The 72,089-nt window shown below is 37.5% G+C and overlaps 5 protein-coding genes across 6 annotated transcripts in view; 3 read left to right on the plus strand and 2 right to left on the minus strand.

Moving 5' to 3' along the window:
• The first annotated feature begins 2,641 nt into the window (after positions 1 to 2,641).
• On the plus strand, positions 2,642 to 38,554 carry LOC306873523 (potassium voltage-gated channel subfamily KQT member 1-like). Its single transcript, XM_079422869.1, has 18 exons — positions 2,642 to 3,192; positions 9,322 to 9,412; positions 17,450 to 17,576; positions 17,665 to 17,743; positions 17,859 to 17,955; positions 19,239 to 19,379; positions 19,515 to 19,625; positions 19,712 to 19,807; positions 19,915 to 20,016; positions 21,062 to 21,200; positions 21,309 to 21,335; positions 21,569 to 21,622; positions 21,713 to 21,842; positions 32,171 to 32,246; positions 33,924 to 34,018; positions 34,260 to 34,306; positions 34,490 to 34,551; positions 37,417 to 38,554. Exons 1-18 carry the CDS (start codon positions 2,897 to 2,899, stop codon positions 37,630 to 37,632), a joined length of 1,986 nt encoding a protein of 661 aa, XP_079278995.1. The 5' UTR covers positions 2,642 to 2,896; the 3' UTR covers positions 37,633 to 38,554.
• Positions 38,555 to 41,946: 3,392 nt separating this feature from the next.
• Positions 41,947 to 45,890, minus strand: LOC306883919 (cyclin-dependent kinase inhibitor 1B-like). Its single transcript, XM_079439445.1, has 3 exons — positions 42,835 to 45,890; positions 42,637 to 42,730; positions 41,947 to 42,418 (listed from the first exon to the last, which is right to left on the minus strand). The coding sequence occupies exons 1-2, from the start codon at positions 43,358 to 43,360 to the stop codon at positions 42,639 to 42,641; spliced, it is 618 nt and encodes a 205-aa protein (XP_079295571.1). The 5' UTR covers positions 43,361 to 45,890; the 3' UTR covers positions 41,947 to 42,418; positions 42,637 to 42,638.
• Positions 45,891 to 46,795: 905 nt separating this feature from the next.
• LOC306869688 (transient receptor potential cation channel subfamily M member 5) lies at positions 46,796 to 63,959 on the plus strand (the record flags this gene model as incomplete). Its single annotated transcript, XM_079416551.1, has 26 exons — positions 46,796 to 46,822; positions 48,361 to 48,428; positions 48,510 to 48,660; positions 48,767 to 48,947; positions 49,030 to 49,196; positions 51,406 to 51,583; positions 51,683 to 51,747; positions 51,839 to 52,024; positions 52,138 to 52,234; positions 52,373 to 52,491; positions 52,588 to 52,917; positions 52,994 to 53,137; positions 54,057 to 54,180; positions 55,122 to 55,267; positions 55,350 to 55,462; positions 55,554 to 55,652; positions 55,748 to 56,009; positions 59,528 to 59,646; positions 59,727 to 59,859; positions 59,954 to 60,128; positions 61,532 to 61,700; positions 62,451 to 62,629; positions 63,161 to 63,293; positions 63,441 to 63,513; positions 63,598 to 63,688; positions 63,850 to 63,959. The coding sequence occupies 26 exons, from the start codon at positions 46,796 to 46,798 to the stop codon at positions 63,957 to 63,959; spliced, it is 3,639 nt and encodes a 1,212-aa protein (XP_079272677.1).
• A 1,428-nt stretch (positions 63,960 to 65,387) lies between these two features.
• On the plus strand, positions 65,388 to 68,777 carry LOC306870208 (proline-rich protein 5-like; the record flags this gene model as incomplete). The annotated part of the gene is made up of 9 exons (XM_079417336.1): positions 65,388 to 65,400; positions 66,267 to 66,333; positions 66,444 to 66,524; positions 66,603 to 66,651; positions 66,758 to 66,815; positions 66,906 to 66,997; positions 67,861 to 68,001; positions 68,079 to 68,178; positions 68,518 to 68,777. The coding sequence occupies 9 exons, from the start codon at positions 65,388 to 65,390 to the stop codon at positions 68,775 to 68,777; spliced, it is 861 nt and encodes a 286-aa protein (XP_079273462.1).
• A 59-nt stretch (positions 68,778 to 68,836) lies between these two features.
• LOC306871870 (TNF receptor-associated factor 6-like) overlaps positions 68,837 to 72,089 on the minus strand; it is a 6,901-nt gene continuing 3,648 nt past the window's right edge. For both annotated transcript variants that reach the window (XM_079420082.1, XM_079420081.1), the window contains exons 4-7: positions 71,799 to 71,957; positions 71,422 to 71,493; positions 71,218 to 71,295; positions 68,837 to 70,757 (exon numbers count right to left, since the gene is read on the minus strand). In XM_079420082.1, coding sequence (XP_079276208.1) covers positions 69,888 to 70,757; positions 71,218 to 71,295; positions 71,422 to 71,493; positions 71,799 to 71,957 — 1,179 coding nt within the window. In that variant the 3' untranslated portion in view covers positions 68,837 to 69,887. The remainder of the gene's footprint in view (positions 70,758 to 71,217; positions 71,296 to 71,421; positions 71,494 to 71,798; positions 71,958 to 72,089) is intronic.

A 72,089-nucleotide genomic window follows, 5' to 3' on the forward strand; every position in this document is an offset into this window, starting at 1 on the left:
CTCACTTCACTGAGCAGGAGCTCAACGCAGCCTCGCTTTACCTTAGACTCCTGCAGAACATCCACACACACCCACGCTTACAAAGTCGTGCAAAGCGAGGGGTTTAATCCCTCAGGGTGTGATGGAGTGAAGCGAGGTAACTGCGCTTGAGGGTTGGCAATGGTTAATTTCGTGTTTCTGAGAATCACCAGAGTCTACTCAGTTTGAGAGAAGCACTTTTCAAGGCAATACATAAAAAACGTTATCAAAAGCCACTCCGGCTATAATGAATTTGAGCTCTGCAGGGCTCAATCAATAGGCACCCCAATAGGTTCTTTATGATACAGTTCATTGTATGGTTGGTGCTCAAAAGCATTGCATTAAATCCACCATATAAAGAAAGCGTTCATGACATTTCACCAGCCAGCTCTTTTCTTCAGCAGGGAGACTGCTCCAAACATCAAAACAAACCACATAAAAGACAAAAATAGTCATTCTTCCCTGTCTCTCAAGCAAAATGGATCATTAGAGATCCATATTCTGCCATTTTGATCCAATACCTCCGTTTACCTCCATTAGAGGGCTTTGTGGAGGATCCAAGTAGCAGATGGGTCTAATTAAAGCTTCCAGCCTGCATTGAAGTCAAAGGGACTTGCATCACCATTCTAGCTATGATCACTGATGTTCTGTCCTTGGGGTCAATAAGAAGGTCAGGAAAAGTACCTACAAAAAGTTCAGAATGTAACGAATTGGGAAAAAAGAGAGACATTAAGACCATTTGTGCTAAGAACGTCTAAGAAGAAAGGGTCGCAGCAAGGAGCATACCACATTTGACAAATAACAAATATATGTGGCTTGATTTTTCATAGTGCAAGTCATATAAGCACTTCTAAAAACGAACAGTAACAGGTTACTCTTGCAGCATTTTTGGAATAAAACACAAGGTGAATTTATTTTTTCTTAACAGAAATAAAACCATCTGGAGCCTGTAGGTATAAAGAGCATACAGTATGTGAGTAACCTATTTATTAATGTTCATTTCTTGCAGTCCCTTACGGAAAAATGTTCATGAAGGCTTTGTTTTTGCATAAAGAATATAGCATTTAGGATCTACTTTGTTTTTTGCTAGATTTTTAAGCCTATGAAGGCATATGCTGTTTTCAGTTATGTTAATTTAGTCACTTTAAGCAGCTAGGTGTCAACTCAAGCAGAGCTTATTAAGCCAGTAGGAGATCAGATGAATTGTAAGATCTGATCATATTTTGCTGTTTTGACAAGGGAGGGAGGAGAGGTCCGTAAAAATGCTGCTCTCTGCTGTATATTGTAAGACACTGCAGCTGATTGTTTTATAAACAAGTTCATGCCACATTCAGAATGATCTTTATTTATTAACTCTAGGGGGAGTGCAAATGTGAATGTGCTTAAATAAACCAAAAGTCAATCCTTGCACCACTTTTAATCCATCAATGTAAACCTTAAAAACAATGCATCTAAAGATAATCCTATAACAGGGTTTTTCAGAGATAAGAGTCTGTATATTGCAAGACTCAAGCTTTGGTGACTACAAAAAAAGTGAGTCTATCAAGTATAAAACTGGATTCAGATATCTCCTACAAAAGGTATGTTTTCACTCTTTTTTTCATGTCACAACAAGAAACACCAATACAGATTATTATCCCCAGTCATTCTTTGGTAACTCTGAAAAAGCACCACAGAGATTCCTCTAGCATCAACTGAAACTAAATCATGAATTTATCTGACCTTGTAGCAAGTCTGGTTATTGTCTGCTGTGCTGAAAGTATTTGAGGATATGTTCAGATGATCTCTACCTTCATATCACTCTGGGCTATCTTAATATCTACTTGACAACAGTATCTGTCATCACTTCACTGCCACACGACAGTATTTGAAACCTGCATCTCAGTGAATCAATACCTTCCTGAGTTCTCAAGGTGAGGCACAGATTCAAGGTCATGCTGAATGAAACTGCACCTTCACCTATTTGCAAACACAAATACTCCCTAACAGTTTTATTTCTTTAGACGAATGGCCTTACACTTAGAGTTTAAGGTTTATTTTTGGTTTATGTTCAGCTGGCTCTCATTTATTCCAATAATACGAGAAATATTGACTTTATACTGACAACAGCATTGATGCATGAAGTCTGCTACTACCTGCTGTGATTTCACACCAATGTTATCAATCTTTTGTTTTATAGCTACTTTGAATGTACTACACAGCTGTGACCGAACATGGGGGGGCGACCATGTAAATTAAAACCCATTTATTTTTTAATACTGATATGAATAGATGTAATATTAATTCATATAATAAAACCCTATATAAGTTGATATATTTCTATGAAATCTGCTATGGCTTAATCGTTTTAATTACATTTCTCAAAAGCTGTTCATTTATTTTTCTAATTTTAATAAATAAAAAATATATACTTTGAAATATTATGTTTGAAAATTAGTATTTATTATAAATGTATTAATATTAAACACTGATTTAATAGAATTCAATTTATATAAATATATTGATATTGACTTATTTGAAACAAAAATCCACGATTGACCTTTGCTGACGATGGCATGTGGCTGTGCTTCCTGGGACGTCACTCACTGTTGAGTTATGAATATTTATGCTTGTAGTTTCATGCAGACACAGTCAAGTGCCGCTGCTGATGCCGTTTATGCTGCCTCCTGTCCTGCAAGCTGCACTTCACTCTCAGATGCTGCTGTTCATCCTGAAACACCAATGAAGCTATGCAAAAAGTGCTTTTTACTTTTTTGAGCGCAGGCGAAGCAAAGGATAAACCCAACATAGCCTAAGTCAAGTTGCCATCACACCAAAAGTTGGTGTACTTTTGAACTGGGTGAGAGATCATCCGTGAAAGTGTCTTCTCAGTAGCAGCATGACCTCTCCACCTCACAGTACAGCGACAGAGCCTTCGTGGACTATTGGACCTACAGAACTGGAGATGAGCGAAGCTCTGCATATACGAAATGACAGCGCGTGGTTCGGCAGGAGTCCCTCGGCGTCCGCGGAGCCGGCAGTGATCACTCAACGCCAGGCATCTCACCTCCATCCCCGCATGTCCGTGTACAGCGTCACCCGTCCCACTCTCTCTAGATCCTACTTTCAAGGACGTGTATATAATTTTTTGGAGAGACCAACGGGTTGGAAATGCTTTGTGTATCATTTTACAGTGTGAGTATTTAACTCTGATTGCTTTAGAGAATGAGAAATAGTCTACAGCATCAACATGTTTTCTATTCATAAATATATATTTAAAAAAAAAAAGATTTATTGTTGCAAGAGGCACTGCTTTTATTAATGTTTGATAAGAGTACGGTGTTATGCAAGATGATTGTTTAAGGTCACTTTTCATTCTGCATAAAAGTAATTTTCCCTTTAGTGCAACCTTTCAGCATACAGAAATCTTCCAAAACAATGAATAATTAATTGATTGCAATTTATGTCATTTATTATTGAGTTCTACATAGTTTTGTTTTGTTTTTTTCTGTGAAGGTTTTAAATATTAAACAACTGTTGTATTAAGTGATACACTGGAAAAATTGAAATGAACCATTTTATTTAAACTCAAAACATGCAGCAATCCAACTAAACTACAATGCTTGTTGGTTTAATTTGAAAAAGTCAGAAAATGCAGTAAGTATTGTGGTGCAGTGGCCTGTGTACAGAAAAGGATAAAAAACGTTCTGTCTTCACTACGCTTACTAAAAAAGTAAAAGCATAAATTAAAAAATATATATATACATATCAGATTATATTGTAATAGAGAAGCAGCTTTGAGATGCATTTTTTGATATTCTGTAAATTGCAAGAATTTTGGAATAGCAAGTAAACAAAAAATATTGCAATCGCTGACTGTCTAGTGATTGATCTAAGATCATCTTTACAGTGTAATGAATAACCTAAAAGGATGCTTTGCTGCAGAATGTAGTTGTTTTGTAATTCTCAAAATGACTGGACTCATTGGACCGTTCACGGTATCTCTAGCAGGAGAGGAGGTGATAGCGGGTGGCTAAACTTGGCTGCAGAGGTGACTCTGTTCAGCAGGGGCCCTGTGGGTTTGGTAACCCTGTGACTCAGAGGTGTTGGGTAGAGTTGCCAGGAAAACATGGGAATCTGACTGTGAGAGTGTCAGATGCGGCATCGTCCTGTAGAAACTGTTAACGGCTTTACTAATCCTGGATCGTTTGACTGATACTTGGTTTAATGCGTTTGTAAGAATGATGAGCATGTGGCCGAGGGTTGGAGGTTAGTCTGTAATTAACTGGTGGCTTGTCATGTAGCACATGCATTTTATTCAAAGTGATTTATGGTGTACTAATATTGTGATGGTCCCTATAGAGCAAATTGAGGTTAATTGCATCGCTTAAGGGCACAACTGGGCTCTCTGGGCTCCTCAGTGCATAATTCATCCCCACCTGTTGCATTACTAGCCCAGGGCCTTGAGCAGTAGTCGACCACTTGACCACACTGTTAGCTGCAGCAGGAAATTGAAGAGTCTCGCCTGAATACGGAAGCGTTCTTCTGTTGTGTGAGTGTAGGAGGCAGGCTATGTTAGCCAAGAATGTGCACAAGCTTATCACTGCTTCAAAACCTGCAAAACCATGGGGGAACGAAAGGCACTTATCAAAGCGTGACCCTTGTTTGTGTATATGTGCACATGCTGTTGGAAAAACTAGTAATTGAGTGCCGTACATTGTTATTGTTATCTGCCCAGCAGTACAGTATATGTGAGTGAAATGTCCCTCGATGTCATGTAGTCAAGTAGATGTCAAGCATGTAGTTTGGGGCAGTCGTGGCCTAATGTATAGAGAGTTGGACTTGTAACCCGAAGGTCGTGGGTTCGAGTCTCAGGTCCGGCAGGGATTGTAGGTGGGGGAGTGAATAACCAACACTCTCTCCACCCTCAATACCACGACTGAGGGGAGACCCTTGAGCAAGGCACCGAACCCCCAACTGCTCCCTGGGCGCCGCAGCGTTGGCTGCCCACTGCTCCGGGTGTGTTCACTACTGTGTGTACACTTGGATGGGTTAAATGCAGAGCACACATTTCACTGCTGGTTGTACTCTGTATAATTGTGTATGTGACAAATAAAAACTATTTTTTTTTTGTCTTTAAGCACAGCAGAGAAATGTAGAAGAAAGGCAGAAATAACTGCTTTAATCACACTATATTGAATTCAGTTAGAAAACAGTTCAGATTCCATGTCATGTTCAAGTGAGTGATATTTCAAGTCATTTTCTATCTATCTATCTATCTATCTATCTATCTATCTATCTATCTATCTATCTATCTATCTATCTATCTATCTATCTGTCTGTCTGTCTGTCTGTCTGTCTGTCTGTCTGTCTGTCTCTGTCTGTCTGTCTGTCTGTCTGTCTGTCTGTCTGTCTGTCTGTCTCTGTCTGTCTGTCTGTCTGTCCGTCCGTCCGTCCGTCCGTCCGTCCGTCCGTCCGTCCGCCTGTCTGTCTGTCTGTCTGTCTGTGTAGCTATTTCTGTATTTATCTGTCTGTCTGTATGCATAACTATTTCTGTATTTATCTGTCTGTCTGTCTGTCTGTCTGTCTGTGTAGCTATTTCTGTATTTATCTGTCTGTCTGTCTGTATGCATAACTATTTCTGTATTTATCTGTCTGTCTGTCTGTATGCGTAACTATTTCTGTATTTATCTGTCTGTCTGTATGCGTAACTATTTCTGTATTTATCTGTCTGTCTGTCTGTGTAGCTATTTCTGTATTTATCTGTCTGTCTGTCTGTATGCATAACTATTTCTGTATTTATCTGTCTGTCTGTCTGTATGCGTAACTATTTCTGTATTTATCTGTCTGTCTGTATGCGTAACTATTTCTGTATTTATCTGTCTGTCTGTATGCATAACTATTTGTCTGTCTGTCCGTCCGTCCGTCTGCCCGCCCGCCTGTCTGTCTGTGTAACTATTTCTGTATTTATCTGTCTCTCTGTATGCGTATCTATCTATCTATCTATCTATCTATCTATCTATCTATCTATCTATCTATCTATCTATCTATCTATCTATCTATCTATCTATCTATCTATCTAATTCAATTCAAAAAGTAAAGTAAAGTCGTGACGTATTGTCAAGTATGGTGACCCATACTCGAAATTGGTGCTCTGCGTTTAACCCATCCAAGTGCACACACACAGCAGTGAGTAGTGAACAAATGCACACACACACACACACACACACACACACACACACACACACACACCGTGAACACACACCCGGAGCAGTGGGCAGCCATGCTGCGGCGCCCGGGGAGCAATTGGGGGTTCGGTGCCTTGCTCAAGGGCACCTCAGTCGTGGTATTGAGGGTGGAGAGAGCGCTGTACATTCACTCCCCCCACCTACAATCCCTGCCGGCCCGAGACTCGAACCCGCAACCTTTCGATTACGAGTCCGACTCTCTAACCATTAGGCCACAACTTCAAAATTGCTTTATTGGCATGACTGTAAAAATTGCCAAAGCTTGAAATATATGTGGAGAAATATAGTAACAATGAAAAGATCAAAATAATAGAAGAAAAACATTATAACAATTTAAACTTAAATAAACAGTGTAACAAATAAGAACGTGTGAACATTTCATACCACAGTGTTTAACATGTAAATACACACAGGCTGAGGGTCACTGTGGTAGACAGTAGGGAAACACACTGAGGTAAGACATAATACACATATTACATACATTACACACATTCACCTGCTGTCTCTCAGGCTGTGGCACATCCACACATATCTCGCAGCCAGTGCTGCTGTCTGTCCCTCTCCAAGTATTATCTTTATTTGTTCCTCTTCAGTCATGGCTGTAAAGTTCTTTATGATGTTTGTGAATTCGTTGATGTAGGCTTATAGCTCTCTTATTGATTTAAATTGTAACAGTGAAGTAGGAAGTGTGTCTCGGTCACTCCTGTCTCACAGTGAGCACATACTCTTTGCTCTCTGCAGCTCTTTTTGTGTCTGCCGGTCTCGATGGCTAGTCTGTATTCACTGAGCCTGTACTTGATCAGGATCTGCCTCTGCTTTGTGGTTTTGACACTCTGGAGATATTCTTCTAATTCATATTTTGATTTTATAGTTCAATAGAGTTGCAATTTACTTTGTGTTTTAGTTTCTTGATCCTAATGTTCCAGATATATATTTTTAGATTGTTTGATAATTTGATTTATTTTGACGTTTAGGTGAGAAGTGCTGGTCTGAGACTGGTTAGTGTTAGCAGAGTCACTCTGAGTGTCTGTCGGTCTGTCTGCCTGTCTGCCTGCCCGCCTGTTCGTCTGTCTGTCTTCCTGTCTGTGTAACTGTTTCAGTATTTATCTGTCTGTCTGTCTGTATGCGTAACTATTTGTCTGTTTGTCTATCATCTATCTATCTATCTATCTATCTATCTATCTATCTATCTATCTATCTATCTATCTATCTATCTATCTATCTATCTATCTATCTGTCTATCTGTCTATCTGTCTGTCTGTCTGTCTGTCTGTGAATCTAGATATTTCAAACTGTTGAACTTCAAGGTTTTTAAACCTATTTCAGAACTTTCAAACAAGGCTTTATTAAGCCAAAATTTCTAAGTTTGTATTGGAAAATTTGACTTTTCTGATGATTTTAATGAATTTCTTCATAGAAGAATAACATTTCTACCTCAATTCAAATTCAATTGGAATTGAATTGGAATTTAAAAGCCATTCTGAATTTGACAGATTTGATAAATAATAGTTTGCATACAATTAATACATGCCTTTTATTGGCTTTCTTTGTTATTAATTACAATAGATGCACCCAGTTTTAGTTCATTTGATTCAGCAGCGACTGCGGTTGAACAGCTTGATTTGAAGGTGGTAATCTTTAACACATCAGTTGATTCTGTCTGTTGCATTGTTTCCCCAGACTTTCCTTTTCACTCGGTTAAATACTACAAATTGCAGTGGTTTCTGCAGGTATGAATAGTTAAAATAGCCTGCTGCATATTTGATTCTGTTTAGCTACACTCATCAAAATACTCTCATTGCTCTGATTATTTTCAGTTGATTTTACCTCAATCGTTTGCTGTGTTTGTCATCCCTGACTAACTGCCGTGGAATGGTAGATCAATTATTCGTTGCATTGCACTGTAGCCTGTGGCATGTTTATTGACATGTAACTTCTCTCAAAAACTGCTTGTGACAGGTTCAAGGTCATTCAGCAATAATGATTACATAATAAGATAGATATTTATCAGGCAGCCATCCTACCCCAAGGTTATGTTTGTATGTTTACTTACATTTCTGGCCCCTCCCTCTGAATTTGTGATGACAGGCAACAGCTGGGCACTGTTTATCTGTGGCAGCTGGGTTTCATACCTCTTGGTGTTTCATTGTTATTGTTAATGCAGTTAGACTGATGAATTATTGAGCTGATAGAGCTGTTGTAATGGGTTAAGCATTACTCCAAAAGACAAACACTGAGAAATAGCATTTACAAATGAACAAAGCATGTACTGGATATTGTGCTGTTGCTGCGTATTAGAGATGTGCAGTTCAGATTAAATTAACATACATTTTTAATTACAAGATTAAATTTGTTCCTAATTAATCAATAGCATCTTTATATACCAAAAAGCTGTTTTGTGCTCTCCTTAATATGCTGTTAGACTGATTAATTTGGTAAAACAAATAAACAAGTTTAAAGCACATGAGAAATCATGTTGTTTGAAGGATTTGTTCTGTCAGATTAATTACATAGCTGTCTGTGAGCAAACTCTCTTTTCTCACCAAAAGAAGAACTTTCTATTTTGTCTCAGGAGTTACAACGAAGCCTTTGTTTGGTTTTGAGTGAGAGCACACAATGACCTTGCCATGATGTGTTAAACCTACAGTACTGTTACAGGGGCTTCTGTACCCTTTACAACTCGTGCAATATTGATTTGTTTATCTCTCTCTCTCTCTCTCTCTCTCTCTCTCAAAAAAAAAAAAAATAAATAAATTATTATTCTTTATTATTATTATTCTTAGAATAAAGTAATTTAGTCAGTGAATATGAGAAAAGATACATTTCCTAAACAGATGTGTTCAAATATGTTCTAAGAATGTTTTGATAGTTTCTCTGAACATTCAAATTGTCCAATTATTTTTCAAATATTTTAAAAAAAGTTTTTTTCCTGGTTATGGGAACATTTATCATTTGCAAACATTATATGTAATGCTTACTTTTGAATGTCCTCTAAACAATCTGAAAGGTTTTATTATTATTATTATTATTATTATTATAAATGTTAAAAATGACATATCTTCCTTTCTCTCTGCAGATTCCTCATTGTGCTTTCTTGCCTGATTCTCAGTGTGCTGTCCACCATTGATGAGTATCAAACTCTGGCTAATAAAACACTATTCTGGGTGGTGAGTCTCAATGCTTTAGACTTACAGTGTGTTAAATATTGTTAAATTAATATAAATCTTTTCCCTAACTGATGATTCTCCGTCATCAGTTAGGAACCTAGGCGTACTTTTTGATAGCAATCTTTCCTTCGAAAAACATGTTTCTAGCATTTGTAAAACTGCATTTTTACATCTTAAAAATATATCTAAATTACAACCTATGGTCTCAATGTCAAATGCAGAAACATTAATTCATGCATTCATGATCTCGAGGCTAGATTATTGTAATGCTTTATTGGGTGGTTGCTCTGCACGTTTAATAAATAAACTCCAGCTGGTTCAAAATGCAGCAGCTAGAGTTCTTACTAGAACCAGGAAGTATGAACACATTAGCCCGGTTCTGTCAACACTGCACTGGCTTCCTATTAAACATTGTAAACATTTTAAGATCTTGCTAATTACCTATAAAGCCCTGAATGGTTTGGCACCTCAGTATTTGAGTGAGCTCTTATCGCATTATAGTCCTTCATGTCTGCTGCGATCTCAAAACTGGCCATTTGATAATACCTAGAATATCAAAATCAACTGCGGGCGGGAGATTGTTTTCCTATTTAGCACCCAAACTCTGGAACAATCCACCTAACACTGAGCGGAAAGCAGACACACTCTGTCAGTTTAAATCTAGATTAAAGACCCATCTCTTTAACCTGGCTTACACATAATACACTATCGCATTTCTATAATTCAAATCCATTAAAGGATTGTTAGGCTGCATTAATTAGATCAACCGGAACCGGGAACACTTCCCAAAACACCTGATGTACTTGTCACATTGTTAGAAGAATGGCATCTACGCTAATATTAGTCTGTTTCTTTCTTATTCCGAGGTCACCATAGCCACCCAGATCCAGACTGTATCCAGATCAGATGGTGGATCAGCACCTAGAGATGACCTCAACAGCCAGGACACCTAGGTGAGCCCCAGAGACTGATCCCCAGTGAAGACCCTGTCTCCAAGACGGCCATCGGGACAAGACCACAGGAACCAGATGAGTCCTTTGCACAATCTGAGTCTGCTTTAGCCTAGATTTAAACTGCTGATTTTGTCTGGCCAGAGGAGAATGGCACTATTTCGACAAACTGTTTCCCCGTCTAAATACTGTAAAGCTGATATAAAGCCACCCAGCTTTATATCAAGCCGATGTAAAGCTGCTTTGACACAATTTGCATTGTTAAAAGCGCTATACAAATAATTTTGATAACTTTTTTATTTCCTATTTGGGTTTATGCATTCACTTTATTTTTTAAGATTAAGTGTTTTTTCAAAGGCATTGTTCGATGCCAGTGTTTCTTGTCATAACTATGCAAACATTTGATTTCAAAACCAGTATCATAGCTATTAAACTATTTATTGCTATGATCTTAAATCTGTATTTAAGTAAATTAGAGGTGTTAAATCTGATTTTGTGGTGGCTGTGCTTTAGATTATTTAAATTATTACACGGCTTTGTGGAATGCTTGATTCTGACTGGTCAGTCGTGACATTCCATAGTATGTTATTCCCGATGACAACTGGTAAAAGCTAATAACAGACTCATCCGGGTAACTTAAGTCGGTGCTGTATACACTTGCTAGGAACAGTTTTTTTTTTTTTTTTTGATGGAAGCTTTGTATTTGGTTAGCTAATAAAATATTAAAACTCAATTCAATATTATGTGTACAATTTCTTAATTCTGTCATCCTGATATCATGGACTCACTTTCTCGTTTCATACAAACAGCTGCTGCCTTTTTATTTTGTACACTCTAATGGATTATAAGATAACTAACAAACTAGTACTGCAAGTACTAGTACTTAATCATTTATGTGGTGAAATGTTGTGTAATAAAAGTGGTATGACTGCACCGTATCCTTTAAAAGTCCATCTAGTTTGGACGTGCTGCTTGCTAGCAACTGCTTTCTTCATGGTAGCTTTGCGTTCAAATATTTCAACTCAGGTCAGTGTTTTGTGTCTAAATATTTAAGTGGGATAATGTACATCAAGACAGTTGTTATCAAAATAAAGATGTACATTATCCCTTACTTAATTGAATGAAATCTTAATTCAAATGATGAAGGATTTTGACAATAATCAGTGTTGAGCACTACTGTAAGGTTAACCCTGCCTGCTTTAAATGTTTCAAAATGATTAACAGTTGAAAATGTTAGAAAAGTTGAAAAGTAATCAAATGTAATAAGTTACATTACCTTAATAAAGTAATTGAAAAGTTACACTACTTCTTACATTTTAAACAGGGTAACTTGTAATCTGTATCCTATTACATTTCCAAAGTAACCTTCCCAACACTGGTAAACAGACAGCATAATTAGGAAACAGGCATAATGCATAGGGATCATTGACCAATCTGGACATATGGCTTTGGGCTCTAGACCTTGGACCCAAAAGCAGCTATTGTTTTTGAAGTTGGAATTGATCATGTTTCCATTTGCATACAGCTCATTGTTTAGCTTGTTCTCCAGTGTCTGCTGCCATCGGCCTTGTCCAGCAGAGGGCAGCAGTTCATCACTATGTCCAATTTGATGTGGTCGCTTTACATTTTTGGTTAGCTACTCCCCTCTTGAAACTAGAACTTTGCCCCCATCTAATGTAGGAAAAAGAAACACTCATGTAATTTATCATAAGAGCAACATTAAAGGGAAAATTCTCCCAAAAATGCAAACTGTCATCATTTACTTATTATTATTATTTTATAATTTTTTTTATCTGTGGAACGCAAGAACGATAGATGGAAGGATTTTAATTGTCAAGTTTCAAAAGTCTTCCAGTATTCCAGGTTTTCTGAAGACATATGTTGTGAGGTAAAGTTGTTATTAACTGAGAATTCAAACTGACCGCTGGCCAGTCAACACAATTAGAAGGAGAAAGGGAACATGAAATTGGGTACGTGGCATAATTTAAATGTGGAAAAGTGAATACGATTTGAGAATGTGGGCATTCATCTTTACACTTTTCATTTTGAGAACCACTGCTTTGATGAATTTAAGGCCTGCTAATACTCTCAACATTGTAACTGACACCACAAAGTCTATTTCAGAGAAGGAGCTCAGTTCACAGAAGATGAAGGTGTTCTGTTGTCTAGAATGTCAGCTTGAGCTGGCACTCTTAAATCATTCTGTTTACTTTGTTCAATAATCCATGCCAGTGTTTCTGCTAAGCATTAATTACTTCAGGCCTTATTAGCGCATCTGAGGCTTTGTTTTGATCAATATTCAGATCCAATCTGTCAAGTAATTAATGTGCTCGTCGAAGCATTTCCTCCTGACAGAGGCTATTAAATATGAACATAATCAATACCAGATTCAAAAACAATAGCTAGGTTTTGTGTGAAAGGTCCAGAGCCTCAATGCCATATGTCTATATTAGTCAATATTCCACAGCATGCAATATGCCTGTTTGCAAGCTCACGCTGCCTTTTTACAGGTCAAAGAACAGAGACAAAAGAGAATCAATTGTCTAAGGCCAGCAGAAAAATGAGAAAGGGAGGGATAGAGATTATAACTAGTGACTGCATGTCAGAGGTCACTCCGACCACCGGCTAATGGGATTAAATCTATGCGCTGTGTTCATTAGCTGATGCCTCGCATCACAAGTTAAATCCACAATCTAGGGCTTGATGCAGAAAAGGCCCTTTTGGATTAGCTATCTGGCTACAGAAGCTCTAATCTTAACCAAGCTTACAACAGGTGTTGTCTATTGTGTGTTAAGGCTAACTATCAAAAATCAAATAGAATACTTTTAGCACGGGTGGATACTAACTTGAAGGAGAAGGGTGTTCTCACAGGAAGTAGAACCCCTTGTTTAAGGGCTGAAACCTTTCTTTTAGACCCAACCACCATGTCATCCCTACCCCCCACCCAGTTTACACCCTATTTAATGAGGCACAGCCCTCTACATTGCGTCTCACAGCTGTTGAGCCAAACAAAAGCAGACTTGCCCCTTTCTGCATCTTTTCATGACGGTCAAACTGCTCTCTAAGCCACGATCAAAAGTTCTTTACAACACTTAAATGTTTATGGGTCACAGACATATAAGAGTATCCATGATTAATAAAATAAAAAATAAAATATATATTCCAAGTTCTTTGAAATGTAGTCTTTGTATTCATATTGTGAAACACATGTGAGTGTACATTTTTATTTGTTGAAAAAAAAGTGATACATACAAAAAAAATATTCTTTACTTAATGAATAAATATTACTGACTTGTTTACTTTATGAATAAATATTAATATTTATTGTGGGGCATAAACTGTCATGATGGTATATATTTGGTAATCTCAAAAATACATATATACAAAAAAAACATATATATATCTTTATATATATACACACATGCAGTAGTCAACAACACATTTTTGGTTTTATGTTGTTGTTTTTTTATGCTTGTAGGTTGGACCATATGGTGACCAAAATATTTTTTTGTATATTAATAGGCAGTGGAGCAGTTTTGTTGAAATATTTATTCCCAATAAATTAATGATAAAACTTTACAAGAAATTCTGCTCTTGTAGCTCTTCTTCTTCTTCATTATGATATCAGGACAGTGTCCCACAATGACTATCTTAATTCAGAAATAAAAAAAGTCACTGTATTTAATTTTTTATAATTTTTTATATATTTTTGAACAAATATAGATAGAACACATAATTTACCCTACTGGTGTAGCAGATATTATGTTTTAGATCCCCATTATAAAAAGATTCTCTTATCTTTTTTTTTTTTTTTGCTTTGAGTAAGTGCTTATGTAAATGAAGCTAAAGCTTATCAGGCAAGTCTTACTAAGTGCAGATTAATCATTAACTTAGATCAATTGTTCAACTCTTTTTCCAGTGTCAGCCACTAATAGTCTTGATAGTGCCTGTTAATCCATATTAGCCTGACATTGTTTCACTGTGAGCAGGGAGAGCCACTGCACATTAGCACTATACTTACAGCCACACACATGCCACTGACACTTGTGTGTGTCACACTTCTGGAGTGAAACCTCAGAGGTTGATCATTACCTGCGTAACAGCGATAGGCGGCAGAAGTCACACAGGACGTTACACCACACATGGGTGCTGGAAGTCACGCAGTCCCAACACCACACGCCTTGAGAAATCCCACACACAAGGGTTGTGATCTCACTTATCACATGCTTCCCGTATGAAGCGTCATAGCTGTCATCAAACGTCCTCCATATGCTAAGTGTGATAACACATCATCAAGCTCTGTCTCGAAGTGTTGTGAGGACAGTAGTCCTGCCACGAGGTGCTAACCCCTTTTCCAGGCAATTATCAGCTACAGATAGAACCCTCCCTTAATTGGACAGAACACAGATGTCTCTCTCTTTGTCAGTGAGGGCATCATGCTAACCGAGGCACCCCCACGAATGGCTAATAAAACTGTAAATGGACAAAAGCATATATAACGATGAACTGTTTCCTATTTGAAACCACCGTGAATGTGCAATGAGCATTTATTGCAATATTCGAGGAATCTGCGGTAATGTTTCAACCCTGGGTCAAAGGAGCTTTTAGGCTTTTTGTGATTCATGCAGCTAATAGAATCTAAACATTATCCAGTGCATTTCAGCTTTCCAAAAGATGTTCCGCAGAGAATAGGCATGAGGTGCGATTATTTGCCTGAAGTGATATTCACTGTTATGAAGTGAAAGGACGTCCTAACCCCTGGAGTTTTTAAATATTCATTTCTAATGCTGGTGTTGTTTGAGGTGTTAGGACAAATCACCTTTATCTCATTTGCACCGATAAGATGCTACATCCAGTCAGTTACCCTCCCCCAACACAGTAGCTAATGCCTTTCTGTTGTGTGTGACAGGATGTAAAGGACTATAGAGAATACAGATAAATCGGTGTATCTTCTCAAACAACGTTTTAATGAGTGAAATATTTCACCCAAAATGAAAATTGGCATCATTTACTCACGCTCATGTCGTTCCAAATCTGTATGACTCTGAGTCCTTTTGAGGTACATAAAAGTTATTTTGTCACACATTCTTTAGAATATCATCTTTTGTGTTCTGTAGAAGAAATAAAGTCATACAGATCTGAAATTACATGAGAGTAAGTAAATGCTGACATTTTTGGTTGATATCCCTATAAAAGCTCATTGATTCCAAACTAATTCCTTAAAAGACTACATAATGCCGTACCAGTAGTTTATTTACTTTGTGTCTTTCTTTTCAAGAGTGTGAAGGATTAATTAATGCCACCGGGTGTTATTTATGATCAGACTTCAAGTGTTTGCTTTGTCTAGAGCATGAAAGACTAGAGCAGTAGAAGTCACTCTATGCCAAGACACAAGCTCATAGTAAGTCCATTTTTTAATATTTAATGTAATCTTATAAGATTGAGGACATGGGTCAGCTGGCCCTTGCTGTAATTACAGCGAACCCTTCCTTTGCTCACCCTGGCGACCGCATTCCAGCTGCGTTTTGGATGGGATATCTCATTGCCATGGTAACTGAGAGAGGCCCTTGCATCTGGGGTCCTGTTTCCTCTCACCCTATACCAACCCCTCCCCCCAAAACTGATCCCATGGCCTCCGTCGCCCACTGGCCGTCCACCCAGACCTTTCGAATGCCAGCTGGTCAGTGTGATCACAAGCCTAGATTTAATTAGATAGCAAGTACCAGCAGCATGGAGTGGGAACTACTAATCGGACATCTAATTAGAGAGTTAGAAAAGACTATTCTGAAATATTTTATGCTATTTTAAAACAAAAAGTAGAACTTTAAAACATGAGTAAAAGTTGACTTATTTAACTATTTTCAGTTTTAAACTTCTTATATTATTTGATAATGAATAATGAATAATGAGGAGTGGGAAATGATTGTTGTAATTTTCTGAAATATTCCTAAAAATATAACTTACGTTTGACTTGACAAACAGTGAGTTGGCCTCCTTTCAGTCGAGTTGCTTGCAGTCTCTCTCCTCTGCTGTGACCTCAGCTGGTTCAACTCACTTTTCTGCTTGTATGCGTTGTTTCACACCTCATGTTCTGTCTGTTCCCACAGGCTAGGGCTGTGCCTGCAATTTCATTTCATTTTTGGAGGAGCTTTAGACAGGCTAGACAAGCGAACTCTCCGGCTTTGTGCCAGCAGCCGTCCCTAGGCAGCTGACCAAGCTCCTTCTTAGCCTCTTCTCAGACCCGCATCCAGCTTTCCAGACTGCTTATGTGACAGAGGGCTACACGACCAGCCTCATAACTCATACATGTCTGGTTCTTCGCAGCTCTCAAAGGGCCTGCGCTCAGCAGACTCTCAGTCGTCTTTTGTTTTCTCATCTTTAAGAAGGAGACGAGGGCAACTGCTGTTGTTGGCCATGACCATGAACCAGCCGTCCTGTGTTTTCACACAGCCCTGTGTCAGTGTTAATATGCATCTATTACACGCATCCCATGTATATTAGTATTATATGCTTTATGAATTGCAAACTACGTTCCAAATGATGCATAACCAAATTATTTATTCAGCTATTATCTTTTATCCCATACAAACAACAAATACGATTAATTCAATGGGTTCTTTGTCTATTGAGCTGTCGTAATATATCTCAGTCATGATTGCAGCATTGAGTTGCAATAGGTGCACAGCACACAGTGGAGGATTTTGTTCTGGACATACCTCATAAATATTTAAAAAAGGCACTACTATTCCTCATGAGGAATATCTAGATCGCCAAAGAGCCCTACAATGACAGCCATTCACATTTTCCACATAATAAAGCTGTATTGTTAAACCCATTCTCAAAGCAGACGTGTCATTGCTCAAATAAATTACCTCCCTGTACTTACAGTTATATTTTAGCACAGCATTATACATTATGTCTCTGTCAAATCAATTAGCCCTTTATACTTTGTTATGTTCTAGTAAATCTCACATTAAGTGTCTCAGTTAGAATCATTTCTCATCGTCATGAGCGCATAATATCACTAATATATGCATTTAGTGCTCTTTTGTGTAAGCGTAGTGTGTCTATCTCTTTGATTCTGCAGGAATTAGTGCTGGTAGTGTTCTTTGGTGTGGAGTATGTGGTACGCCTGTGGTCAGCCGGATGCCGGAGTAAATATGTGGGAATTCAAGGCAGGCTTCGCTTTGCCCGAAAGGCCATTTCTGTTATTGGTGAGTGTGTAAATTCATTTTCAAAATGGCCTGTTGAGTTTTCTGGTTGTTGTTATCGACCTGTCCACATGTTTTTTTCTTGTTCTAGACCTGATTGTGGTGGTGGCCTCCATTGTTGTATTGGCATTTGGCTCTAAAGGTCAGGTATTTGCCACCTCTACTGTCAGGTAAGGTTAATATTATAATAAGTCCAGGGTCTTGTCCCTTGTGGCACAGGATTAATGAGACTTAGATGTAACTCCTTTGCATTGTTTTAAAGTCATGATATGATGTTGTTTACAGAGGAGTCCGCTTCCTTCAAATCCTGCGAATGCTGCATGTGGATCGACAGGGAGGAACCTGGCGACTGCTTGGATCGGTAGTCTTCATTCATCGGCAGGTGAAGCATATGTTTTGTTTGTTTTTCACATTCCTGGGTTTGGAAGGTTCTTCATGGAACCATGGATATCAGTAAAGAACCTATCATTTAAAACATGTTTTATGTGATGAATTGCTGTAGAGGTACTCAGCACTCATTTTCTTCAACAGCAAAAGAAAAAAATCCAGTTGTCAATGGTTTTTCAGAGGAGAATATAGGGACATGCAGGACGGTTAGAACAAAAAAGAGTGTAAATGTACAGTTATCCCCTCGCAGAAGTGTTTTATGAGTATTTTTAATTTTGTTATAAATATACACAATTTAAATAAAATAATAATAATATTAATAAACTATATTCAATTCACAGTTAATTCTCATGGAAATGTGCATTCCCAGTCTGCGAAAAGGATCCATTGCCCTGATCAGTGGTCCATTTTAACATGCCAGGATCTTAAGGATCAGTTAGGTTTCACACTCTTAAAATGAAAAGTTCTTATAAGAACCAACAGGAGATTATCGCCATTTAAGTCTGGGTTAAATATTAATTTTAATGATCTTCATGTGAACGGTCCAAATACTGATTCATAAAATCCTGTTTACTCTATATCAGTGGCTGCTTGAAAATATATTTGTAAAGAGTTTGTCTCCTGCAGATGTAACGGTGTTCTGTTGAAGGTGACCGTGCCTTGTTGTTAATGGTTTAAATTAATATTTTCATAAAGTACCAAATTCAGTATCACTGTTTCCTGCACCACTTCTCAACAGCAGCAGGACTCTTTAGCAATAAACCAAAAGGAATCATATTTTACTGTCAATGAAAGTTTGCAGTCTGAATGATATGAATGTGATACATTAGTGTACCACTAAATAATGGCAATGAGTATCTCTCTATTGAGTTGTCCTTGCAGGATCTGCCTAAAAACGAACTACTACACAATGAGTGGATTCTAAATCGTGGACAAGTGAGCCATTTTAGTGAATTAGTTTAGTGTAGATTTTTAATGAATAAAAACATAAAAGTGAAGCCAGAATCTGGAAACAAATGACTCTCTTGAGCCAATATTTTTAATAAATAATTCAGAATTAATCTACATGAAACATTTCCCCATATACTGTAATTTACAGTATTAGATAGCATTTTATAATGAAATAGGAAAGTGTTAGCAAAATGAACACTATAACTGAAACACACCCAAATAAATTGGAATCAAACTGAATCTCTACCCAGCACTAAAGCTGCAAAATATAACTGAAGAATTGTTATTTTTAACATTATAGAGTATTACAGTGTTTCCTCTTTCTAGGAACTGATCACAACTCTTTATATCGGATTCCTTGGGCTGATCTTCTCTTCCTACTTTGTGTACCTGGCAGAGAAGGATGCAGTGGATGATAGAGGTTTCACAGAGTTTAGCAGCTATGCTGATGCTCTTTGGTGGGGTGTGGTAGGTAGATCCCCACCCATACCTTTCACTGACACAATGGCCATTACATGGATAATTGAAGGCATACATCAATGAATTGGATCATGTTGAGTAATGGGTGTTGCATGTCAATGTCCTTTCTGTACATATGCTCAGGTGACAGTAACCACTATTGGCTACGGAGACAAGGTCCCTCAGACTTGGATAGGGAAGACCATTGCATCATGTTTCTCTGTCTTTGCCATCTCCTTTTTTGCCCTCCCTGCTGTAAGTTAAAGAAATTTAATAGCCAGAACAAATGTTCCTCGCACAGCAGGCCAGTGTATGAGAAGAATGATAGTATTTCTCCACAGGGAATCCTAGGCTCCGGTTTTGCTCTGAAGGTGCAGCAGAAACAGAGACAAAAACATTTCAACAGGCAAATTCCTGCAGCTGCATGTCTTATACAGGTGTGCCTTACTGTTGCCTATAGATGTAATATTTCTTATTATTTGTCAGTCATGAGGATGGTCAGACTTTCCAGAGTCGATCTGTTTCTTCTATTCTCATGCTGAAGGCATCCTGGAGGTGTTTTGCCTTAGAGAACCATGATTCTGCCACCTATAAGTTATTTGTGAAAAGGAACATGAGCAGCTCAGTGTCCAGCCCTAAATTAAAGGTAGGCTACCTACCTACTGCACAGATCAAACAGACTCACTACAGCAATTTACAGACACAAAACTTATGTGAAAAGAGTAGTAGTTGCTCAGAATTTTTCCATGCTTGTTTTTCTAATTAGTATTATAGTATAATTTATATAAAATCACAGTATTTGTGACCCTGGACCATCAAAGCAGTCATAAGTAGCACGGGTATATTTGTAGCAATAGCCAACAATATATTGCATGGGTCAAAATTATCGATTTTTCTTTTATGCCAAAAATCATTAGGATATTAAGTAAAGATCATGTTCCATGAAGATATTTTGTAAATTTCCTATCGTAAATATAACCAAAATTTATTTTTGATTAGTAATATGCATAGCTAAGAACTTCTTTTGGACAACTTTAAAGGTGATTTTCTCAATATTTTGATTATTTTGCACCCTCAGATTCCAGATTTTCAAGTAATTGTTTCTCAGCCATATATTGTCCTATCCTGACAAACCTTACATCAATGGAAATATTATTTATTCAGCTGTCATATTATGTATAAATCTCAATTTTAAAAAATGTATCCTTATGACTGGTTTTGTGGTCCAGTGTCACATTTATTAATCTTTTGAATTAGCTTTATTTTTAGTTTGTTTTAGTAATTTTGTTGTGTTTCTTTTAACAAAAAAAAAAATTTCTATTTCAGCTATAAATATTTTTTTTTGTTTTGTTTTTTATTTTAGTTTCAGTTTTAACCATTTTAGTACTCATTTTAGAACTCAATTTTATTTCAATTAGTTGCCAAAGTAGCATTTTTAGTTTTACGTTTTTGTTTATGTTCATCATTGTATTTTACTTCAGCTTTATTTCAGTTGACAAAAAACAATTTTAAATGGTTTTAGTTTTTTATTGTGTGTGTGTCTGTACTTGTTTAACTATACTTTTGAGGGCCAGATATCCTCATTTATACGTTGAAATAATTATATAATAGTCTATGTCTTGTTTTAAACTTGAGTATCAGCAAATATAGATTTTTTTCAAATCTTTTGTTGATTTTTTTTCTTTGGGTAGGTGAAGATTAGGAAGAAAACGAAGAGTAATGACAGGGATGATGGACTGAGTTCTCCCACCATACCTTCCATAACCTATGACTCCTTAGATGATGGGAAGGATGGTGGACCAGATACAGTGTGCAGTATTCAACAGTCAGGTATTACCAGTAATAAATTAAGATACTGCTGACCTTTTCTCTCGCTCTTTCATGCTCTTGAAGCATCTCTCCTCTGATATCCTTCACTTCCCCTCTCCATTCTCACAGAAGGGGCAAACACACACAGAAGATGTGGTGAGCTCCCGTCAGTGTCTATGTGTTTGTACTCACTTGCTAACTACCATTTCCTATGCCTGTTGTTTTGGTTGCTTTTTTTCACAGAGAAATTTATAATACTGATTCTTTAATTGAACCACATGCCAGTTTGTGTATATAAGCCTTCATATCCATCACAGTATAAAATAAATACACATTCGATTTGAAATGTGCCATTTTGAAAGCATTGAGTTTGATCTCTCTCGTTACAGAGCGGGTGCCATCCTGGAACTCTCTATCGTCTTTCCAGTTCTCTACACCACCAGGTAGGTAACAAACCTTTGTTGGCTTGTTGAAATTGGAAAATGCAAAGACGTCACAGTCTGGAATTATGTGTGTGTTTTACGTGTCTTTAGGGAGAAAGCCAGGTATTTTGGAAGAGCAGCCTCGGCCCACGTTTCAGAGGAGCAGCAGCAGCATTGCAGATGATATGGAAACCGAGCCGGAGCGAGAGATTTCGCTCGTTCCAGTCACTCATGTGTCTCAGTGAGTAAGAACATACCATTTTTAGCATAATTTAAACCGAGTCTATATGCCAACCAGACAGCAGACAGTCAATTATTCAAGTTTCAGAAAGTTTCCACTACTTATCATTTTTCAGAACTCTCACGGATGGCACGTAATGCAATATCTAGCGGATGGGCAATTAAAAAAGTGTTAGCTTGATGGTGTCAGAGTTAGCACACCCCTGCAGTTCACTCTCACAATGCAAATGGGGTCTAATCATCCTGCTAATCTCTGCAGTCACTGGATTCTCAGCTCAAATCTTGAAAACACTTTTAACACATCTGCGCCATCTCTCCTGAAACACATCTCAGCTTTCTGAGCCCACCCACCTCAAGTGAAAACGTTGCTGGAAGTGCACGGCATATGTTTGTGGGCCTCAAAGCATTCCCATGAAGAGTGGTTATGTTGCAGGCTGTGTTTTGCCTGAGAGGAGGTCATTATCAGAATCTCTTTGGGCCATTAGCTGTTCATCATGTGGAACAGCGCAGGGCCTGTGTATACTGCAAACCATTTACTTACCCAGGCAATGGAGCGATCCCGTCTCTGAATAATCTAATGAACCATGTCTCTGTATACAGCCCATTAGATTATCAAGAGAACCCCTTTCCATTTGTGATGGGATCCTCCACTCTCCTGATTATCTGAAAATACAAAGATGTTGAGGGTTTTTTCCAACCTTAAACTTTTATTTATTTTGAGAAACCACAAGAGGGCAGTGGAGGTGTTTTGAAGACCAAATCCTTCTCCTGGCACTTCAAAGCATGAGTTTCTTTGAGTGTACACAATCTTGGCCAAATCCTACTATTGCTGCTTTAAATGTGTATTATATTTATATAGGGTGACATGGGAAGAGACCCACGATCTCAGATCACAATCTGAGAGCTATTGTAGTCTGAGACTACAATACTTTTTCTTCTCTTTGCACAGTTCTTGCGTATTTACATTGACCTTGATGGAGCTGAATCTGTAGCTGGAGTATCTATAATATTAATCTCAGAGACAGAATTGATATAATTACATGTTGCTTATACGCTGAGATTAATTAAATCATCTGCAAAAATGTAGGTGGTTTCCGCCAAAGCAACTTAAAAGAGATTTGAATTTTAATTAGGTAGGTATCATTTTTTAGAGTCTCAAGTATAATTCCTTTCTAAATCCTCATTCTTAGGAGACATATTGCATCTCCTCTACAAAGGAGCCTTGTCACTACAAGCTTTCATTTGATCTTTGAAGTTTGATGAGCTTTCATTCGCCTCACACTGAGATGCAATGGCAACAGCTGGCTGTTCTCTCCCTCTCTTTTCTCTCTCTCTCTCTCTTTCTCCTCCTGCTCAGTGTGGGTGTGAGTACATATTTATTTGTTTATGTCCAGCGGAGCAGGGTGGGGACTCAAAAAGACCTGAACCATAATGTATCTTCTCCTCTCTGCTCATCTTTTCTCATCTTACCCAATCTCTTCTCCTCTTCGCTCCTGTCTGCTCCTCTCCTCTCCCTTTGGACATTTGTCCTGCTCTGACCTTTGACCCAGGCTGTTAACTCAAGAGGTGGGAGAGGCACAAAAGCCTCCTCGTGCCTGCAGCTGAAACAGTTCGGCTGCATTGGGGGTGGGGATAGAACAATGCCACAGAAACATCTCTCTGACCGCTGCGCTCCTAAAACACACACTGGAGGATATCAGCACTATACCTACACACTCTTACTACTAAATATTAAACTTTAGGATTGGTTGTGGTGCAATGAGGTGTGGTAAATAATGAATTTGCTGTCATTTGAAGGCTCTTAAAGTGTTTTGAATAAAGCAATTCTTTAGAAAGTAGTCATAGTCGTTATTTCATATCAAATACAAAGGTGTTTATCGCAGCTGCCTGGATCAAAGAAAATAAACTCCTGTCCAGAGCGACACAGGTATAAAGATGAAATCAAAGCAAACGCAGGTGTGTCTGAAAGTGCCCATTTGTACTCGTACGTATCTGCTGTTGCAGTCTTGTAGGGCTGCGGTGTGAGGTTTACCAAAGGAGACCCGAGCTGAAAAGATTGATTTATTCTCAGTAAACAGAGAAGGACTTCTAGTGGCGGAGGCCAACCCAGGCCGTCTACACTGCTGCAGAGACAAAGAGCCATTGTCTGCGGCTCTACACACGCCAACAATAGCCTGACTGACAAGCGGCCCTAGTCGTAATGGGCTTCTGGGCTAAACAGCGCAACAGTGACTTTTGTTAGAAACAATCTTGTCTTCCAAAGCAATAATCTTCATGCTGGTAATTTCACAGAAATTGTATGTACAAGAAAATTATATACATATTTTCCAAAGAGCTGAACATACTACTAAGCTATTTAGTTTTGAGTATCACCATGTTCATGAAGGTACTTTTGATTCAACAGTTAAATATATTAAATTTTTCCCTCACACAGACTCAGGTTTGCCTGTTAGAACTGAGTATAGTGTGTGTGTGATGAGAGTATGCCTGTGTGATGTGGAGTGTGAGGCGTGCTGAATGAGACAGAAACATTGGCTCACTAATGCCTCTTCAGCACGGCTTGCCAGCACAAGTTTCTTTATCTTGCCCGTCACGGCCCCTTTTCTTCCCCCCCTTAACAGTAATTGTGTTTCGTTACAGTGTGTTAGAGCTAACGAGGGACATGGAGCGAGAGTCAGCCAAGCAGTGAAAGACAGACAGAGAGAGAGGGAGAGTTGCTCAGCAAGAAAGAACACATTCAAGATGATTCTCTCATTTGCTGTCAGACCAAAAGCCCAGCAAGACTCTCTGTAGACGTTTGTAACAGAACATTGCACATGGTGAACTTGACAACTAATCGGACAAATTCCTGCCAGCAGCGATTTTCAGCAGCAGTTTTTTTTTGTGTTTTTTTTTACAAAAAGTATGACATTATGAATAGCTGATGCAAAAATTCCGTCATCATTTACTCAATCTCTTATTGTTCTAAACCTGACCTGTCTCCGGACAGACGAATCCATGATAATATTAAAGAAATGGCTGAAAACTCGTCGCATCCTGCTGACTTAAAAAAAAAAAAGAAAAAAAAAGAATGCTGTCAAATGGTTAATCGCGATTAATCACATCCAAAATAAAAGTTTTTATTTACATAATACATATATTTACAATTTTTATTTGTCAACTACCCATAAATGTAGCATATTTTTCTTAAATATATACATGCATGGTTGTGTATTTATATATACATAATAAATATACACAGTACACAGTATACTATGTGAAAAAAAAACTACCTTTATTTTGGATGTGATTAATCGTTTGACATTTAATTATTATTATTCAATGCTTTCCATTCACTATTTCTTATATCCTAAGCTTATACTGTTCTGGACAGTGTTTGAAACTTGTATTGCTAGCAATCATTTGTAGGCTGCTTTCGATAAAAGTGTCTTCTAAATGAAGAAATGTATAATGTAAGAACATATTTCGGAAGAAAACTTCTCGGTGTTATATAAATATAAATATACTGTATAATGAAGGTCAGTGTGGTACAGTGTTTGTTTTGGACCCCACTGACTTTTATTGTATGAGGAAAAAACAGTTCAAATATTATTTAAATTATATTTATGTTCTGCAGAAGAATAAAAGTCATTATAACAATAAAAGTCACAGGTTTGGAATGATGCGAAGGACAGTAAATGATGACAGAATTTCTGATTTTGCGTTAACTTTTATTAGCTTTTTTAAATTCTAAAAAAATCACACATAATTCATATGCCTCCTTAACAATACATTTGTTGTCTCAGAGCACCAATATTTCCGTTTCACTTTGTGAAAATAATATCAATGTACCATATCAGGTTTCTTTCAGACGGCCCAGCAAAGTTAGTGACTTTGTTAGCTGGCAACACGATATGACAAAAGGCTCGGAGGCCCCTGGTGATGTATATGAACTTGCGTTGAAATGAACACTGTCAGTTTCTTTGCTGCTGTAATGTTTAGGATCATATGAGGCCACAAGTTTGGGACTTAAGTCATTTAGTTATGGTGTATAGCAGCAGAGGACTCAATGTCGAAGTGAATGCTGCATCGCTGTGTGTCACTCCTCTTAAGGACATTTAATACTCTCCGTATTCGCCTGGCGCTTTGATGCTCAGGATGAAAGAGATCTTTGCTTGGCTGAAACCAGAGGGACCCCTGCTGTGTGTGTGTGTGTGTGCGAGTATCTTGCGCCCGCACGTCTTTGTGCGCACATATGTGTGTGTGTGTGTGATGGCTTCTGGCCAGCAGCCCAGACTCCGCCGTACAACGTCCCGCCTCTGGTCAGCTATTATCAGTCATCACTGCCTCAGTGGCCCTTATCTCAGCTGACCACTTATTAAAATGTCATTGAGGTATTTGAGCTTGAAGGGGAAGACAGAGCTGATATTTGGGATAATGTCCTGTACCGTGCAGCAGAGCCCTCTAAACCTTATGATTCTCAGACCGCGGCTAATCGGAGCACTCGTCCCCTCCTCTTCCACAGAGCTATTCTTAGACACACAGGGCCCCCATGAGCCTTTTAGTGCCATAGTGCCACGATCCTGCAGCCTGTGGCGCAACACCGCCACACAAAGGTCTTCATCCTTTGACTCGCTGAGACAAGTCACAAGAGTGCACATGGCCTCTGTGGGGGACATTGTGGTAATTGACATGTGTTTGTGATTCATCATATGACGTAACAAAACATTAGGGAGGGTTTGAGTATGCGGGTCATTCCTTTGGGATGATTGAGTTGTAAGCTATATCATGCTGTTGAAGTTTCTAAACAAAAGTTAAGTTTGAAAACATTTTTAAATGTTTTTAAAAGAAGTCTCTATGAAACAGTAATATAATGAAACCGTAATATTATGAACTATTATTAACATTTAAAATAGCTGTTTTCTGTATTAATATATTTTAAAATGGAATTTGTTTCTGTGATGGCAAAGCTGAATTTTCAAGTCATTACTCCAGTCCTTCAGAAATCATTCTAATATGCTGATTATTAGAAATTAGACGCATATCTTATTATCAATGTTGAAAGTGGTTGTTCTGCGTAATATATATATATATGATAATGCTAATGAATAGAAAGTTGGGTTACACTTGGTTTTAAGGGTCAATTCTCGCTATTAACAAGCCAGTAATTATGACTTTTGCCTTAATAATCTATTAATTTGCTGCTTATTAATAGTTAGTAAAGTAGTTGTTAAGTTTAGGTATTGGGTAGGATTAGGGATGTAGAATATGATCATGCAGAATATGTGATTTTTAAGTGCTAATTAACAGCCAATATGTTTCTAATAGGCATGCTAATAAGCAACTAGTTAATAGTGAGAATTGGTCCCTATATTAAAGTGTTACCGAAAGTTGAAAAGAACAGCATTGTTTTAAATAGAAAGTTTTGGTAACACTTTATTTTAGGGTCTCTTAACTAGTTGCTTATTAGCATGCATATTACTAGAATATTAGCCATTTATTAGTAGTAATTAAGCACATATTAATGCCTTATTCTACATCCCTAATCCTACCCAACACCTAAACTTAACAACTACCTTACTAACTATTAATAAGTAGCAAATTAGGAGTTTATTGAGGGAAATGTCGTATAGTAAATAAGTGATCCCTATTCTAAAGTGTTACCAAAGTTTTTTGTAACAAGGTAAAATCTGTACTGTCACTTTTTAAATCAATTTAAATAAGTGGAGAAAACATCTGTCACAAATGTAAATTACGTCAAATGTACAGCTCTGAAAACTCTAAATAATTATGAGAACATAATACAATGAATTAGGAAAATAGTTAGTGACTACATATCTTCATAAATCTCTTTCAATATAAATGAACTATTTATGTGTTGGACATATATTTATCATTATCCTTCTGCAATTTTGCATGTTCTCATTTAGTCGCACATCTGTCTGATTGAGTTTGTCTTTTGCAGTACCACTGAGGCCATGTTGGTGTGAAAGAGAGTGTTTGTGTGTGGATGTACATGGATGCTTTCCAGTGATAAGATTAGAGAGAAGCCCGGTGATTGTTATGTTTCCTGTTTATCTACATTTAATCAAACTCAGATTAGCAGAGGGAGGTCAAATAGGCTTGTTTTCCTACCTTAAACATACAATCAAAATAACATGCCACTGAATTTCTATCACCTTTGCAGATTCAGTTATTTGTATGCAGTTTAGATAAGAACTAATTTGGTCAGTAATATGTTCACATCTCTCTTAAGCTTCTCCTTCCCCTCTGAATTCTTGCTCTCCGTCCCCAAAATCAAATCAGTTTAGCACAATCAATACAAAAGATGTTGCACATGTTGCCCTAAGGAGCGGTCGCTGACCTTGGATCAGGTGTTCTCTCATCTACCCCTAATGAGGGATAGTAGATGCACAGAAGGGTGGATGTCATTATCTAACACTGCATGTAGAGCCATGCTGAGATCACCTCCACAGACCAAATGTTGCTGAACACGTCCCGTTAGAGTTAACTGGAGGTGGGGAGTTTGAGACTTTGGCCTGAAGTGTTGATGGTACTAATGGCGTGTTTATTTCCTGTCCCATGACGCATTTCTTTGATCTTTATTTGGTGCAATTATGACAGCCTTTGTCACAAGTATGACATCATTTGCTATTTACATGTACAAGCACGCAAACTCAGATCTTCAGCTTGCCTATAAAATATAATGCAGCTTTTGATCGGCTTGTATTTGAACAATTAAAACTGCACAAAATGGGTTGATTTTTATTTCATAATGGATTTAATTTGTGATCTGTATATTAATGTAAACCAATGCCTTAAAGTTAATCCAAAAATGAAACTTCTGTCAATCTCAGCCTCATATCATGGAACCCTGTTTCTGCCACATGTAGGCTATATAAAAAAGTTAAATTGTCAATTTTCTCTAATGAGCTGAATATCACAATTCATATGTTTTTCTTTTAATTCTGTGTTCACATCTTGCAGTTTTGGGGGGGGTTTGTTTCTGCCATGGAATAATATAAATACACACATACACACACATTTGACTTTATATCTCACAACTATGACTTTTCTTTTTAGAATTGTGACAAAAGCTAGCACTAGTGACTTAAAAACTTTTTTCTCAGAATTGCACATTCAAATCTTGTGTCTTTCTCACAGTTCAGATTTTAAGTATAAACTTTTATGCTGTTTTGAATTTTCTTTTTCTTTTTTTCTTTTTTTTGCATTTAAAATCAATAGGGTCATACATACATAATCATATTATGACTACCTTTAAAATGCATTATACATAAAGGCTTCAAATAATGCATACAGGTTTAGAGCGACATGAGCAACTGATAACAGAATTTTCTTTTTTTGTGAACTATCCCTTTGATGTCTTGCTCTATGTGGGACATTAAGGTACACAATGCAGCGTGAATGCGGTCTAGACTAACTTCTTTGCGTGTTCCAGTGATCTGTGGCCCTCCAGTGGATATGCAGTTTCTTTCACATCTGGCTACTATTGTTTAGCAGGCTCAAAAAAATAAATAAAAGATTGGGAACGGAAGAGAGATTTGCAGTCTGCCTTTGGCAGAAAGAAGACCTCATATGATCGCCTCCTTTTCTCTTTCTCTCCCTATCTGTCTGTTTGTCTGTCTCTCTCCATCTTTTTCTTTCTTTCTTTCTCTCTCTGTCCCAGTGGGAGTCTTTCTCCCTTTGCGTACGTCTCCACCAGTGTTCGCCATTAGCCAGGCTTTGTGCCAGCACTAGAGGCAGATGGTGACCCTGCTGAGGTCATGAGACCAGCGTTGCTATGCTGGTAACCATGACTGGAGAGAGGAAGTGGCACTGCCTCAGGGACAGATGGGGTGGTTCCCATGTTCTATCTCTTGTGTTCCCCACCTCTCTCTCTCTGTCATCTTTGCATGCTCCATTGGAATGACAAGCACCCAGGGAGGTATGATTCCTGAACTCTGCAGATCGCGGACAAATTCCAATTTATCAATCTGTATTCTGTAGTTTCAAATAACGTTCCACCAAAACGTGATCTTCCTACCATACTGATCTCTGAAATGCATGTGACACTGATCATTATACCATAAACATTTATTGCTCAAGAGTCATACAGCACTTGACATGCTGTAAACCTGTATGGAATTAATTTCCTTATATATGTATAAATATAACTTTATATACTACTGTTACTGTTGGTGTATTTAAATATATATATATATATATATATATATATATATATATATATATATATATATATATATCTTTTATTCTGCAAGGATGCATTACATTGATCAAAAGTGATAGTAAAGAATTTTACAAATTATTTATAATTTAAGTAAATACTGTTTATATACTATTTATAATAGTTTGCACGTGACTGAATGTTTCTCATGGTATAAAGACCTTTCATGGTTGTTATATTAAAATGCAGCATTTTAATATTTATATGCTAGAAAATATGCATATATGTTGTGCCAATACTAATTTCTCTACAAAATTTAGATTTTAATTATATTTATGCATTTTTAAGATAGATAAGTTGGACTGGAGAGTGAAGTAAAAGCAGTAAACAAGTGAAGAGTCAATAATATACATTTGTTAAATCAAAACGGTTGTTTACAGCATAATTCCAAGCTTCTATTTTTGTTATACTAGCTTTGATTATTTTATCATAATTATGATGTGTAGCTGTTTCCTATATATGCATGGAAATAGATCATAAACTAAGTTATACTAAGTATGCAAAATAGTATCAGTTTTTGTTATCTGAAGTTTTCCATTACCTCCTTTCCTCCCCTTTTAATGCTAACGTAACAGGCGTTGCATTGCAGTGGGTATGATAATGCTCAAAGCTATGAAGGCTTGCTATTTAACCACTGGCAATATAACCCAGAGGGATGCTGCTTGAAGTCTAGAGTATGGCACCAAAGAGCAGTAAATTGGCAGTTGCCTGGAGCACGGCATATGCCTTATCCCTCATTTCCCTGTAGCCCACAGCCAGGGAGAAACCAGAAACTGTCAGCCAGCCATGTCCATTAAGTCAATGAGGCTTGATAGCCTGCAGCCAGTCTACTGCTAATGCATTTTAAAGAAACTTGTGTGAGTGCGCTCCATCTTTTGTCAGAGTGACATGCAACAGACACGAGCCTTAGCATGCTAACATGATACAGGCACGTATCGCATATAGCCATCGTGCAAGAGAAAGTGTACCTCTCATACTTCGGCTTTCTTTGAGACAATGTCCCGTTCCATACCCTAGATAACCTTGGGTCTCCTGGGAGTCAGCGCCCTTCCCCCCACCAAATCTGTGATTTTTTTTAAACCTTTGAAAAGCAAATGAGAACCTTGTATTTTCTCTTAGACATTGTGTCCTGGTCGTGACCCTTGTGCTCAATGGACACTTGCAAAAGTCCTGACCACATTAACAGCATCTGGAGTGGCTCGGGGCTGCACCTGAAGGGCCTGCTGGAGGCTGATAGGATTGTTTTGCAAATGATATTGAAAATGTGAAAGGTCATTGATTGTGCTTAGTTAGTTAGGGGTGACATATACAACCATAATGTCAGATGCCACATTTATGACCATAGATAAAACATCTACATCAGAAATGTAGTTCTCATTTCCTAAAACTGTAAAACTCTTCAATAATCTTAAGGCTTAAAGGGATAGTTCACTCCAAAATCTGATGAAATCCGAGAGCTTTCTTATCCCCCATAGACAGCAGTGGAACTACCAGGTTCAAGGCCCAGAAAGGTAGTATAAGGACATTGTTAAAATAGTCCATGTGATATCAGTGCTTCAACTTTAATTTTATGAAGCTACAAGAATAAATGTTGTGCACAAAGAAAACAAAATAATGACTTTATTCAACAATTTGTTCTCTTCGGTGTCAGTCTTCGACGTGTGTTCAGGGGAATAGATGCACAAAGCTTTTACATGTTTGAGTAATTAATGACAGAATTTATGATTTTTGGGTGAACTATCATATAACTATATAAAGAGATGGATAGTTCATCAAAAATTGATCCTACTGACTCACCTTTATGTCATTCTAGACCTGTTTGACTCTGTTTCTTCTGTGGAGCACAAAAGACAATATATTTAAGAATGTTTTTGCCCATACAATGAAAGTCAGTGGGGTCAAAACATCATTGGCTGTCATTACTTCAAAAGCAGCCATTTTTCAAATGATCTTTGTGTTGCACAGTTGAAAAAGAAAGTCATACATGTTTGAAATGACATGAGAGTGAGTAAATGATAACACAGTTTTCATTTTGGGCAAACTATCCCTTTAAAATGGGCTTTAAGTATCTTTCTCCATACTAATCATGACACATAAACACACAGGTTGCGTGATTCCCATCGAGCTGCCATTCGTGTGATCCAGAGAATGTTCTACTTTGTGGCCAAAAAGAAGTTCCAGGTAAGAATTTCTATTTTCTGTTTGCAAACGCAACTAAAGGCTAATCAAATTAGCAGATGTTACAGAGTTAGCAGAGTTATAATTAGTAATAATATATGCAGAAATGCAGATTTGTTACTCTTGATTGTAGTGTAAGAGCTACTATGTGATTTTACGGATAAGTGGCTTTTAAATTCACCTTTCCAGTAATTAACATTCCTTCATGAATTCCAGTGCAAACAGTGAATAAGGTGTCTTTTCAAAACGTATAGAAGGGAAGATCTTGAGTTGGGACTCTTTCAGTAACAGCAGATGCTCTGCCTGAGTCCTCAAAAATACATGCTAATGTCAGAGGATTACCTTAATAGCTGTACACACTTTCTCCTCTTTTGTGCAATTGTGCGATACTTGGTACTTGTTACTGCACTTTGTTTGTCCTTTCTTTTTGCCCTCCCATCCTCTCGCCAGCCTTTCATTTGACCCGCTATAGCCTCAGTCATCTCTCAATCCCCTTATTTTCTCCAAGTCCTTCTCCCCTCCTCTCACACACTCTTGTGACACAGAACACACACTTTGGAGTGTTTGTCAGATGCTGCTGGCTAGATTGGCTGTGTCTGATGTCATGACAGTGTTTACCCTCCTTTGAATGGCTCTAGCTTCTCCTGAATTGTGTAATTTGTGCCGGAGATGTGTGAATGTTTGGTTATTTCACTGACGTTGGTCAAACTGAGCTTAAGTTCTGTAGCAAACGTGGAGCTTCACACATTTTCCCCGTGTTAGTCAGGAAGCTCAAATAAATTGAAATAGCCATAAGCAGCATCACCTGTGCTCGATATGCCCTGAGAGAGCAGTGATTAAGCGTTTGATCAGGATGTACGTTTGGTGTCAGTAGATGAGGTTTCCTCAAAGTTGACAATCAAAAGGAAATATTTCCCCTTTGGGCTGGTTTGATTTTTTTTTTAGGCTGGTTGTATTAAGTAAAAAAAATTCACCCTTATGCTTATTTGATTCTTCAGATTTTTCATCTAAAGTTTCACTCATATACAGGGCCAGCCAGTAGGGCCCGCCCTAGGCGAGATCATGTTTAAAATGTAGAAATGTGTAAGGAAAAAATTAACTTTTTTGTGTATTTCCCTTGAATAGTCCTGCATTGTGACAGTTTAATTATGAAAAGTACAAATGCATTCTCTCAATTAATATGAGTTCAAAGTGTAAGAATGATACAATAATGATAAAATCTTAAAATCACAAAAGCTTAATGTACTATAATAATAAATAAGGTATGTTAAAAATAAATCATTTAAATATTAACATAGGTCCTATGCACATATTTCCTTTTATTCAATACCGTTCAAAACTTTGGGCTGGGGTCAGTATTTTTTGTTAATTTATTCGGCAAGGATGCATTAAATTGATCAAAAAAGTGACAGTAAAAACTTCTATAAAGATTTCAGTTTCAAGTAAATGCTGAGCATACTATTCATAAAATAATACTGAAAAAATGTCTGTGTGTGTATATATATATATATTTATTTAATTTTTTTTTTTTTTCACACTCTTTTACTGTATTTTTTTTCAATAACGTTACAGACCCAAAACCCTGGAATAGTATTGTATATTTATTAAATATTATTATTTAATTACAATTAAAATATTATATCACTTTGGCTGTTTTTGCATGGATGTGTGATTTTGCAGCAAGCACGTAAGCCGTATGATGTGAGGGATGTCATTGAGCAGTATTCACAGGGTCATCTCAACCTCATGGTGCGCATCAAGGAGCTACAGAGAAGGTGGGATGAGGACTCACTTTATATCACTTAGCAGCAGTTAAGCGTGTGTTGAGAAAAGTGTTTACTTTAACTGCTATAAATGGATGACATTTTATAGGTATAATAGCAAAATTAATGACTATTTCATTACCTTTGGGTAAATAAAGCTGAGAAGTTAAAAATACATCCATCCCTGTCACTGTTCTTTTCACATTTTATCTGCCATTTCTGTACATCAACATTTTGCATACTGCCCTGACAGACTGGATCAGTCCTTAGGGAAGCTGTCCCTCTTCCAGACAAGTTCAGGTAAAGCTATGTCATTCATTACCCTCTCTCCTCTCTCATTCCTCAACCCCACACAATGTTTTGCTACAGTTTGACCCCTTCGTTGTTCTTAATGTTGCTGTTTATTGTTGTCTCGTAGTCTTAGTGCACATTCGTGGAGCATTTTTATGATGTTTTTCTTGGCACCATTTTTGTCTCCTTTAGAGCGCATGAAAGACAAAGGCATAAACACTATTGGCTCCAGACTCAACAGGATGGAAGAGAAGGTAAGCGCTTGAATATTACTGGACATTTATTGCATTTTTGTGTTGTAAAAACACAGGGAAAACTTTATAACTATTGAGGGTTCAAGTTTCTGAAATATCTTTTCAGTTGATACCACATGCTTTTGAATTTTATTGTGCAATAAACTCAGAAACCAAGCATTTCCAAGAGGTTACTCATTAGTACAACAATAACAAGTTCCAGTTCTTTAGTTTATTAGCAAATGCACACAACACAATTGGTTCAGCAAGGACTCTACTGATAAGGATCTGTAAGCTTCATTCATCAAGCCTTAACCTGGAGACAGAAGGAACCTCTCTCTTTCTCTGCCTTCAATCAAACATCACTTTGTGAAGACTTCTCAAACATTCTCTGTGAGTGATGTGTGCTGATAAGAGTGTTAAGACTCTAAAAAGAACAGCTTTCTGGGTTTTGTGTGTGTGTGTGTGCGTGTGTGTGTGTGTGTGTGTGTGTGTGTGTGTGTGTGTGTGTGTGTGTGTGTGTGTGTGTGTGTGTGTGTGTGTGTGTGTGTGTGTGTGTGTGTGTGTGAAAATGAGAGGTCTGCTGGCCTCTCAGAATGACGGGGATTCAGAAGCTCTACAAACACTCACTCTGCTCCTGTTCATTTGCCACTCCAGCCATAAATCCTTTTACAAACAGCTCTCATCCCAGACACGAACTCGAAACAGCGTACACATTTGTTCACATGATCTCTCTCTCTCACATACTCACTCTCTCCCTCTTTGTCTTTCGTAGATGTTTCGTAGAAGCAAATTGACTCATTGTATGAAATGCCTGGAAAAAAGCCTGTTCGACATGTTTTAAATGCTTTATTGAGAATGTTTAGAAAAGCTAGTTCTTTTTTACGGGTTTCATAGCTGACATATCTTTAGGGAGAGATGACATCTTTTTTCAGTTGTGCTGCCTTTTATTTGTATATCAAAAAAAAAAAAAAAAGTAGATGACTTTAGGATTGTTTTGATCTCATTGGCTCACTTTAGACACATGTCTGTGTGCAATACTAGTGACTGATGCATTGAGTAGCCAAATTAAGTATTTCCCAGCAGGACCAGCCATCTTTAACTTTTTTTTTTAACTGTTTGAAAATGTGAACAGTTGTAGAGTCTGTGAACAGGATACCCTGCCCCTTGCAGTGTCATTCTTCTTCCCATAATTCTGAAGTAAACAGGAACAAATAGCCTTAACATTTATGCAAACACCCATCTGAAGTAACTCATTACTGCATCGCTGACACAGTCTTCTTCTTACACTCTGACTGAACTCTCTTCACATTTAGGGCATTTTTATGTTTGGAAACAATCCTTTTTTCTTTTATGTTATTAAAACATTTTAAAAATACAGTGAATATACAATACTGTGATACATTACAATAAATAAATAAATAAAATCATTTTCTATTTTAATATATTTTATAATGTAATTTATTCTTGTGATGACAAAGGCTGAATTTGCAGCAGCCATTATTCAAGGAACAAGGAACTCAAGGAACATTTTCTAAAATGATCAATATTGAAACCAGTACTGCTTAATATTATTGTGGAAACCATAATAGAAAAAACAAAAACAGCCTTATTTGAATTATAAATCTTTTGTTACATTATACATATCTTTATTGTCACTGAATAAAACTTCAATTTAAACTTAAAACATAAAAGAAAATCTTACTGAACCCAAACTTTTTAGTTTATATGTTTTTATGGATTATTATTTAAAATACATGTAATCTGTTTATTCAGACTACTATAAGGCTTTATATTGTTTTCCCAATTAAAGATTTCTCCATCAAATTTCAAGTTTATTCTATTTAATAGAGAATAGTTCTAAGGTTTATGGGGCAAAATAGTAAATGTGATCTTTTATTATGATTATTACGACAAACTTGTATGCGAGTGTGAATAAATGACAGAATTTGTATTTTTTTGATGAATGTTCCTTTTAAGCTTTGACTCAAGATTTTTCTCTGTGGTTAGCAGTGTGCATGCTTGCATTCATGTCTATATGGGGAACTGCTGTATATGTTTACATGCTCAAATGGCGGGGTGTGTTTGTCCATGTGTGCATGTGTTTGTATGTGAGTGTGGTGCCACTATCATTGTGTAAACTGTGGTTCAGCACGGAGACACTCGTCTGGTTATTTCTAATGGGGTGTAGACAGCACTGGCTCCACACGTCACTTAGCCTCAACCCAAGGGAAAGAACCTCAAGACATTTGGCTCCCCAACTGTAAAATGAAGAATAACAAGTATTTCTCTGACAGTTTTCTTCCTCTCAAACATGAATCTCTTTAAATATTTAACAAGAATCCCCGCTGGTATTGATGTATGTTGTTTTTCATGCACATAGACACATAAACTGCTCTTAGACAAATTATAAATAAAACAAAGATTACCACAGTACAAAATACTATTTTCAGTCTTTTTACTTCAAATCTCACATTTAAATCAGTGTTATAATTTTTTCCAGTGCATGTTTCAAAATAGTTTATGAAAATATCAGAGGGTATCACCAAAATGGCCCTTTATTTCAATGTTAAATAACTTTAGTACTGACAAGATAATAGTTTCCACTCAATTCACTTTTAACTAGTGTGGCCTAATCTATTCATGTTTCGACTATTCATCATCGCCTATTTGATCAAACTTTAATCCCATTTACAACATACAAAAGAATGGAATTATTGCCTTTTCTAGTCTATTTATACAGATGGGATCTTTTATCAGTCGCTGGTGTTTTGTATTGACAGTTTGACTCTTGTTTATGACGTTATTTACACAGACACTGTGACGACATTATTTTAGACACTGTTTTGAAAGATGTGCTGAGGCCACACACTCGTTTCCCCACAGATCACACACATGGACAGGACACTGAATAGCATTGCAGAATCTCTCAACCTCATGTTGGCGAGGGAGAGACGAGTAGATCTGGCCAGAGGGAAGGAACTGCGTAGCAGCTTCCACCGCCAATCAGCCACCTTCAGCCTGTCAGTGCCGAGCAGACAGGACAGCCTGACCAGCTCTGAGCAACTGTCCACACCAACTGTTATTCATGAGGACAGCTGAGTCGCTAAAGCAGCACAAAACCACAGAGTGCCTGATACTGGGCCAGTTTCAGCTAGAATTAATATAAGAGATCAGGTTTGGCTCAGGTTCAGCATGAGCTGAGTTTAAGATATCTTCTTGTCTGACTAATCCTGTGCATCTTTATATTTTTTCAGACATATTTTTAAAGCAAAAAGACATGTATACATATTTTTAGAATACCATTGTTTAAGTACGATTTTGAGTTTTTGATATTGTTTATTCAGTTATTTTCTTATTAAAAAACAACAACTTTTTTTCCATATTTTGTGCGAGTGGTTATACTTCTGCTCCACACTCTTAAAAATAAAGGTCCTAAAAGGGGTTTTGCTGTGATGCCATAAAAGAACCAGTGGGTTCCCAAAAGAACCTCTCAGTCAACAGTTCTTAAAAGAACCATTTTCTTAGTGTGAAGAATATTTGAACTTTTTTAACTATATAGAAGTTTTTGTGTCGTGTAAAGTTTCCATGGATGCTAAAGATTCTTCATGGAACTATAGATGCTAATAAAGAACCTTTATTTTTAGGAGTACAAATGTGAACTTTGTGGCCTTATTTTGGAGGGTTATTGCTGAATGTTTTTAAATGATTTCTGTTGTCAGGAACAAAATGTGTGCTCTTTGCTCTTGTTTATGAATCTCTAATAAGCTTATAATAAGGCACACACATTTGTGAATACTGTTTAACTTCAGCAGCATAAAAACTTAGCTCTGTCCTCTCACTCATGTTTTTATGTATGTTCATTCACCAATATGAATGTAGTTTTTGTTAAATAAATACTGTATCCTACAAACACTGATTCTATTCTCCAAATCCAAATTGTGATTTTTATGAAGTGCTGTGTCAAAAACGCAACATTGACAAAAGTCCTATCCTGAATAAACATTGATTTTTCTTTCTCATGTTTGCGGTGTTTTAATTTGAAATGTTTCCATGAGGTCAAACGTCTTTGCTATTCAAACACAAGTGTGTGGGCAGTCCGGCTTCCCGCTCTTTTCCTTTGCCATCAGGCCAGAATGGTGCTATTTATGCTGGTGTGGAGGCATTTACGGCATTCAGGAGCAGTTGTCTTTTTTCTAAAAGTCCTTCAGTGACACTTTCAGAATTCCTTTAGAGTATCCCGACAGATCAATGACTTATGCAGCACACGACCATATGGGGAGCACCGTGACCTCTGATCTTATGACAATACATTTGCTCTCAGGGGTGAGGGGCTTTGTTGCTATGGGGATGACTACATGTGCACCCTCTGACCTTATCCTGGGCAGGAACACGGCTGTCCAGTCTGCCTTTGTTCACGCACAGCTTCTCATATGGACCATTGTCACCTGTAATATGTGCAACAAATCAGACATTCCGTCACATACGCATTCCTGAAAAGCATGACAATTTTGTCTTTATTATCTCACGACCGTTCTTGAGGGTTTAGGATTAAATTTCAGGAAAGCTGAAGTAGCAAACCAGGATGTCAGCTTCCTCTTTAGCCATTTGTGCCGACTTAATCTCAAGTCAATAAAACCAAACCAGATATACCATATCTGGCTTATAAATGGAAGAAAAAAAATGGTCCCAAACGGGACAAGGAATAAAACAAGTGCCTGCTACGCTTTAGTCTATACCTCCTCAAGGCAGGACAACTATGTCAACAATGGAATCAACAGGACAACAGTATTGGCAGACACCACAGAGAGCAGGCCTGCTACAGAGGGGGTCTGGCACATATGCCGCCAGATAAATGATAAGCCTTTGTTATTCGTTTAAAAGGACGTACTGCTGTCACTGTCTCTGGGAGCACTGAGCAAACTTTGGGACCAAATGCCATTAATTCAAGCTAGTGAACCCATAGAGGTGTATCCAGCCTTGAAGACACAGCTTGCCAGTGCCTCCACTAGTTTTATGGGTTTTATTAGTGAAAGAGAAACAGCTCTGAAATAGAGAGGGCTACAACACAGAGATGAATGCTTTGATGGTTTTGCTGCAAATTGCAGATGTTTGTCAAAAAAGGGTAGCAATGTTGGGAAAGTGATGTCCTTACAGAAAGAAAAATAAATGATAGCAACTGAGGGAAAAATCACTTATTTTTATTATATTATTTGTTTTCTTTAAGTGAACTGGAATTGGAAAAAATTCTGTGTAGTTTTTGGATAAAATGGTAAGAAAAAAAGACCTGTCTATGTAGGCTATAATTTGACTTATTTCAATTACTTGATCATATTTTGTAGTTTAGTGCGTAGCTTACTAATGCAGTATTTTGAATTCAGAAGTTTTCCTTTACACGATTGCACAATATTTTGAGGACGATTTAAATAATGTTTTAGTCTGAATAAAAGGATTCGAATTGAACTCTTAACTTCATTTAATGATGTACAGACTGCACAGGCTGAATGAATGTGTCTCTGTGGGACTTGCTGATAAAAGTCTAGGTCCCATGAGCCTGAGGAGGTAATCCATCTGGTCAGGAAACCCAGCTGAGCTATAACGCAACATATTGGAAACCCTGTCAATCTGGACATAATGATTCTAGTGTAAAAGCTCAAATAATGAGGTCCAGATAAACCCTGGGGATTCCTCACATTACAAGTAACACAATTATGTATATTAAAATCCTCGTTTTTCATGAATAATTATGAAGCACGGTGGTGTAATAATATTTAACATATTGAACATATTTTAACACGCCAGAGATAAAAAATCGTTCAGCTAAACAGAATTATTTTACTTCTTGATCACAATGCTTATACTATTGCATAAACCTATAGCCTACAGAACTCACATTACACCTGTTCTTAGAGTAGGGCTACATCAATAGTAATTCAAGGCCTATTTTGGCCAGAGTGTAACAAAATAGCCTACATAGGCTAATAAAATGATTAAGATTTATTGTATTACTATTCTAATGAATTATGTTTACATTCAAAGTGCATGTTTATTTAAACTGTTACCAAGACTATCTTTCTGCAACTGAGTTTCAGGTCTCTACGTTATTTGTTTCTTCACTTGAATGAGGGCCAGTCGCTGGCATGACGGACTGGAGTATCTCTGTTTTCTCGCACACGACTAGATACGGACTAGAAACAAAAGCAAACAGGATTTGTGAGCACCGAGTGCTTCTATGAGAGCACAAAGCCTCATTTGCAGGTGAATGCGATGGCACTCGCTTCGCCTTACGCCTTTAGCGGCCTTTGTTCCATTTCGCCTTTTTTGGTGCCAGATGGTCATGGAAATGGGAAACTTCTTTAGAGAAAGGCTATATCTGGCGAAACACTGGCACTCTGGCACTGGCAAAAAAAAAAAAAAAAAACCGGGGTAATGTATATAATTCGTTGATGAGCAAATTCCAGAAGATTTATTTGATTTTTTTTCTGATCAAATTTGATTTCTCAAAATCAAAAAGGTTCTTGATTTCGTGTAAAATCCGAAGAATAAGCTAAACCATTTTCCTATTGTGAATTCTGCCTGCTTTATCAAGTTTATTATCAAAGTTTTAAAGAATATTACTCAAATTACAAACGTAGCTGTTCATAACGTTGATATTAGCTATTTTTATTGTTACGTGGATTGCTGTTGCTTGTTTCCCCATCATTTGAGACACAAGACTTTGGCATAATCAATGAGAAATATGCAGAAGCGTGATAGCCTACTCTAAATAGTCTGGTCAAATTAAACGATTAAAAAATAATAATCTAGCTGGATAGACTAACTAAATATTCTATCTTTATTATTTTGGTTACGGTTTACCTTTTTTTGCTCACCATTATATTTCGTTTTGGGCACTATTTTGTCTATCGTTTTTGTTCTTGTCTCAATGACATTATAAAGATGTGGCGTGTGGTGGTATCTATAGTAAATGTTATTCACAGATACTGTGTAGGTAAGGGGGAGGGGAGGCAGGTGGTTGGCGTGTAAATAGAAGGAGCCCATTTTGTTCAAGTCTTGGTAAGTGTTTCATTAGCGGGATAGCTGAGAGGGTGCTGAAAATGAAGGTCTTATGTGGACAAAGCGGGGTTCCAAGGGCACCTGCCTCCTTCATTATGGAAAGAAAATGGCATTTAAATCCTCCCTATAGTACGCAGCTGCCCGCATATCCCTCCCCACAAACAATGAGGGCTGAACAGCTGAGTCCCTCCTGTTTAGAGGCCAAACTTTACTCTTTTTTGTCACGGGCAAAATGTTGACGCCTCAAAAGTGAAGGGCAAACCTTTTTTTCTGCCGTTTACCCACATCCCAGGATGCACAATTATGTATTTGAACAGTATGCATGACTTTCACAGGAACACACGTGAATACGACCAGGTTATCAAAAATATAATTTAATTTACACTTTGATTCAAAGGTACAGCGTGAGCTACAGAATATATTTTAACAAACACGGCTCAGAAACATTCTTGCATGTTGTTGCAAACAAAAACTTAAATAAAATACAACAAAATATGGCCGAAATAATAAAAATCAATAACAATAGCTGTAAATAATAAAGAGGAACCAACTATTATGCGCATAAATAAAATAAGTTAAAATATTTAAAAAATAAAACAGGTATCGCTCCAGTCTATTTAGAGCAGCGTTGCCTAGCCCTCTACACAGTTCAAACAAAAGCCAAATATAAAATTGCACCGTTTAGACATTTGTAACACTGCAACAAAGTCTCTGTTGGCGGAGCCATTATTGCTACATGAGTTGAGAGAGAGAGTACAAGTCTCGTCCCCTTGTTTTCTTTCATCCGCTCTGCAGATAAACACAGGTGGACTGCTGCATGGGGTGCAAACATCTGAAAAGCAAAGAAAACGACAAAATTAGCGTTTGTTCAGCAGCTAAACAACAGCTTTAAGCAGAGTACGGCCATTTAAATAAAGGTCAATTAAACTGAATTCGTTGTCGTCAATCACTTACAAGCTGACTACAATTAGCATTAGACTAATACAAATAATAATTATACTGATTAAAATAATAATATTGTAATAATATCGCCTTGATGTAGACACGTACCATCATCTTATTGTTTTGCGTGGCGTTACTTCAGTGCTGGTGGATGAGCCGGCTTGAAGCTCCAGCAGGGTCCTTTTTCTTTTCGGGAAGAAGTCTGGTGGAAATCAATATTATAAACTGTTAGACATGTTTGATTTTTAATTTCACATTAAATATCGAGAGATTAATAGTTTTCATTTACAGTTTGAAGGCATTTACCTGTAATTTGTGGCGTGCTGTTTCTGGGGGTCTCTGGGATGAGTGACCTCTTCCGCCTGTTTCTGGAGACTGAAGAACGAGCTGGTCTTGAGTTGAGTGCACCAGAGAGGTTCTCCTGGTTAATTTCGTTGGCTCGACTCGGGACGTCCGCGGATTCTTGAACTAGCGGACCCCCATGTAACCCGCAGTCAACATCGCTGGACGCGTCTCCTGTTGCATTAACAGACGCCGCGGCGCGAGCTCTCGGACTTTGTACTTTATCCTTGTAGAAAAACGGCACAGCGTCCTCTGAAATCGCCTCCCACTGGTATTCTCCAGGCAAAGGAGAGTTGGTCTCAAAGTTAAAATTCCACCGGCTCTTGTCTCGCTCGGAGATCTCCTGGAGTTTGCGTTTCATTTCACCGTCCAGCTCCTCGTGATCCACCGGTCCGAAAAGGTTACGGCAAACCTTTGTGCGCGCGAGAAGAGGAAAGGTCCTCCGTGCAACATGACGCTCCAGATTGCTTGATACGTCCACGTTTGCCATTATGCCTAAAAGTCAATGCCGACGTTTGTTTGGTTCTTGTTGTCTCTAGTCTGTTTATATCTGTGCCGGTGGTTAAAGGCCAGTGTTTATACGAGAAAAGGCCTCCTATTGGCTAGACGGACACCACGCCCTGTGCAATAAACCCCCCACCAGCATCAGCAAAGGCACCTTCCCCCTCGGTCCATGCATGAATACCTTGAAATAAGTGATTGTTTTAAAAGCAAAAAAAAAAAAAAAAAAAGAAAGAATAAGAAATGTTATAGGTCTAATATTATAAGCCTAAAGGGATTTATTCCTACCAAAGTGTTATGTGTTATTTGTATAAAATTATTTCGTTAATAAAGGTAAACAATAAAGTAGCCTAGGTCTCCGTCTATAATTATAATAAGAATACACATTAATAATGTAATGAAAATGAATGCAACATACATGCTACATCATAAAAAATTAGGTTATATTACTAGCTTATTTGAAATTCATTATAAAAATATGTACAATATTCGGGTTAGGTTTAGTCTGCAGTATTTATCTTCATTAACAACAATGTTTGTCTTCCTGTTCTTATAGTGTGTAGACCTACTTGTGCTGGTTTAAGCAGTATTTCATTCAGTGCAAATTATAGTTTTAGCAAATGCTCTGGAGCACCAACTGCATGATAAATTATACATTTATTTCAATTGCCACACCTCAGATTTACATTTACGCCTCTAGTATAAATGATAAAATAAGCCCTGAATGTAAGTATAAAACATAAATATAACATCGAAATCGAAATGACATACAAATCTAAACGTTGAATCCAAATCCAGTCAAAACCCTTCTGGCGCCGCTGGGCGGAGTCATCCAATGCGCCATTGCGCGAAGCTCAACCAAAGGGTGGCTCGGGCTCAAGCGCATCTCAGTGAACGCAAAATCGTCTGGTTCTTGAGCGGACCAGATTTGCTTTAGATAAGGAACAAATTACTCTGTGTAAAGGCCTAACTCGAAAGTAACACCAGCAACAGCTGCCCACCCAAATAAAACATGCTAATTCAATTTTACCTAAATGTTATATTATCCACAATATGTGTTAAATTTCCCAGGACACGGTTAATATAATAACAATGTCTGGGAATGTGTCGTCACAGCGGCAATGCATTCTGGGGGTTTAGGTCACGGGAGCTACCGCGGAGACTGGATAATAGTTGATATTATTTAATGTTTCTATTATTCTACTTAAGATCGCGTTGGAGTGGTTAAGGCTCTCTTTACATCATTTGCCATAGCCCTTTGCACAGCCGGTGTGAAAAACGTGCTTTTTTCAGCCTTAGAAAGCTGAAAGAGCAGAGATATTTCCTGCAGACATTAACAGATGCCATAAGTTAGCCCTTATCAGTGTCTGCATCAAATACCTCTGCTTTTGATTAACGCTGTTGATACAGTAAGCGTTAATCAACGCGATCTTAAATTGAATCACATTAACATAAAATAATAGCCTTTAAAATGTCTGCATTCGTTACTGAACTCGGATGAAAGTTAAACTGAAACTCGGTAACAACTCAAATAAGATACGGATTAATAATTGATAGATTTAATATACAGTGATTTGCATTAAACTGTAAGCCTCACACTACAAATAAAAGAAAATCATATATGGAAATATAATCTGTGGCAGCTCTTTGATCCCCGGCCACTTGTTTGTAAAGATTAAGTTTCATTCATTTATTTGATCACTTGCTTCATTCATTATTTATTTGCATAGCATCCACAAAACACGTGGTTTCAAAGCAGCTTGTTCTGCTTAATTCTTTACACTGAGCAGATTTACTGGGCAATATTGTGATATATATAACAATGCTGAAATGTTTAAGATCTAGCTATGTATTGTCCCCTTTAAAAAATAGGCACGGTTTTGCTGCTCTAACCAGTGTTTCAGCAGTTCTCTGTATTTACTCTGTATCAGTACCACTGCTGTGAAGGAGACTGAATGATGAATATCTGCAGCCTCTCACACAAACCACAGAGACATTTTTATTTACAGAGATTTACATATTAGTCCGTTTTATTCGAAGAGTATGTAAGATGGTTTTCAAAAAATATTATCAGTAAACAGTCGGCTTTTTTCTGTGGTGATTAGTTTGTTTACACTGCGCTCCTGAGCGAGACCTAAAACATGGCGATTACTCTTTAAACTGAGTTCGCCCCTCTTCTCTGCAGGCTAGCAACACACATTCTGTAGGCTATATACTTACACATTTATATATTTCACATTTATATATTTCAACGTGTTAGCTAGGCTACTTAACAGATAACATTTGTGTCTTATAATTAAGCCTAGCTCAACCTGAATCAATCAAACTGAGCTGAGTAAGTTAGTAGTCAGCATAGCACATCTTTGAAGTAACCTGATTTCAAGGCATCTCGATGAAGCCTTCCTGCTACCGTATACTGCCTCACGAGGCAGCTTTTGATTAATGTTTAAGCCAGAGCCTGTGGTAGATTTACACACATTTTAAGGACGACTTCGACATCTTCGCCTTCGTGCTGTAGTAGTTTAGGAGTTGCTGACGCCTAGTGGCTAACTCGCGCAACTGCAGCCGGCCACACTCGTCCTCAGCTGATGACTTTCATACTAGTAGAAAAAAAAAAACATTAATAGACCTTTAAGTGTTTATTTAATCACATTTTATCTATTTGCATCTGTAGATTTCAATTCAATTTTTTAAATGGAATTATAAAAAAATATATATTCAAATTTCCATTTGGAAACTCTAATCAACAAAAAGAAACACCAATTTTGAACCTGATTTTATCCAGTGCTCAGATATCTGTTCTGGACATTTATGCATAATGTTTCATTTGCATATTTAAACATAACATTTCAGAAAACTTGTAATATAAATCAACTGTCTTTATATACTGTGATTAATCAGCTGGGGAGGTATGATGTATATTAGTTATTATTAATTTATTTTGCCTATATTCTTCTGTGGTGTCTTTCTTTAATTCTAGTTACAACATTCTTCTGAATGCCAGTTTGTCCAAATCTAAGAATTCTGAAGAGTTTAAGAAGCTTTCATGTGTTAAAAAAAGTTATTTTTAACAAATTACAACGTTTATAAAAAAAAAAGACCTCCACGTATTTTAAGCAGTCTTAAAATCTTCAAAAATTTCAAACATTTCAAATGTCTAAAGCTAACGAGGGAAAAAAACTCAACTAGTAAGCATGTCAATTGAATTAATCACCTATTTTGAAACTATTTTCCTGTTGCTGTATTACTGTAAGGAATACTTATGGTGGAGGCAGGCAGGTAAGTGGTTGAACGTAGGTAGCAGCAGTTGGTTAGGGAGTGGTTTTGTCATCATAAACCCTCCGATTCACTTCCTGGTGACACTCTAGAGCTGCCCAAGCTTGTAGTGGCCTAGGGGATCCAAGAAGAAAGCCAACATCCAGATATGCCGGGGAACCAGGATACTCCTCTGGTAAGTCAGCTGTTTTAGCAAAACAACATGGCATGATATTCCAGATCATTTCTGTGGAGTTGTTAATAAATTGCTGAAAAGTTTCTGAAAAAGACATTCACAGCTAAATATTTAAAGAAGCAGCCACTTTAACATAGAAAATATTTGCATTTTGCATTTTGTGAATAATAACCTAATATATATATATATATATATATGTGTGTGTGTGTGTTTGTGTGTGTGTGTGTGTGTGTGTGTGAAGCTTCAAATTATTGTTCACATGCCTCTACAGCCTTAGATGTTTCTGAAATTTCAACGCACTGGTTTCAGGACAAACCCTCTAGTTTTATTGTGTTTTTTAATGTCTTGACTTTTGTTCAAGTACACAGTTGGACACTGAAGAAAATGTTTTCTTAAAAAAAAAAAAAATGACGTTGTAGAAAAAAATGTACAATAGTAAAAACAATTCATTGATAAAGTGTCATTGCTAAAGCTCTGTTTCCTCATGGATCTCATTTCTGCGTGTGACCTTTAATGCAAATGATTGTGTATGTGTGCTGCAGTGTCTATGGCATTTTCCTCTCATACACCCCATCTCATCCCCTAGTCAAATCATAGGCAGCTCCTGCACTTCTCCACAAACCCACACACATCAGTCATGTTTGCATAGATGACATTGGTACTTAATAATCACATCCTACTTTCAGGAAGCAATTATTATTTATTCACGTTTTACATAAACATTCAATGAGCAACTCACGATGATAGCAGATTGGGAGCAACTGCATGTTAACTGATCAAACCATATTGTGTCTCCTGCTTAAAAACAATGAAATGAATGGCAACCGTTAGGAAACTGGAAGTTGCAAAGGGTTTAAAAGGGGTGGCATGAAGCAGGGATGGTGAAAGCTATACCTGGACCTGATAGCATTTGGATAAAATTGATTGAAAAGAGATTAATCAAGCAGCTCATTCAAATCTGATTACATCAATCACATGCTGTGAACTGCCTGAAATGTTTTTAGAGCATTACGCTTTTGTTCCTGAATGCTTTTACTGTGGCTGTTTCTGTCTGTGCCTCTTCAACCGCATGAGGGAACTGACTTCATAATCATTTGTTAACCAGGATGCAAATAAGCAATTGCATAGACAACTTCTGTGGGTGATCAATTATGGCTGCTCTCAGTGTTTATAATGACATATGTAAGTTTACATGGGTGATTTATTGTGTTAATGCATATTTCCATATTCAAATGCCAAGCAGCTGCAATCTAGTGTCTGTTCCTTTTTGTCTTTAACTTGTTCTTTCTTTCTGCTATTTTTTTGCTTCCTGACTCTAACTTTACCTCAGGTTGGTAAAAAGAACTGAGAAAATTATGTTCATATGTGGCTCGGCCTTTACCAGGGAGGGCATGTTTGCATGGGTGTAAAAAATGAACATGAAAATTGCTTCTGCTTTACATAAACATTACCTGAATTGCCTCGCTGAACAAATCAGCAGCTCCTGTGGCTGCACCTGACTGGACTGTGAAGCAAATGCGGTTTAATTCTGTCTGTAGAGTGTGTTACGGCAGGGCAGGAGGTGTCTGCAATGTGGCGAACTGTTGATTGAGTCCCAAGAACACGGGTGAGACTAGTTGCACCACTTATTACCACTAAATACTTCACACCGTTCAAAAGTCTTGACCTTTTGTGTCACTATGTGCAGTTCTCTACCGGGATGTCAGTGTTACACCCCACTTACAGAGTCTGTAATTCAAATGGGAGAGAAGGGCAATGAGAGATCTGATAAACCCCAATGGACGGCTGGACGTTTGGGAGATATTGATTTTGTTGGAGTCAGTCGGACCAGGGGCAAGGTATATAAGGACAGATATTTACAGAATCTTTTCATTGTAATTCAAATTCACCACAAACGAGTCCAAGCTTGTGCATGTTATTCACAGACTTTATTTGTCAGTCCAGTTTGTCAGGGTAACCAGCTCCACAGATCCAGCTGAAATCTACCAGATGTTGACTAAGCAGTGGGGTCTGGCCCCTCCTCATCTGGTGGTGGCACTAATGGGAGGGGATGAAGTGGCTCAGATGAAGCCCTGGCTGAGGGACACACTTAGGAAAGGCCTTGTGAAGGCAGCACAGAGCACAGGTGGGTAATTTATTGTTCATTAAAAACAAAAATCACAATCTCTTTTTGACTGTTACAGACCTATGACCCTTGATCCACACAGGGGCATGGATCCTCACCAGTGGTTTGCGTTTTGGCATCACCAAGAACCTGGGTCAAGCTGTAAGGGACCATTCGCTAGCGAGCACTTCCCCTAAGGTGCGAGTGGTGGCCATTGGAATTGCTCCCTGGAACATGATTCAGAACAGAGATCTTCTGCTGGCTGCAAGGGTGAGGAAGACCTGCTGACATGAATGGAAAGGTCTTCTCAAATGATACATTTTGATGTCATATCTGTGTTATTTATGTTGCAATTATATGATTCAGTTGTATGGAAAAAGCATGTGGACGTTTCGTTACACAAGAGAGTGCTGCAGAAATGAGTCCTAAGACACAGAAACAAATTTGAATTTTTGCACTTAGTTTCTGTGATGACGGGTGCTGGGGTGACGTCATCACCATGACGTCACCCCAGGTGGCGGGAGCATGTGAAGTCTTTACAAGTAACTGTTGTATGTCTCTTTACATTTGTTATTAATGTTTTTGCATTTCTGTTGACTAGGTTGTAGTTTATTAGGTTCATTATCCTTTAATGGTAATGTATAATACAGTTTAAGATATCATGCGGTTTGTGTTGACTGCAGATAGGTGCACATATCAGTGGTTATCGCAACGTGTTATGTCTGCTACTGTTCCCTTATGATATATTTTTCTCATTAACCACACAGAGGCAAGTTGTAGTTGTGTTATTTATTATTTCAAGTCTGTATTTATTTCTACATTTGTAAACAGCTACCTTGCATGCTGTGTACTCACCATATCCTGGTCTTGTGACTCATCAAAGGAAGAGGCGGGACTACAGTGTCCCTTTTTCTTGAGTTGGGTTAAACCATTTCTATTAATAAGGAGGGGGCTTAACCCTTGGTGATGCAGACATGAAAGTGAAGTGAAGTGTCATACGGCCAAGTATGGTGACCCATACTCGGAATTCGTGCTCTGCATTTAACCCATCCAACGTGCACACACACATCAGTGAACACACACACACCGTGAACACACACCCGGAGCAGTGGGCAGCCATTTATGCTGCAGCGCCCGGGGAGCAGTTGGGGGTTCGGTGCCTTGCTCAAGGGCACCTCAGTCGTGGTATTGAGGGTGGAGAGAGCGCTGTACATTCACTCCCTCCACCTAAACGACCAAAGATGTCATATGATGAAAAGATGTCATATGATGTTGCTGACATTTTGCTTATGTTAAAGAATTGCATTTATATGTTTTTATTTTATGTGTTTTTGAAGTTTAATGATTTAAATGGTTAAAAGAGCTTGTGTTTATGCTTCCAAGTTTTCTGATATTGGTGCACCTGTAGTTTGTTTGGTCTTGGGTGTAATGAGTCTGTCTTAGGCTATATAAGCCAGTCTAAGCTGCACTTTGGGAGGACAAGGGGTGGGCATACTGCTTAAAGTGCCCAATGTAGATTTTGCTGCCTGTAGCAATTTGTTTTCTTTGGTCGTTTAATGGCAAAGGGGACACTGATCCTCTTTGGATGATATCTGAGTCCTGAGCCTATCTACCACCTCCCTTTGACCAACACGGGACACGTTACGACAGTTTCCATGTTGTTTTTGTTTTTTTACCTATATGGTACTATAGAGGCTGAAGGGGACATTATATGTCATCTCGGCAAACAGGAAAACTCATCTACTCATGTTTATACTTGCACTCTTACAAACTAATTTGACTCAAACTTTCATTAGAGGCAATTATGTTTAAGTTTATAAGTTCAAGTCATGCAAACATTGTGTAGATTGTTTAAAGCCTAACTTTAGCTTTTTACCTCGGGGGATTGTATTTAGGTTTAAAAAAATTTGGTGGTCACAAAGTTTGTTTTCTATATTTATCCAAAAGCCAGTGGACTGGCGTTTTGTCAAGGAAATCAGGGTGATGCTAGCTTCCGGTTTGGCCTATGAAATTGTCATCCCACCCTATAACTTCATTCATAACATTTATGTGTACAAATATATATATATATATATACATATATAAAACCATATATGGTAACACTTTAGAATAGGGAACACTTATTCACTATTAACTACGACATTTCCCTCAATAAACTCCTAATTTGCTACTTATTAATAGTAAGGTAGTTGTTAAGTTTAGGTATTGGTTAGGATTACGGATGTAGAATAAGGTCATGCAGAATAAGGCATTAATATGTGCTTAATTACTACTAATAAATGGCTAATTTTCTAGTAATATGCATGCTAATAAGCAACTAGTTAAGAGACCCTAAAATAAAGTGTTACTATATATATATATATATATATATATATATATATATATATATATATATATATATATATATATATCAAATGAAGATTATTTTTATAAGTTGTTAAACATTGTTTATTTTTTATAATTTGGTATTTTTTTTTAGTCTGATCATCCAGTAACATATCCATTTGAGGATCTTCCTCACGGTGCAGTGTACTCTTTGGACTGCAATCATTCTCATTTCATTCTGGTGGACGAGGACCCACAGAGACCTGGAGCCACTGGTGAGATGAGAGTCAAGATGCTCAAACACATCTCTCTGCAGCGCACAGGATATGGGGGTGAGTTTAGATGCATTTTCCCCCCAAATATCTCTGTAAATTTAGCAAAGTTTTTTCTTCTCATGCATATATTTTCAAAGGAGTTTCTTGTTCTAACAGGCACAGGCAGTATAGAAATCCCTGTCTTATGTCTTCTGGTTCATGGGGAGCCAAGGATATTACAGGTCACTCTAAACATTTTATTTTTTAAATATATCTAATGAAGCGTTTTGTTGTAGCACAATAGCAATATCCACTTTCAATCCCTTCTTACAGAAAATGTACAAGAATATTCAGAATTCAATACCCTGGCTGATTTTAGCTGGCTCAGGAGGAGTCGCTGATATTTTAGTGACCCTGATGGACAGAGGATACTGGGATGCTGACATGGTTCAAGAGCTGTTGATAAACACCTTTACCAATGGCCTACACAGCACTGAAATCCCTTCCTGGGTAAAACTGGTAAAGGACAATCTTTGTTTTAAGATAGTTAGACATTGTGATTTTCTGCAAGCATGGACCATGCTGTTTTAGGCACAAGCCATTTGTGTAAAGACTCAGATTTTGTCCCTTAGATCCAGAGAATATTGGACCATGGTCACCTGCTGACAGTTCATGACCCAGAGCAGGACTTAGAACTGGACACAGTAATCCTCAAAGCGCTGGTTAAAGGTGTGTAACTGTTATTTTATACTAACTCCAGCAAACATATGGGGGAATCGTATATTTCTCTATTTGAATGTTTGTAGGAATGATATATTTCTGAATAATGATGTCAGTGAGTTCATAAATGTTCTTGTCTGGGCTCAGCTTGTAAGAGTCAAAGTCAGGAAGCACAGGACTTCCTGGATGAGCTGAAACTGGCTGTGGCTTGGAATAGGGTGGACATTGCTAAAAGTGAGATCTTCAGTGGAGATGTGGCATGGAGTGTGAGAATTAAACTTTTAAAACAAAATTTAGATTTAGTTGTAATTATCAGTACTTGTTTTGATTCTCATACGCACCATTTCCTTATGCTCTTTTAGGCTCAGGACCTGGAGGAGGTGATGATGGAGGCAATGATAAATGACAAGCCTGACTTTGTGCGTTTGTTTGTGGATAACGGCGTGAACATAAATGAATTCCTAACGTATGGCCGTCTTCAGGAACTCTACTGCTCTGTTTCTGAAAAAAACCTCCTTCACACCCTGCTCCTGAAAAAGCATCAGGTTCATTTGGCTAGTAAACGGATGTCAGGACACCTTCACACGGAACCCGGTGACCGCAGGCCTCGTTTCACCTTCCATGAGGTCTCCAAAGTCCTCAAAGACTTTCTTGATGACACCTGTAGGGGTTTTTACCAAAAACTTCCAGCGGTGAGTGGGCCTTTAACACGCACTTAGACATAACCCACCATGCTACAGTCCTGCTATAAAATGTTATCTACTGCAGGAGAGGATGGGGAAAGGCCGGCTTTTTCACAGCCAGAAAAACCTCCCAGACATGGACCGTCGTTGTGCTCATCCTTGGAGAGACCTCTTCCTCTGGGCTATCCTGCAAAATAGGCAGGAAATGGCAAACTACTTCTGGGCAATGGTGAGACAATAAACCGATATGAGCGATGAGCTCATTTTCATAAGTTCATTTACATCTTCATAAAAGTCCCATTTATTACTAGACATTTGCTGTTGAGTATCACAGATGACCTTAGTAGGTTCACAGATTAAACTTTATAAGGGTGGGCGAACAAAAAGCAATTTGCATGAACACAAGTGCTGTGAAGCTGAGAATATATACTTTACTGTTTTTGTATTTTTGTGGTTCACAATTCTTGCTTATTTGTACTGTATGCAAAGTATTTAGGGATCATATGTCCTCTTCTTTCCAGAGCATGTTTTGGCCAGGATTTCTAAATTGCTTAAAATGTCCTGGTTTTGGCTTTGTGTTCCAATAGAGTGCTGCTGCAAAACGTCCAAGTATTGTCAAGTTATGTTTACCATAGACCTTATTTTGCTCAATAATAGAAAAAATAATAATAATTAAAAAAAAACCATTGGAAAATCTTAAATTCACCCAAAAATGACAGAAGTGAAGAATTGTTGATTAAATTTGTAATTTTGTTTTCTTTGCACCTTTTAAGGTAACCCATGGTGAATTAGTCCTCTAGGTTTTGACATCAATCTATTGTTTTTATAGGCCTACTTACTGAAGGAAATGACTGAAATGTCATTTGACCAATCGCATGCAGGCATTGTACATAATCGACCAATTGTGGATTGTTAGAAGGTTGACCGTTCTACAGAGAATGGTCAAACCAATGCAAATATGTCTAAATATAAAGTATGAGGACTGTAGAGAGCATGTCAATAGGAAACAAAGCACCAAAACCCAGACATTTTAGGAAGTTTAGAAATCCCAGCCAGGACATGTCCGGGAAAGGAAGGACGTATGGTCACCCTAACTTGTTCAATGCATTATTGAACATTCGTCTTTAATAGCTGTTTGTGTTTTTTAGGGCCCGGAGGCCGTGGCAGCTGCTCTGGTGGGCTGTAAGATAATGAAGGAGATGGCCCATCTGGCTACTGAAGCAGAGACTGCTCGCAGTATGAAGAATGCCAAATATGAGCAGTTTGCTATGGGTGAGAATCACACCACCACCAAGCAGAGAACACAGGCATTGAAACATTTAATCGTTGTTGAGTACATTTTTTGTCAAACCACTTGATAGGGAACTAACTAATCCAATATTAAGGTACAAAGAAGCTAACATTTTAAAATTACAATAAAAGATTTACTGAAATATGAATATACTGACAGTGATATACTAACATGGATGGTTTTTCATGCTTAAAACTGTGAACTCAGGGTCATTTTTAACTACGTGTCATAATAATCCTGCCACAGTCACAGTTATTTTTTATTGTAAACCTTTGACACTGTAGTTTATACGAGGGTCAATTATGGTGCTAACTTCTTTTAAAAATGTCCAAAGGGGCCTTAATCTGTTGTTTAGAAAAAAGTAAAACAAATACTAGAAAATGTTGTTAGGGTTTACTAAACATTGTCCCATTTCATAATGCACCAAAAATTGAAAGTGCTTCAAAATCAAGTGCTTCATGCAAAAAGCTGTATTCCAAGCCTTTGGAAGTCATACAACAGTTTTGTCTGAGGAACAGAATCAGGAATAGCTCACCCAAAATGAAAATCATGTCATCATTTACTCATCCTTATGTTGTTCCATACATGTATGACTTCTTTATGGCTGCAGAACATACAATACGATTTTGAAGAATGATGGTGACCATTGACTTCCACTGTATGGGAAAAAAGCCAGAGACATTTTTCAAAATATCATCTTTTATGTTTCACATAAGGAAGAAAATTGTACAGGTTTGAAATGACATGAAGGTGAGTAAATGATAACTGAATTTTCAGTTTTGGGTGAACTATCCTTTTAATTAAAAATGAAGAACAGCGTAAATGACACAAAATGTAAATTTCTGGATGAAATGTATCATTAAGCCTATATTAAGTGCAACTACCAGAACTGTCAGTCCTGATACCTGCACTGTTCTGACAGATCTGTTCAGTGAGTGTTATTCAAACAGTGAAGACAGAGCCTATTCGCTCCTGGTGAGGAAAACATGCTGCTGGAGCAAAGCAACGGTCCTGAATCTCGCCACTTTGGCAGATGCCAAATGCTTTTTTGCTCATGATGGTGTCCAGGTAACAGCTTATGTCTAATTCTTACATTATCATGCCATCAACCAACCATATCCCCATGATCAACCTGGAAGCTCTTGCACAGGCCCTGCTGACCAAAGTCTGGTGGGGAGCCATGAGGACCGACACTTCCATCTCTAGACTCGTGCTCACGTTCTTCATGCCTCCCCTCGTTTGGACCAATCTCGTCAAGTTCAAGTGGGGATATTTGTCATGATTAATTCCACGTGTGACATTTAAACTGATTTTCGATTCATCGTGCATCAATATGTGTGTGTATATGTCACAGTGCAGAGGAAAAAGTGAGCAAAGGTACAGGTGAGCCGTTTGACGAGCTGGACAGTTTGGAAACAGAGCAGGCCTTGTTACTCACAGACGAGGACCCAGTGTAAGCCTCTGTTTCATACTGTAATAGATAAAAACTACAGTGAAGTTGAAAGATCTTTTTGAAGACCTCTTTTCTTTTCTTTTTTCATTTCTTAGTGCTGCTGAAGGTGGCGGTGATTCTGCAGTGCAGAGTTGCAATGCAACATTCATTTATGTGATGCTGCAGAAGTGGAATCGTTTCTGGTGCGCTCCAGTCACTGTGTTCATGGGGAATGTCATCATGTACTTTGCCTTCCTCATTCTGTTCTGTTACGTGCTCCTCTTGGACTTCAGGCCCCCACCGCCACGTGGGCCATCTGCTGCTGAAATTATCCTCTACTTCTGGGTCTTTACCCTGGTGTTGGAGGAAATCCGTCAGGCAAGACTGAATGCCAATGATCTATTGTTTAAAATCTGTGTGGATGTTTTTAAATTGAGTTTGTATGTTGAAAAGTCTCTTATGATTCTCTGACTTTGAATAGAGATATGGTGGATCTGTCATAATATTTATCCAACATTTTTTAAACTTTAAATGCTGATTTCTAATTTTAGGATTCTTTAAAATATGTAGAGCAGTGTTATCATTGTTAACGTAAAACAAAACATTTTAAAAAAAAAATCATAAATTGAAATAAAACAGAAATAATATCAAATGTAAATTTTAGATGAAAAATGTAAATTAAAATTAGAAGTGTTTCCTTGGCAACTAACTGAAATAAAAAATCATTTGAAAATAAGTTTTAGTACTAAAATTATTAAAACTAAATCAGAAAAAGTTAAGCTACATAGAAATATAATAAAAATGACAACAGAATATAACAAAATTAAACTAAAAGTCAAACGAAAACTGAAAATATTAAAATAATAATTTAAAATAAATTTCTACTATAATAATATATAAATAATACTAAAATAACACGGTAACACTTTAGAATAAGGTTCCATTTATTAACATTAGTAAATGTATTAACTAACATGAACAAACAATGAACAATGCATTTATTACACTATTTATTAAACTTTGTTAATGTTAGTTAATGAAAATACAGTTGTTCATTGTTTACTCATGTTAGTTCACACTACATTAACTAATGTTAACAAACACAACTTGTGAATTTAATAATGCATCAGTAAATGCTGAAATTAACATTAACTAATGCTGTAGAAGTATTGTTCATTCTTAGTTCATGTTTACTAATGTTGTTAACTAATGTTAATAAATGGAACCTTATTGTAAAGTGTTGCCAATAACACTGGTTTTCACACACACTGGGTCACTAATTTGATTTGTATTGAAGCGGCGAATAAGGTGCATAACTATAATTTGAATTTAGGAGGTAGATTTAAAATGAAATAAAAAGTTCACAAATTAATTTTAATATGAATTCATTTCATTTTCTAGTATGAGTTAACCATCGACATGTTGATACAGACAATGTGCTCATGAATAATAATCTGTACTTTAAATCCTTATACCGAATTTGTTTTATTAAAATATATAGAAATTGCCTTTCAGAAGTCTAATACTTTAAACACAACAGAAAAGTACATCGCAAAAATACAGTCAAAAATGCAACGCAAAAGAGCACAATCGATTCATCATACAATACAGTACAATGCAACATGCCATATATACAGGTCCTTTTCAAAAAATTAGCATATTGTGATAAAGTTCATTATTTTCTGTAATGTACTGATAAACATTAGACTTTCATATATTTTAGATTCATTACAACACAACTGAAGTAGTTCAAGCCTTTTATTGTTTTAATATTGATGATTTTGGCATACAGCTCATGAAAACCCAAAATTCCGATCTCAAACAATTTGCATATTTCATCCGACCAATAAAAGAAGTGTTTTTAATACAAAAAAAAAAAAAGTCAACCTTCAAATAATTATGTTCAGTTATGCACTCAATACTTGGTCGGGAATCCTTTTGCAGAAATTACTGCTTCAATGCGGCGTGGCATGGAGGCAATCAGCCTGTGGCACTGCTGAGGTGTTATGGAGGCCCAGGATGCTTCGATAGCGGCCTTAAGCTCATCCAGAGTGTTGGGTCTTGCGTCTCTCAACTTTCTCTTCACAATATCCCACAGATTCATATGGGGTTCAGGTCAGGAGAGTTGGCAGGCCAATTGAGCACAGTAATACCATGGTCAGTAAACCATTTACCAGTGGTTTTGGCACTGTGAGCAGGTGCCAGGTCGTGCTGAAAAATGAAATCATCTCCATAAAGCTTTTCAGCAGATGGAAGCATGAAGTGCTCCAAAATCTCCTGATAGCTAGCTGCATTGACCCTGCCCTTGATAAAACACAGTGGACCAACACCAGCAGCTGACATGGCACCCCAGACCATCACTGACTGTGGGTACTTGACACTGGACTTCAGGCATTTTGGCATTTCCCTCTCCCCAGTCTTCCTCCAGACTCTGGCACCTTGATTTCCGAATGACATGCAAAATTTGCTTTCATCCGAAAAAAGTACTTTGGACCACTGAGCAACAGTCCAGTGCTGCTTCTCTGTTCAAAAGTGGCTTGACCTGGGGAATGCGTCACCTGTAGCCCATTTCCTGCACACGCCTGTACACGGTGGCTCTGGATGTTTCTACTCCAGACTCAGTCCACTGCTTCCGCAGGTCCCCCAAGGTCTGGAATCGGTCCTTCTCCACAATCTTCCTCAGGGTCCGGTCACCTCTTCTCGTTGTGCTGCGTTTTCTGCCACACTTTTTCCTTCCCACAGACTTCCCACTGAGGTGCCTTGATACAGCACTCTGGGAACAGCCTATTCGTTCAGAAATTTCTTTCTGTGTCTTACCCTCTTGCTTGAGGGTGTCAATGATGGCCTTCTGGACAGCAGTCAGGTCGGCAGTCTTACCCATGATTGCGGTTTTGAGTAATGAACCAGGCTGGGAGTTTTTAAAAGCCTCAGGAATCTTTTGCAGGTGTTTAGAGTTAATTAGTTGATTCAGATGATTAGGTTAATAGCTCGTTTAGAGAACCTTTTCATGATATGCTAATTTTTTGAGATAGGAATTTTGGGTTTTCATGAGCTGTATGCCAAAATCATCAATATTAAAACAATAAAAGGCTTGAACTACTTCAGTTGTGTTGTAATGAATCTAAAATATATGAAAGTCTGTTTATCAGTACATTACAGAAAATAATGAACTTTATCACAATATGCTAATTTTTTGAAAAGGACCTGTAATATAGTACAGGAAAATACAAACAATACACAATACAATACAAGTCATTAACACACATGCAGGGTGGAGTGTAGGGTTCATCCAAAATAACAGGTACAAATGCAGTTTAGCGGTGAAGTGGCCAGTGTGCCCGAGCAGCTGAACAAACAGTGCCAGCTAAAATGGGAGAAGGGTTAAGGAACAAATCCAGTTCAGAGAAGTTGTTTATAAGAGTGGCATCACAGGTGAAGATACTGTTTTATTTCTTGTTTTGATGGGTCTGAAATGGTTCTTTGAGGGTAGAGATTCAAATATGTGCTCACCAGGGTTTAAACACTCATTTATGATCTCACCTGCCCATTTCCTGGACTCCAACTCATTAGATGGCTTGGGTAGATGGTAGCCAATGATTCTTTCTGCTGGGTGCCTATAACATGCAAAGGTGTGGCTTCATGTGTGATGAAAATAAATATGCCATACCAGACAGTTACGGATGATCGGGTGAGGACAGATTCAACGACAGAGGTACAGAACAGGTTGATCAAGACTTGTGGAGGAATAACATTGAGCATTTCAATCAGCAAATTCTTTTTTGAGACTTTATCGATGTTATTGGGGGGAAATTAGTTGGTTATCCTCCTGAAGTCCACAGTGCAGTTATATTGGTATTCAGTGTATGTGATCATTTTTAACACTCTCTGATCCACAGAGTTTCTTCACAGATGAAGATATGAGTATTTTCAAGAAGATGAAGCTATATATGGAGGATAACTGGAACAAATGTGACATGGTGGCCATCTCTCTCTTCGTGGTGGGATTGTCATGCAGGTGTTATGATCACATAGTTCTGTTGTATGAGTCGCATTAAAGTAACAATGCGCTTAATATGAATCCTTTGTTTTCTCAAGGATGGCCACAAACACGTATGAGGCTGGCCGCACTGTTCTTGCTTTGGACTTCATGGTTTTCACCTTAAGACTCATTCACATTTTTGCCATCCATAAGCAGCTCGGGCCTAAAATCATCATTGTGGAGAGAATGGTGAAACCTGACATCATCTCATTTGAAATTAAAAATCATAGTCAGAAGAAACATCCATTTAACCTCCAAAACATGTTTTTAAATTGTTTCACAGATCAAAGATGTGTTCTTCTTCTTGTTCTTCCTGAGCGTGTGGCTAATAGCGTACGGAGTGACGACACAAGCCCTTCTGCATCCCAATGACCCACGCATCGACTGGGTCTTCCGCAGGGCACTGTACCGCCCATACCTCCACATATTTGGACAGATTCCTCTGGAGGAAATAGATGGTACACTGTAAATATCCTTGCTTGGAGCACATTGTAGCTCACTGTTTTTTTTTTTTTTAAATAATAAATAATAATAATAATAATAATAAATAAATGAAAATAATAATAATAAAAAAAAAATGTATATATATACACTATATTGCCAAAAGTATTGGGTCACCCTCTTCTAATGAACAGGTTTGACTACTTTAGTCATTTCCATGAGTACAAATCTTAATGTTTAAGCATATAATGATATTCTAGGGAATTGTGTGCTTCTAGTTTTATTGCAACAGTTTGGACAGGACCCTTTTCTAGTCTAACATGACAGTGCCTCTGTGTATAAGGCAAGGTTCAAACAGAAATGATTGATTAGTCAGTGTGGAAGAACTTGACTGGTCTGAATAAAACCAAGTCCTAATCCCAGCTGAACTCCTCTGGTGTGACTTTAAATGCAGACCTTGAGCCAAAAACTCATCACCAAACACCAATGACTTGTATATGGGTTCAGTCATTTTAGACACTTTCAAAACTGTTGCAACAGAGATGGAAATACAGTTTTTAAATACGTGAATTATGCTTCCATCTTTGATACAAACATACATACAAACCAAAATTTATTCAGACACCTTCAACATTTCTCACATTATCAGTTTATTCACTATAGTTTAGAAAATGGTTATAAAATATGACAAGATCTCAGTGTCAGAAAAAAATCATCTTGATAATGTCAGATAACTTTGATAGAAAGGTATGTAATGAATTCGGTTGCATAGCTGTCAGCTGTTAAATGTAAGTACACAATTAGGTAGTCCACTGTATGAAGAATTGTTGGGTATAATGTCACAGTTTATTTTATTTTGCCTTCCTCACTTGCATAAATGAACTGCACCCACTAGTAAAAATATCAAAAATTATATCTGATGTCTCAATAATTTTTGGTTTGACTGTATAAATAATTTATATACAATATTACACTAATTATTACTATTTTGAATTAGCTTTCATTTAATTTTTCAGTTTTAATTTAATTTTAATATTAGTTTATATTTTATGCTTTAAGTTTAGTTACTTTTACTTTTTATTATTTTTATTTTTTTATGTTTTAGTAACATTATTTAAACTTATTTAAATTAAATTTAAGTTACTTTTTTATTTAGCTGTTTAAACTTATTTAGAAATTTTAGCTTAAACTTATTTCACTTAGTTGCCAAGGCAAGATTTCTTATATAAGCACACACGCACATACACAGAGTTATTTGACCTACATTCAGATTTGACCTAGATTCTCAAGTTTTGCTGTTGCTCAATGGGTCTAGTCAGATAATTTCTGTCAGTATCTGTTTGTTTAGTTATTAGACTTGAACACTAGATGGAGCTATAGCAGTTTATTCTTGACTCTATTTGTCCATGCATCTTCACAGCTGCAAAAATGCCAGATGATAACTGCACTACTGATGTGCAGGAGATCGTCTCAGGCACTCTGCCACCCTGCCCAAACATCTACGCCAACTGGCTGGTCATTCTGCTGCTTGTCATCTATTTGCTGGTCACAAATGTGCTGCTGCTCAACCTTCTTATTGCCATGTTCAGGTCAGAGTCTGGCTAATATTTTGTGAATCTATGTTATGGAAATTCTTCATGGCAGAGTATTAAAGTACAGTTTCAAATGTATTTGCACTTTTCCAGTAAAGAGTCATGTTTAGGTTTTGTGTGTCTGTGTGTGTGTGTGTGTGTGTGTGTTTAATATACAGTGGTGGGCAAAATTATTAGAACACTTGGCATACAGTATTTAAGAAATTTCAATAGTTTTTGTTGAATTGGCCATTACAATACCCATAAAACAAACTATTTAACACCAGAACTGCCTGCAATGGAAGGAATCTGCTGGAACATTGAATATGATGGACTGGCCCCCTCAAAGTCCAGATCTCAACCTCATCGAGCAATTTGGTTGCAAAATAAACTGGACAGATCTATTTCACATTCAAAGGAAAGCCTTTGGCTTGAGCTGCAGAAGGCATGGGATAACATTAGTGTTGAAGTTCTTAGGAAATATATTGACACTGTGCCAGAGAGATGTGCTGCTGTAATTGCTGCAAAAGGTGGGCATACCAAATATTAAAGTTAAAAGTTGATATAAACACTACGACTCACTTCATGTGTTGTGCTCAGAGCAACCATCTGCATGTTTCATGAACATTATGAAATGAAATCATGTTTTGGAGGCAAAAAAGGGTCAATATTTTCAGATCTGTCGGGTGTTCTAATACTTTTGGCCACCACTGTATATATTTATTTTTTTATTTTTTTACTTTAAATGCCATGAAACTCTTTTCACAGCTACACCTTCCAGGTGGTGCAGGAGAATGCAGACATCTTCTGGAAGTTTCAGCGTTATAACCTGATTGTTGAATACCACAGCCGTCCGGCATTAGCTCCACCCTTCATCATCATCAATCACATCTATCAAGCTCTCCTCAGCCTCGTCAAAACTACAGAAACCAAGCAGGATCTGCTGGGTGAGTAGATCTTCACACTGTGTGTGTGTGTGTGCGCGCGTGTGTGTGTGCGAGCACGCGTTTTTGCGACAAATGAGGACATCGATTTGTATAATGACACAGGTATAACATAGGTATTACAAGGAGAAGGTGACTTATGAGAACATTGCCCCATGTCCCCACTTTTCAAAACGCTTATAAATCATACAGAGTGAGTTTTTTTTTTTTTTTTTTTTGGGGGGGGAGTATAAATGCACAGTATCCTTTTGAGGGCTAAGTTTAGGTGTAGGGCAATAGCACATACAGTTTGTACAGTATAAAAACCATTACGCCTATGGGATGTCCCCACTTTTCACAAAAACTTGTGTGTGTGTTTCCTTTACAGATAATTCATAATGAATACCCATTTTGTAACTTTCGTTTTGAGGCAAGTTACAAGAAATATCAAAAATTACCAAGAAAAGTACGCATGACATGATGGAACACGTCAAAAAAAAAAGATTTAAAGAAACTGTGGTTAAACGTTTGTTCCTCTTTTCTTGTCATGGTTAGAGAGGGAACTATCGGCGGGACTGGACCAGAAGCTGATGACATGGGAGACGGTACAGAAGGAGAACTACCTGGCTAAACTGGAGCATGAGCACAAGGAGAGCAGTGCAGAAAGACTCAGAAACACTTCGTCTAAGTGAGTTACACTCAGATGTGTTATTAACCCATTTTCTTATATTGAGAATTAGGCTACAGGTGGGTGTGTTACAGCAAATCTATGTTGAATGATTGTATGTATAACCATTTTAATCTAATATATATATATATATATTTTGCATGTAAGGGTGCAGAGTTTGCTGAGGTTGGTTGGGGGTTTAAAGGAGCAAGAAAAACGTATGGCAACAGTGGAGAACGAGGTGAGGTGACGGAGTAGCCGCTGACTGAATGTGTTGAGATCATTTAAGTTCATGACTTTACTGAAAGTGAAACTTCATCTTTAGGTGAGGTATTGTGGAGAGGTGTTGTCTTGGATTGCGGAGTGTTTCCACAAAAGTACTCTAAAGTGTGACAGAGACGCACCTAAAGCCCCACGTGAGGCTTTCTTTAATATTATGTTGCTCTCCCTATTTTCTCTTCTTCTGACTTCCTTATCTCTGTGTCTCATTTGTTCTCTCTCTTACTCAGTGTCTACTTTCCATTGTCTCAGAGGTTTTGTCCTCCTAAGGTAACACTACGCTATCTGTGCTTTTCAGGGTCCATTGCCAGCTCCAGAAATCCACATCCACAGGAAGCCAAGCGGCAGCAGCCATCAGCACATTCAAAATATGGTGCCGACAAGAAACTGCCTTACATTGATCAGTGATCTGGCCACGTTATAATGCATTTGTTTTATTTAACTGGAAATAGAATAATAGGAGTTTAGTATAGGTTATTGTAATTGAGACTCCAGGCCACAAAACGAGAGACACACTATGCAGATATTCTGATTTTGAGTTATTTCTTTGACTTTGTGCATTACATTTTTGCAGCTAAATAGCACTAAATTATAATTACCATTATATCAATTGTCTATACAATAAAAATATTTTTTTTTCTTTTCATTTTATAATTTGTTAATGCACTTCAGTTCATTGAAATTGTGTTGTTATTATTATTATTATTATTTTGTAGATGGAAGAATATTAATTTTCTTTTTGCCTTTCTATCACATCCTGGCCAGACTGTATTAGTAAAATGAACTTTGTCAGTTGAATTGCCATTGTAAGGCATTGTATGAATGCTACAAAGTCCTTTACTTCCTCGTTTCAATAGGCTTTACAATTAATAAGTAAATGTACACTACCATTCAAAAGTTTGTGATCGGTAAGATTGTTTTTGTTTTTCTCCAAATTGCTTTTTTTTTTTTGGTAGATGTTTTTGAAAGTCTCTTGTGCTCAGCAAGGCTGCATTTATTTGATGAAAAAAATACAGTAAAAACAGCAATATTGGAAAATATTGTTACAATTTAAAATAGCTGTTTTCTATTTTAATATACAATAGTCAACATTTGAAGTGGATCAAAAAAGTACATCAAAGTTGTCCTAAGGCAAGAACACATTTTGGTTTTAGGTTTTGGCCCACTTCAAATGTTGAGTGTATTTTAGTGTATTTTAAATGTAATTTATTCGTGTGATGGCAAAGCTGAATTTTCAACAGCCATTACTCCAGTCATTAGTTACATAATCCTTCAGAAACATTATCATCACAATTAAAAATGGTTGTGCTGTTTTTTGTGGAAACCATGATAGACATTTTCAGGATTCTTAAAGAATAAAAAGTTCAAAAGAAAAACGCTGATTTAACATTGTTTTTGAAACAATGTAAAAGTATTTTAATCAATGCATCCTTACTGAGTAAAAATATACATTTATTAAATATATATATATATATGCTGCCCCCGTACACCTGAACAGTAGTGTATAAATATTCTTATCATCTTTCACAGTGCACACTTCACAGTTTCACACAGAAAAACACTGATTATTCATTATCAAGAACAACCATACCGTTCCCATAGGTAATGAATCAGTAACCAGTTGACTTGACAAATTTACCCAATGTGCTCAAGGGACGTTAAAATTAGCCTTTAGGGAAAACAAGGATTTTGCAAAGTCTGTTTTCAGTAAGATTACCAGAACTAAAAGAGGACACATTCACTCTGTGCGAACCCACACAATTTTTTTTTTTCTCTTAACGCATGTAAGGAAGCTGAAAAGGACTCTGCTAATATCATAGGTATTTCTGCACTGTGATGGACAGGCTTGGTATGTATTACATTTCCTGTGTTCCTTTACTACGATTTTGTGCTCTTGGAACAGAGTTTTTTTTTCTGTTCCAGATGTTTGAGATGAATATATTTATGTGTGCTGCAAAATCAATAATACCATACATGATTTCTTACTCATTTTTTAAATATTTATATTGATTGTTGCAACAATGAATGAGAATAAAGAATAAAAAATTCAGTAGAAAACTCTTCAAGCGTTTCATGAGACTATGTGTAAATCTGTATGTGTGTGTGTTTGGTTGTAATTGCAAATGTAGAATAATTATTATATATATATTTATTTCTAATTTTATTATTATATATTTATAAAAAAAAATCTAAGTAATAGTTTGCATATACATTATATATATATATATATATATATATATATATATATATATATATATATAAACTCCTCCCACAACTATATATATATATATATATGGTTGTGGGAGGAGTATATGATCAGGACATGGCCCAGATTGGACTCACACTGAGGCACCAATGAACCTTACATCCTTTTGACCACAACTCTGACTTTGTGTTGTACCGTAGTTTTCTGAAAGGATTTTGCTGTATCACTCGGACACGTTGTCAGTGTGCTAGATCCTCAAATGAACAAGGTACAAGGTGTTGAGTTGATCTGAGGTTAATAAGTGAACAGATGTAAACAGAACAGGACAGTTAGTAACAGGAAGCTGGTTTACCACAGGAAGTAGATAATGTGTCAGATCCACCTGTCTACTTTCACACAGCTCTAAAACCTGGAAATGGCCTGGTTGCTGTGAATTGACATTTCTATTAAAAAGAAAGCTCTATTTCTTTAAGTTTTACAGGCTTATTTATTGAACCCTTTTCTAACAGACCTCCATTCAGTTTCATCCACCACTGACACCATCCTGCAGGGTCCCAGCACTGCTCTTACAAATAAGTACAGATATTTTTGAAAATTTTATTTTTCCCCTCCAGTAAAAGTTTGTATTTCTGTTGCCTTGAAATATGACTTTTATATTCAAAAACATTAATGCCTTCATTTTTTAGTATCTACACTGCAGTTATAAAGGTGTTCAAGGGAGAGAAACTACAGCCGAATGAACTCTACTGCTTGAATGAAAATACCAGGTATATAAACTAACTGTAAAGTCCCATTTTAAATGTGTAGTAACTACATTAAGCAGCTATTTGCTATCATCCATGCAGGTGGCTTCTGAGGACCGATATGGGCTTCTTTATCAAAGAGTATTTCCAGGTGCAGAGTGTTAGAGCCCTGGCGTTCTTCTGCTGGTAAAACAAATAAAAATAAATGATTGGTAGAAGAAAAACATGCTAATATTGCTTCATGTGATTGTTTGCAGAATCAGATTTTGACCAAAGGTCTATCAATCCTTTTGGATGAGATTCAGAAGCATGAAGGTGAGACACAAGATGTGGTGAATCTGCTGTTTGTGCATGAGTGAGAGTCCATCATTAAAACAGGTCTTTAACATGATCTTTTTCCCTCAGGAGAGAAACAGCTGTTTGTTTTGGCCCAGGTGTGGAATAGGTTTTTCACTGAGATTCTGCCCACTTTGCAGGCTATTTTATATCCTCTACAGGTAAATCTGCTTGTGAATTTGACATTCCTTTGCTTATTCTTGCCTAGTATGACAGGTTCAAACATTTAGGTGAGATCTGCACTTACTAGAGATAACAACAACAACAACAAAGTGTCACAGCAAGGCTAGAGGTGGCACATATTAAACTCAGGCTGACCTAAGATTTTTTAAGTTTTTGAAGTCTCTTATGCTCACTAAGGCTGCATTTATTTGATCAAAAATACAATACAAACAACGAGATTGTTAAATATTAGTACAAATATAATATTTTGAATGAATGAAACATATATACAGCGCTTCTAGACACTAATGTACACTCACAGGGCTTTACAATGGATTTTTTGTAACAATGTTAAAGTCTTTGCTGACAATATAAATTTAAAGGGATAGTTCACCCAAAAATGAAAACTCTGTCATTAATTACTCACCCTCATGTCGTTTAACCCGCAAGTCCTTCGTTTATCTTCTGAACACAAATTAAGATATTTTTGTATTTTATAAATCCGAGAGTTTCTGACCCTCCATAGACAACACCACAACTGACATGTTCAAGGCCTAGAAAGGTAGTAAGGATATTGTTAAAATAGTCCATGAGACATCAGTGGTTCAACTGTAATTTTATGAAGCTATACGAGAGAACAATTCTACAACTATGTGTCGAGGTATTCATGAACGCTTGTCGAAGACTGACACTGAAGAGAACGTTGAATAAAGTCATCATTTTTGTTTTCTATGCACACAAAAAGTATTTTCGTAGTTTCATAAAATTACGTTTGAATGCCCTTAGAAAGCCCTGTTAATTTTATTGTGGTATATTGTGATTCTGCACGAACTGTATTCGGTTTCTCTCTTTCTACATGCAGGGACAGGAGTTGACAGTGAGACAGATGGCGCTTCTTGGCTTCAGGGATCTGGTCCTGCTGCAGCTTTCTCTGGGTGACCTTCTGCAAAAGAATCTGTCTCTCATCCCAGCATCCATCACACAAATGCTACTTGTGCTACAGGTGAATATTAACCTCAAACCCATGATTAATCTGTTTAAGCATCTCTATTGTTCATGGCTGTTCTTGTGTATGCGTAGGGAATTCAGGAATCCAGAGGCCCCTCAAAGGAATATTGCCAACTTGAGAGTCTGGTGGCGCTTGTGGTCAAACCTTATTTAAGGAACTGCAGACACACAAGTAGGAAAACTAACATTGATTCATTATAGTTTAATCTAACCCCAAATTGACTTTGTTGCCATCTCAAAATGATTTCACAGTTGTCATTTCCCCAACCACAAAACAACAAAGTGTTATTTCACCCAAAAACACAATCACCCCCATGTTGGCCCAAATTTACATGACTTGGAAGACTTTGAGGTTAAATATCCGTCCTCATTTACTTTAATTAACATGGAAAAAAGTGTCCCATAATCTTTTGCGTTCCATACAATACAGTTCTACAGGTTTGGAATGTCATAAAGGTCGCAGCCCCTTTAACTTTGGCTACAAATCTGTGACTTTCTCACACTCTTGTAGGCTGTACTGAACAAAGTGCCACAAGAACACAAGTGAGTCATCCTGAGATAAGGATTACTCATCACATCTCTGAAGGCTCTCTGCTGTCCCCTGTAGTAGAACAGGAAGGGGAGATGTACCTCGAGCGAGTGGGAAACCTACGATTTCACAGCGTGACAAATGCTCATTCTGACATTCAGATGCTCACTGTTACTAGTAGGGTTTATACTGGGATGGATGACAGCTGCGAAACTATGGATCTGACTAAAACACACCTCTGAAATCTGCCATGTTATGAAAGCATCTGTGAGAACTTATGAAAGAAAGACAGAAACTGTGAGACATTCAATAATTTATAAAGACAAATAACATGTGATGTAAAAAAAGAACATATGAAAAATATCGTCAGATTTCCAGTGTCAATACAATTATCAGATTAACTTGCATATATTAGTCCATTCGATTGAAAAGGTATTCATACTTATGTTGTCAAAGTTTTTCAATGAAGCAAGCTGAACATATTAGCAATATTGAGCACAAGTAAGGTGACTTGGGGGGAAAAAAAAATGTATTGTCTTGTTTATAGGCTAAGCTTGTTACGTACGGCACCTTTCAGAAATTTAGAGCAGCTGACAACTTTCAGTTGATCACATTTACTGTTGTTTGTCGAATTTTCTTTTTGTGTGAAAATCCAGTAACTCAAGAGTGGATGTCATCCAAATGACTTGGAGTTTCGTAAGAGGGCAAAAGATTTCCCCAGGCAGATTCACTCCATTAACCAACAGAGAGATGCCTGGTTTTAAAGGAAATTCTTTGTGAGTTACACTTCATGCATCGCTGACAATTTTTCATCGAAACTTTTAAGTTGTTAAGTGAACAATGCAGGACAAATAGTATAATCACAGTAAACAGTGCTGCTCTGTACTAATGATGCTTTAAATTGTCAGATCTTGTCAAATAAATGAAATTTAAGTACATATTTTATGAAAAACAAAATAGCAAAAATGTTTTTTCTGTACTGTTCAGTAGGCAGAAAAGGCAGCAAAAATTAGTAACGTGAAAATTATTTGTGAAAGCTAACACTTAGCACAAGCAGCACCATTAAAATAATAGTTTTACACTCATTAGCTTGGTTGACAGGACATTCAGTGAATTTCTGATGCTAATCACATGTAGGTTTGTCTATTGATTGCACTAATTAAAATGTTTTTGAGACACAACATTTGTATATAAAACACTTCACAACAGACATACGAGTTATGCAGCTTTGTACAACCATCATTACTAAGCCTGGTGTACCTTGAAGAGTCTAAGAAAGTCCAGGTTTTGCCACATTTTCGTTTCAGCAAAGTGTCTATGAGAACTTAAGGATGCAGGAGCGATGTAGGAACTCAAAGTGAAGGTTCTGACCCCCGAGGTTGGACCCCTTCCCTCCTGAGGCTAGCGTCGAGTCGTGGTGTGACCTCGCAGCGCACCAACAGCACGTCGTCTTTCACAAACCCACGCTGCCGCAAAGCCTGTAGATGCAAGAAAGTGACATAGCCGAAACCTTTGGGGTTGCGCTGCACAGTGGGCCTCTGGAAGGCCTGCAGGTCTGGCTTGGTCTCCATCACTTCCACGTGATGCTGCCCCTCGACCTGGTCCAACACTGCCAGCCGGATCGTGCCCTGCAAGGGCCAGGAGAGCTGGCTGTCAAACTCACCCTGCATAGTGTGCACGAAAAGTGAGATGTAGTTGGAACAGCGAGGGGCGCTGGGAGTTTGCAGATGCAGTCGTAGGCAGAGTTTGTACCCTGGGCGGCCAGTGTAGAAAGGCGGGCTATGGAGGACTATGGGTTGACCGGCTTCTTGGTTGCGCAGGTGAAATGAGAAGTTCTCCAAGCGCCATACGTAGACGCCTTCATATTGCTGGGCTTCCAGCTCTCGGGTGGCCTCCTCCAGTGAGGTCAGCTTTCGGCGTAGCTCTGTGACCTGGTTTTTCTGTGTCTCATTGTGGATGCACAGCTCGCGGAGCTGTTGATCTTGACGAACCAGCCGGCCCTCCAGCTCCAAGACTGTCTCACGCAGGTTCATCAGCTCCTGTCTACACTGGCAAGAATCTGGGGCTCGGGCAGAGGCCCCACGTTCATCTGACGGAGAGTGGGCAGCAACTGAGGGCACTGGGCAGCTATTGAGAGTCTGGCTACGCAGAAACTCAGCCATGCAACGCATGTGCATCTGTGTAAATTCCTGCATGTGCTGGGCCAGTTCATTTCTTGGCATCTGTAATATTTACAGAGAAATAAAACAAAGTTAGGCATTTGTGTTATATACTACCATTCTGATTCAGTAAGGGGTTTTAAAATACTTTTTAGTAAATATTTTATATTCTACAAGGCTGCATTTATGTGATCAAAAAAAAAAACAGTAAAAAAAATACTATTACAATTTAAAATAACTTGTGTAGTTTATCAGTGTTGAAAAAAAATTTGTAGGAACTGATGAGAACTTTTTTTCAGGATTTTTTGATGAATACAAAGCTCAAAAGAACAGCATTTATTTGAAATTCTTTGAAAATTTGTCTTTACTGTCACTTTTGATCAATTGAATGCATCCTTGCTGAACACAAGTATTCAATCCTTACAAAATAAGTCTTACTGTCCCCAGAATTCACTTTATTCAGAATGATAAAATGGAAAGTACATGTTTTTGGGTGTTATATAACAGGAATCTCATGGCCCACCTTTACATGACAACCAAAAGTGCTGAAAGTACAGGCTACAGGAGCTTTCAGACAGTCTGTGTCACAGTGCAATGCCAACTGAAATCAATAAGAACAAATTAATTCAGCTTCAGTTTCACAATGACTAATATGAAGTATCAAACAGAATAAATTACTGTTGTGCCTCAGGTAAAGTGCACATTAGTGACAAATCATCTGACACACCTGATCCCGAATAAGCTCCATTTCGCAATATTCACACACTGTATTGGCGAAAGGACAGATCTGTTCATGAATCTACACAAAAGAAAACAAATGTTTCAGACACTAATTTTAGACAGTGTTATTGGTAGCTAAAACTACTCAAATGTTCTTTGTTGATTAAAACAAGGCTGAAATAAAAGAAAAATCACTATAATAAAGCTAATACAGAAATAAAACTAAATGAGCACAATACAAATGAAAAAAAAAAAAAAAAATGGCAAAAGCAAATGAACCAAAAATATAAAAATTATTATTAAATGCTATAATAGAATCTTTCAAAACTACGTTAACCAAATCTAAACGTATGCTGTATGTGAACAGGAAACAATGGTTTTCACCTGTTTGTTAGCATACACGAAGCCCCCTGCACAGGCAGGGCAGGTCATAAGCCGCTGTAAACACTGCTTGCTCTTGTGTTCATCCAGATGACTCTTACGAACAGATTCCAGACACTGAGGGCACCGCACTGTCGCAAACTTACACTGAGACGAGTGTTTCTGAGGAAGAGAGAATGTAACAACACAATTAAACAAGTTGCCACCATGACAACTGTGATTTAGTAAGCCTGTTCATGACTCCACAGTAATGGGTTTGAAATGGCATTATGAAAGGTCTTGCACTCTGAAGAG

This window comes from Barbus barbus (genome assembly GCF_936440315.1).
Source record: "Barbus barbus genome assembly, chromosome: 1".
NCBI classification, from domain to species: Eukaryota; Metazoa; Chordata; class Actinopteri; order Cypriniformes; family Cyprinidae; genus Barbus; species Barbus barbus.

Excerpts from the sequence above, each read along its gene's own strand:
- LOC306873523 (XM_079422869.1), top strand. The coding sequence starts at position 2,897 with ATGACCTCTCCACCTCACAGTACAGCGACAGAGCCTTCGTGGACTATT. Across the intron at positions 17,744-17,858 it reads TTTGCCACCTCTACTGTCAG|AGGAGTCCGCTTCCTTCAAA; the intron begins GTAAGGTTAATA and ends TGTTGTTTACAG. Across the intron at positions 19,380-19,514 it reads ATGCTCTTTGGTGGGGTGTG|GTGACAGTAACCACTATTGG; the intron begins GTAGGTAGATCC and ends ACATATGCTCAG.
- LOC306883919 (XM_079439445.1), bottom strand. The coding sequence starts at position 43,360 with ATGGCAAACGTGGACGTATCAAGCAATCTGGAGCGTCATGTTGCACGG. Across the intron at positions 42,731-42,834 it reads CAGCACGCCACAAATTACAG|ACTTCTTCCCGAAAAGAAAA; the intron begins GTAAATGCCTTC and ends GATTTCCACCAG.